Source organism: Solanum verrucosum, unplaced genomic scaffold (genome assembly GCF_900185275.1).
Source record: "Solanum verrucosum unplaced genomic scaffold, falcon-dt-bn FXZP01000165.1, whole genome shotgun sequence".
Lineage (NCBI taxonomy): Eukaryota > Viridiplantae > Streptophyta > Magnoliopsida > Solanales > Solanaceae > Solanum > Solanum verrucosum.
In genome coordinates, this window is record NW_026020340.1 from 2,109,680 (window position 1) to 2,179,042 (window position 69,363).

A 69,363-nucleotide genomic window follows, 5' to 3' on the forward strand; every position below is an offset into this window, starting at 1 on the left:
TCGGTCCTTGAACTGCCACAAGTCTTCATATTTCTCCCATGTGGCCTCCTCCGGAATTTGTCCCTTCCAATGAACAAGGAACATGACGATCACTTGTTTACCTCGCTTTCGTTTTGCTTGATAGTCTATGATAGATTTAATCTCCCGATCGTGCGAGGCAGTGATAGTTATGGGTGCCCATCTCGATTGGTTTCTGCTCGGGTCTTCCTTATCCTCATGGTATGGCTTAAGGACGCTTACATGAAAAACCGGATGGATCTTAAAGTGTGGAGGCCATGAAAGAGGATTTGCTTTTGTTTCTTTTAAGAAGATCAATGATTTGAATTTGGGTATTTGGGCATTCTTCATTTTTCGATTTTGGCTTGAAAACTTAAAACTCTGTGTCGCTACATGGACATGGCAGCTTGGATCCAAGGAGAAAAAGAGGCGCTACCATACTCTGTGTTAAATTTGAAATTTTGCTTTTTGCGGTTTAAGTTGAAACCCAAATGGACCATAGTGTCATAGACTTAGAGTGCAAAATTTGACCGTGAAATGGCGGGACGTGACACTAGGCTATCCAACTTGGACAAATAAGAAATGCGATCCACAATATTTATTTTTTAAGATATGATACATAGAATCACAACAAATTAATTTCTTTGTTTTTCCTTATCAACATGTTCCCCTCAATTACAATTAGTTGCCTTCAATAATCAATACATTTGACTATTTAGGGTCTCATGGTCATGTAGAAGGAACAATCATATTATATGCTCTCTTTCAAAAATTTATATTATATATATATATATATTTATTTATTTATTTATTTTTGATGATCGTGAAGTCTGAGTCAGCCTTCGTGATGAATTCCACGGGATATCTGTACCTCCCATCAACAAGCAATACCATATAACTCTGCCCACCAACACTAGGACTAAGGTCAACTTTTGCGCCCCTCGACTAATTCCAAGGCAACTAATTTCACAATTTTCAAATAATCAATAGGTTTTAACTTTGTATGGGTTCACAATTTTGATTAATTCCATCTTTAAAAAAATAAATAAAAAATTGGAGAAATTATAGAAATCCACCTTTTAGTTTACTTATTACCATTATCCCTTATAAGTTTTACAAATCTCCAAAATCCCTCATTTTCGCGCATCAGATTAGTGTATCAACGCTTATGTTATTGTATCTCGCGCATCAGATTAATGTATCAGCGCTTATATTATTGTATCTCGCGCATCAGATTAATGTATCAACGCTTATATTATTGTATCCGTTTGAGGAATTTCTATAATTATAAACTTTTAAGGGATATATTATAATTTTACCTTAAAAGTATGTGATTTCTGTAATTTGCCCTAAAAAATTTACACGTTAAATAAAACGGGCCCAACATACATATGAATCCTTTTAGAGATCAAAGTTACATAAATATGAATCCTTTTAGAAATCGAAGTTGACTTGTACAAGGACTTTATATTCTTAAAAAAAAAAATTGACAAAAAGATTATTTTATTATAAATAGAATCACTGCCTTAATTAACCATAAACTTAATTTTTTTTTTCTTCTTCAGAATTTCAATTTTTTTTTGTTTCTTCCTTAGAAGCTATGCATATTCACGACGTTCAAGAGGAAATTCTTGGTAGGCTGTACGTAAAGTCTCTTCTTCGATTCAAGTGCGTTTCAAAATCTTGGAATTCATTAATCTCCAAACCTTACTTAGCTTTAAGAAGAATCATCTCAATCATGCCAAATATCACGATTCCCGAAAAGTGCTTATTAGCCAAATAGGTTATGATAAGGATGATCCTTTTACCTTCCATTCATCATCTTTGTCCTCAATTCAACTTGTTAACGATATACAACTACTCGACTGGTCTTTAAACTCTAAAACAACTCATGCTAGAGTTTGTTGTTGTTACGATGGTTTATTTCTCATCGGGATTTGGAGTAAACTTCACAAGGTTATTATTTGAGGTATATTTTAGTTTCATTTAATATTTCAAATGAGATGTATGAAGAAATACCCATACCTAATGTAATACACTCATTCCATAGTTATCCAGGTGCATCAGTGTTAGGAGGAATGTTTTGTTGTCATTGTAACGAGAACAGGATTTTTAATTTATGGATAATGAAAGAGTATGGTATTAAAGAATCGTGGATTAAATCCTTCACGATACCCAATGAAGGGATGCCAATATATAGGTTTCCAGATGGTGAAGTGTTACTAATTTGTAACATCGTAAAAAATGGAAGTATTGGAAGTATATTTAGGACATCTGATGGATCATTCAGATTAAGCAATCGAGTGTGGCCGTTAGATGACATTAATTCATCTATTCTTCAAGATGATTTTGTTTATACAGAAAGTTTGATCTCTCCAAAATTAAATAATTAAATTTGGGTGCATATTGTCCCATTTTGAATAATAAGTATGTTTATAATTACTTACATATTGTCCCATTTTGAATAATAAATATGTTTATAATTACTTACTATGTATCATGTATTTTACCTTTGGCTGCTTCACTTTGTGAAACTTTAACATGTATATGTGTTCCACTAATTGCATGCAATTCTGATATTATAATTATCAATTAAAATATAAATAATTTTGACATTAGCCATGTCTTTGGATTTTAATAAACCTGACTAACAAGCAAAGTATTGAGACCATGGTAAAGGTCTTTGAAAGGTTTTTAATTTTCGAGTTAGAAATCGTTATTTGAAATTAGGTGGATTTGAAAATAAAATTTTAGTTGGAAATATAATTTGAATTTTTAAAAATAAATAAATCATAAATATGAAAATTCATAATTTTTGAATTTTATCAAAACTTCCCAACTCTCATATAATCCTATCAATTGAGCAAAGATATTAATATGTATTTCTACGGACCACCATCTCCATATTTTTTTTTGTATAAGTGAATGCTTGCGATTACGTTTTGTTACAAATTTTTAATTATACATTATCCTATAAAGATCTGTTGATTAAAAAAATTAGCAATAGGAATATAAGTGGTGAATCTTTTTTATTTTATTATAAATTTAATATAGGCCAAGTTTTACAATTGAGAAAATTTGAAATTCATTTTTTTTAAAAAAGTGGAGATTTAAAATTTAAGTAAAAATAATTATGCAGAATAATTAAAATTTGAAATTTTATGATCAAACCCCTACTTAGTACTTAGGATTATATATATCTTTAACACATACCATTCAATTAGAAAATGTAATGTCATTTTGGTACTAAAATTCAATTAGAATTCCATGACAAAATAAATCTCTTTCAAACAATCACCTCTTATAAAAACATATCTAGTATGGTTTATTAAGTTATTTCGAAATAAGTTATTCATCATATATATATAAGATAATTTATTTTATCACTATAATATAAATGATGAGATAAATAACCACGTAACTGTTAAATACCTTCAATCAAACACACGATTACATATTTTTGAAATTATTACTATATCTTATACCTCAGAGCAAATGACTCCGAAATAAAACTATCCTACGACATAGCTTTACAGTCCAATTTTTCTCAAACTCCATATATAACGAGAGTTTAATGCACTAATACCTTACTCTTCCTAACAACATGATAATATGAAATCATAAGTCCAACAAAGAGTAAAGTTCCATAATTTTAGAGTAAAGTTAAGGAATAAATTTAATCATTTTTAAAAATAAATTAAATAAATAAACCTAAGAAAAAAAATGTAGTGTTATGAAAAAAAATAAAATACTATCCAAACATTGAAGAGAAGTGTTTGGGCGTTTTGCGAACTTTCACCTGGAACCACAAACAAGAAGAGAAACCCAAATCAGAAAAAAGAAAACTTAGCAAAGTAATTGATTTTCTTGGTTTTGTATATATAAAAAGTTGAATTTTTGGGTACCCATTTGGCTGAAATGGCAGTAAGAACACCTATAACAGGGATAGCTATGGCTTCAGCACCTTCAATTTCATCTTGTAATAGGGTTGTTGTTGTAAAGGTGATGCCTTTTAGAGCTTCTTTCTTTGGTCAAGGAGGTAATGTTTCAGTTTATTTTGAAATTACTGAAATTGGGTTTTCTTGATCTTTGTATGTGATTTAATCTTTGAAAATTTCTGAGCTTTCTGTTTAATTCTTGATTGGGGTTATCTTAATCTTTTGTGTTTATTGTTTGTGTGATGCCCTTTTATGTTTTTAAGCTTTTGGTTACTGTGGATTTTTCTGATTTTTAGATTCTGATCTCAAACTGTGGGATTTATCAATTCAGTTTGTGTAAAGATGCAGCCTTTATAGTTTGTTTTGTATCTTTACTTTTTTTAATGTTTGGTTTGATTAGTATTTGTGAACCAGTTATAAGATGTAGACTGTTTAGGAGCTTCTTGAAACACTTCAATAATGTTCTGTTTTATAATGTGTTGCAACAACATACCCATTGTAATGACTTGTGGTAGATAAAGTTTGTCTAACCACAGCTCTCTAGAACATACCTTTAAGCCTTGGCGACACGTTATTATAGCACAGTACCGGAGGCGAGCCTCTGATTTACCTACCCCGTCCAATACGATGTGCGATATCACCATTAATATCTCCATCTCCTTGAATTATGGATCCAAAATACTTGAAACTTTCTCTCGTAGGTAAGACTTGTGCATTGATCTTTCTTGTGGTTGGTTTTTCACTTCACCCAAATGGATAGTACAACGAAATATTAATGTTAACGTTTGTGTTTGAATGTGACTGAATGTATTTTTCATCTTTCACTAGGATGGTGTAGATATAGATATAGGTCCCTGGGGGCTTATGAAGTTTTAGGACCATGGTAATAGCAAGTTTAGGCATTGATAAATTTGAGACTTAAAAGGAAATCTTTCAACTATTCAATGGCGTTTGGGGTGTTTTACACTAAGTGATTTATTCCCATATGCCCAAGCCCTGGCGAACAAAGTTACCCAATATCTGTGGTGATGGGAGGTAGCAGGTACCGTGTGGAATAAGTCGAGGTGCGCACGAGCTGATCCAAACACCACGGTTATAAAAAGAAAAGTCTCAAGATGAATCATCCCGGGTACAATGTTTTCATTAAAGACAGAACTATGGGATGCACTATCTCAATGCCAACTCATCCTACTGACCCAACCTTCCACTCCCTATATTAACCTTTAGATTAGATGAAATTAGCTTTACATATTAAGCGTGATCACTCAGTACACAAATTAAATATTAAATAGTCAAATATCATAGGTTACATCCTTGCTTACATTCTTGTTAGTTGTATCCTTGCATCTGTATCAAATATTTCACACATATTCCTTAACTTAACTATAGATGTTATGGCCTGCTCAATACCTCAGCATGCATTACTGATCAACAATCGTTCCCTAGGCAAGTAAGATGGGATAGCGGCAAATTAACCTACACGAATTAAATTCCATTTCAACGCAACCCACATTTATCATTGATGATGCATCTTGTCATGCATGCTCATTAAGTCTGTCGATCTCAATGTTCTTACCATGCTTGGCCAGTCTAATAAGTTGGTTTAGAAAGTTTTGCGCTTTTGGAATTCTTCAAGTGTGCCATAATGGCTAGTAGTAAAGTCCCTTCTTTGTCATGTTTCTTCTTGTCTATACTAAGGTTAAGCTTCTGTACAAGAAACTTCTGCTTTTGTCTATATGTAGATATAGCTCCATTAATTCTTTGGTACATGGAGGCAAATTAGTTAGCATGTAACCACTGTTTTGGCATGATTTTATCAGTTCAGAGGAGTAACTAATGTGTTGGTCAATTGCCGCCTTCAACTTTGGTCTTACCTTTGACAAGTACTTGCTCTTGGTGTTTGAGCTTTATTCATCCTTTTACTGTTTGATGAAAAACATAAAATTTATTTTATGTAAGGTTAACTCTAGAAAGCTCTACGTATACAACGGGTAGAAATTTATGCTCACATATTTGACCAATAGACATAAATGGAAAGTCTTGATGTTTTAAGGTTTTCATTGTATACTGTTTTGGTGTATAACCAAGACCAGGTTTTCGTTTACATAGTGTTCAGGGTCGTAAGTCAAAGTTTGCTAGAAAACTAGCAGGTTCCTCCTCAGTTTAATCTTCTTTCATTACTCTGCTGGGAAAAAAATCTCCCCTCCCATCTTTCTCTCCTCGGTCTTCCCATCCTCTTCCCGCCCCTTCCCAAGCATTAATTTGCTGACAAATTCTATTTACTTGCAGTGGGAGCTGTAAAACTTGCTGGGCTACAGCTTACTCTTTCTAATAGATCCAGGTGTAACAGTCATGGTGGGGGTGCCCTTGGAGCTCGTATGAATCTATTTGATCGGTTTGCTAGAGTTGTCAAGGTTATCTGGTCTTTGTTGTTTGTCATTCAATCATGTATCCCTACATTCAGTCTCCTATCGCTCGCTCTAAACTCAAATGTTATTTTCTCTTCTATGTGTTATGTAGTCATACGCAAATGCACTTATAAGCACCTTCGAAGACCCAGAGAAGATCTTGGAACAGACTGTCCTAGAAATGAATAATGATTTGATTAAGCTGCGACAAGCTACAGCACAAGTATGCCCTTAGCAAGTTGCGTTTTATGGTGATTGAGATATCATAGTTAAGGAAGTGGAAATAAGTTTGATGTTTTTCTTTTCTCTGAAGGTCTTGGCTTCACAAAAGCAATTGGAAAATAAGTATAAAGCTGCACAACAAGCTTCTGAAGATTGGTAAGTGCTAAGGAAGCTTAATTGGTTCTGTATGTATTAGTTGTGGTTTAATTTTGCTTCAATCCTAGGTATCGTAGAGCCCAGCTTGCTCTTGGAAAGGGGGATGAGGACCTTGCTCGTGAAGCTCTCAAAAGAAGAAAATCTTATGCTGTAAGGCAATTTTCTGTTGACAAATTTGTTGGAGTTCATTTATTTACATATAATGTTTAAAATGGAGTTGTCGTGGAATAGGAAGTTATCTTATCATTCAGGTTGCTGGAATTCTACATTGAGCTCTTTCTTTTTGTTAGAATAGGAATATGTTTATACAATCCTATTAGAATAGGAATAGGAATAGAAATAGATATAGGAATACTAAATAGTATCCTACTTGGTAAAGGATTGTATTCTAGGGTCTATAAATAGGGTCTCAATGTAATAATGTAGACACAACAACAATTCAATAATATTCTTTTCCTATATTTCTTACATGGTATCGGAGCTTCTATGATCTTGGTAAACAATCAAAGTGCTTCCCCTGCCCGCGGGCGGCTATTACTCATATATGCTGCCCGTCTGGCCAACAATTATGTTAGCAAAAGTTGGGTCACCGTGTATCTTTCCGGTGATTATTTTCTCATATTTGATTTATGTAAGCACTGTGCCATCATTCCGGTGACTACTTTCTTATATCTAACTTGTAGCACCGTGCCATCTTTTCGGTGACTACTTTTTCATATTTAATTTGTGTAGCACTGTGACATCATTCCAGTGACTACTTTTTCATATATAATTTTTGTAGCACCGTTCCATCCTTCCGGTGACTACCTTTTTTTTGCATATTTGATTTGCGTAGCACCGTGCATCTTTTCGGACTACTTTTCATATTTAATTTGTGTAGTATCGTGGATTTTTCCGAACTATTTTCTCATATCTGAGTCGCATAGCATTATGTGTCTTTTTAGTGACTCCTCAGATTTGATTTGCATAGTTCCATTCGTTTTTTCGGTGACTCCTCAAATCTGATTTGCGTAGGGTTGTGCCATCATTCCAACCCTACCCGTATAATTTTTCTTTTTCAGTAGGGTCGTGTCATCATTCCGACCCTACCTATATTATTTCTCTTTTTCAATGGGGTCGTTCCATCAATTCGAACTATCCTATATAATTTCTATCTTCTAGTGACATCATTCCAACCTACCCATATAATTTTATTTCTTAGATTGTAACCACTTTTAGCCATCAAATCTAATACTCCGGCATATGAGCATGTTTAGGCCAATTTTTCGGTGACTTTCTTGTTTAATATTGACTCGTCTATTGATTCCAACATGATCCATACACTTTATACTAGATTTTGAGCACTTCCGGCGACCGTTGCATTGTGATGAAGTCTATATGGAGCAACCACCTAATTTTGTTGCTCAGGGGGAGTTTAGTAGCCTTGTATTTGATTACGTAAGTCACTCTATGGTCTGAAACAGTCTTTACAAGCTTGGTTTGGGAAGTTCAACACTGTAATTTTATTACTCTGTGTTTTATCAGCATTATGCATCAAATTCAATATTTCTAGAGATGACCAAGCACAATGAGATTGATTGTCAATTTTGTGAAGTCGTGTGATCAACTTGCAGATATCTCACCAATCCCCTCATCGGTCCTTGTGTTAACTACATTTGTAACAAGTTAGGTACATGAATTGTATGCATTAGCTTGAGGGGGAGTGTTAGAATAGGAATATGTTTATGCAATCCTATTAGAATAGGAATAGGTTTATACAATCCTATTAGAATAGGAATAGTAATAGAAATAGAAATAGGAATACTAAATAGTATCCTACTTGGTAAAGGATTGTATTCTAGGGTCTATAAATAGGGTCTCAATGTAATAATGTAAATAACAACAATTCAATAATATTCTTTTCTTATATTTCTCACATAGTCAAAGAAGACAAACAACATTGTAGTAGTTCAAGGAGTCTCACATATTGGAAGATTGTTTGACTATCCAAGAAGAAATTAACCCTTTTCAAACCCAGCATTGTAGCAACATCAAGTCCTTCAATCAGTGCTTTCAGCTCTACAATTTCATCAGTCAAGACGACTTCAGCACTTGCAATCAAACCCTTACTCACTTCAAACACCAATATACCACTCGGGTCACAAACAGCAACTCCAATCCCAGCGACTTGTTTTTCCCCAACTCCATCCGTCTCTTCAACATCTTCACCCATCAAACCCTTAACATAAACCCTAAAACACTCCCCATTTTGCATCGCCACCCCTCCCTTGGACGAACCTTCACCATAAGGCCTCTGTAAATGATCCCCAGTCTTCTTCCACTAATACTCCGGCATATGAGCATGTTTCGGCCAATTTTTCGGTGACTTGTTTAATATCGACTCATCTATTGATTCCAACATGATCCATGTACTTTATACTAGATTTTGAGCACTTTGTTGCTCAGGGGGAGTTTAGTAGCCTTGTATGTCGATTATGTGAGTCACTCTATGGTCTGAAACAGTCTTTGCAAGTTAGGTTTGGGAAGTTCAACGCTGTAATTTTATCACTCTATTTTATCGGCATTATGCATCAAATTCAGTATTTCATGAGAAGATTAAGCACATTGAGATTGACTGACATTATGCATCAAATCCAGTATTTAATGAGAAGACAAACACATTGAGATTGACTGTCAATTTTGTGAAGTCGAGTGATCAACTTGCAGATATCTCACCAAGCCCCTCATCGGTCCTCATGTTAATTACATTTGTAACAAGCTAGGTACATGAATTGTATGCACTAGCTTGAGGGGGAGTGTTAGAATATGAATATGTTTATACAATCCTATTAGAATAGGAATAGGAATAGAAATAGATATAGGAATACTAAATAGTATCCTACTTGGTAAAGGATTGTATTCTAGGGTCTATAAATAGGGTCTCAATGTAATAATGTAGACACAACAACAATTCAATAATATTCTTTTCCTATATTTCTTACACTTTTGATATTTCATTGTTGTATTTAGATGTCCTCGATCTCTTATAAGAAATGAGCAGATAAGACCAAGGAGTTAGATTCAGTTTGATGAGTTACATTCTTGAGTGACATGACTTGTGCATTTGCTGGTTAGGAAGGACTTGAATTACTTTTCGAACTTTATTATTATCCCTTAAATCTAGTCTAAGAATCTATCACCTGACCTTCTCCTAATCAATCAGAGAGAAAGTTATTGCTGCATGGGTGAAAATCTCCGAAGATAAATCTTATGAAGCTGATTGGATTGAGAAATAGTAAAGTGCATCAAGAAATTGGAAGTTCCTCTACAACAAGAATTATATAAGACAACTCAATCTAACTAACCTCTGGTGGAACTAACATTAGCTTATTTGTGATGTAATAGCACATCTATTTGCTGGATATATGGTGGAATAGTCTAGGGGATGTAACATCCTCAACATCCCTTTATTTAAAATTTCACATATAATATAAAGTCCGTCAACACCCAAGGGTGTGGAGGTCGATGAAGTGGGTGCAAACTTTGGAAACCAAGGTTCAAACCCCAGTAAAGACAACAGACTAGGTGTTTTTTCTTATTTTCTTAATCTTTAGTGCATAGAGTTAACCGGTAATTGTGCTGGCGGGAGATAGCCGGTACTTGCTAGAATAGTCGAGGTGTGTGCAAGTTGGCTCGAACACTACTATAAATAACAAAAGAAAGTTTTTCAATTTTTCATAACGGAAAAGAAGAGCAACAGTGACATCGTATTTGTCTAGTGACCTCCAAACATATGCCACATTTGTATGTCTAGTTTTTTGCATTATTATTTCTTGAAGTGGCAAAATTTCATGTCTTAATAGAAATAAGGATTCTTGATTGATATTGTTTGGTTCATTACATTGTTCTCAAGTGTATAATTGCAATACCAAGAACAGACATAAAATATTTTCAGAGTGTTGTGTCTAATGCGTAATTGCAATATGAACACAACCACAAAACTAGGTATTGCTGACTTCAGTGGAATTTGAGAAGTGATACAATTTAGTTATAATTGGGTTCCACGACTTCTTAATCTAATTATGTAACACGGAAGATGGGTTAACTTACATATTGAAGAGTCTTATAGTGTCCTTCTCTCCTCCATATCTCAGTAGATTACTTCTTTGAGCTTGATATGCCAAAGTGGATGACTTAGTAAAAGACTAGTATGCTTTAGCAGCAAATTTCATGTTTCCCAAGAAAAGAAAGAAATATTTGAATAAGGGAAGAAGGGTGTGGTGGGCTGAAAAAGCTCGTCCAGAATTTGAACTTGAGGATCTTTATACCAAGAATACCACACACTTATCATTTTCTTGATTGGTTTACAGAGTGTCTGCTTAAGAGGATAATGAAGTGAAATGAACATCATGGCTATTATATGTTGAGTTTGCATCCACTCAAGTTTGAATTGTGCAGGATAATGCAAATGCCTTAAAGACTCAACTTGATCAGCAGAAGGCTGTGGTTGACAATCTAGTCAGCAATACACGGGTGTGTTCCTAAACTTTTCTTTTTTATCTGCTTATTATTCTGGAAATTTATTTCTCAGATTGGTCTTTAATCTGAGTAATTTTTGGGATATTTATTGTAAGTTCCATCTAGGAACAAATTTTACCAAAATCTGGGTGTTGCACTTTATGTTAAAAATGAACTGGAACCTTTTATCTTTGACTATTGTCATCTCTCATCTGGCAGCTTTTGGAGAGCAAGATACAGGAAGCAAAATCAAAGAAGGATACTCTGAAAGCACGTGCTCAGTCAGCAAAGTCAGTTACATTCCTTCTCATCATTTCATATTTATCCTGAATTACAAATATCCAGGACTCACACTTTTGGTTATACCTCTTGTAAGGGGCATTTCCCCCAACTTATCAATAAAACTATTGCATCAATATAAAAATATATGTGGCTCATAAAATTGCCACACTTCATTAATCTCGTTTCAAGAAAATGACTATGAGGTTTATCATCTAGGACGGCAACCAAAGTAAGCGAGATGTTGGGAAATGTAAATACAAGCAGCGCTCTCTCAGCCTTTGAAAGAATGGAAGAAAAAGGTTCTTACAGATATTCCACCTTATCTTTCCATGTTTTCTTCTTTTGCTTCCAATTTCAGATGCTTACTTTGCTTCTACTTTAAAATTTTCTTGTCTTGTAGTAATGCCTGTAAGAGGTTGATTTTTTGGCTGCCTATATATACAAACAATAAGACTGAATGCTTATCCTTTCACAGCATTTTCCTTGTATCAACTACAAAAATGTAACCTGTATAGAACTGTCAAATTACTGATTTATTTGTTTTTAAACATCTTCACCTTGGTCTCTCATGTTTGATACTCTATATGTATATCATATGAAATGATGTCTTCTGAGACAACAAAATCTCACTAGGTTGGCTAGAATCCAGGAGGAGCTCAGCCGTGGGCATGAACTCTGCTATTTATTACAATTTGTTGAGTCCAGCTGTCATTGCTTATAAAATAAAGATAAACACATGTTCAATGTCAGCACCTTTTTTTGAAAATAATTAATTGAAGTGTGCAAAAGGACGTTGGTAAGAGTAGTGCTTTTGTTGTAAAGCCAACATATTTTTGTGCAGCTATTTAGACAATGTTCTTGTCATAGAATAATTCTCCTCCCACCCTTGAATGCACCATTAGTGTTGAAAATAAGAATTGGTTATCCTGGATATAGTTCCGCTGAAACTATGGAATCACCTACCCTAGTCACGCGCTAAAATAGTTGTGGTTGATTAAAATGATTGTCTTACTTTTTCTCAATTTTCCATAGTTTTGACGATGGAGTCTCAAGCTGATGCTCTTAACCAGTTAACCAGTGATGAGCTTGAAGGAAAGGTAATTAGTGTTTCTCAATTGCATTGCCTTCTTTTAGGTCATGTGCTCTTGGTTATTCTCTCTTTGTATTAGTCCAAGAGTTGCTTTCTTTGAATAGACCTGAATTACTTTTTTCCCTCTCCTCTTTGGTGTCTCTAACTCTCTATCTTACATTGTAATATGCAAGTCTTCAAACTTCATGGTTTTGTTACTATCCATTACCTCTTATTTTCCTCTTTGCCAATGTTTATTGAAACCTGAAGCAATGGTAATATTTGGTGTCTCCTTTTTTCATCGCTCTCTCCTTTTTTTTTTTGTCTGTCTTGATCATTTTTATTTGGAAATGTGGCTAACTTCTTGTGCTTTTTCTTATTATTGTGAAAATGGAAAGTGATCCAAAATGTAACTAGTCTGACTTTGCATATTCACAACATACATAATTGGTGAAAATATTTTTTGTTTCGGTACTCATTTCTTGTGAGCACAAAACACCACAAAAGGACAACATGCCTGTGCTGCAAACGAAGTTTTAACTTCCATTATGCAAAGCCTTTGTGGGAGAATTTAGTGCTTCTTAGGGGATTGTATTTTTTTTTATCCTAAATGATCATTCTGCTTTTGACAGTTTGCGTTGCTGGAGACCTCTTCTGTTGATGATGATCTTGCCAGTTTAAAAAAGGAATTGTCTGGAAGCGCAAAGGTATTTTGTACTCGATCTATCCATAGATGGATATGAATGTTTCAGATGTGTCTTCATTGTTGAAAGCACGAATTAATGGAAGTATGGGCACCTAGAGTACAGACTAATCTTTCCTTCTAGATTGAGCTATGCTTGGCCAAGTATGCTAACCATACCAAGCAGCAAGATTTCTAGGATATAAGAAAATAATCATGAATGTTGGCAAGCTATTTTCCTTTTGTCTCCCTGATATTGTTATCGGGTGATGTCAAATTTTAATAAATCAAACTACATATGGTAAATAGATGAGACGAAGTATGAGTTGTTTCTCTCCATTATACACACTTCTGGCTAAGTTAATTGTCTAGCCATGAAATTGTATTATCCGTAAAAGCAGAACTAGTGTGCATATGTGGGCGACTACGGAAGGTGAGGGAGTTACTTGAGGATGCATAATTTGCTCTATTGTGCCCCCAGACTTTGGTCTAGTTGTAATGTAAGAGTGTAGCATGTGTGGGTTATGAGCACGTCACGAGTTTCAAACCGTGCCCCAATTGGCCCTTGGGAGATTTTCTCATCTATCAGGAAAAAAACACAATCTTCTTCATTGTTGATGCAGCATTTCCTTATAAACCTCCAGACTAGAGCTGAGGTATTTTGGTTTAATGTTTTCCTTTTATTGACTAAGCAGAAAGGAGATCTTCCACCGGGGAGAACACCAGTTGCCAGATCAAGCTCGCCATTACAATTTCAAGATTCAGAGATTGAAAAAGAATTGAACGAGTTAAGGAGGCGGGCAAATGACTTCTAGAGATCACAGTCGATCTTTCACACTACAAATCGTCTTCCTTTAGGCATCTGTTACTCAAAGAATGTGGCTTTTGGCTTTTCCGAAAAGTTGCCTCATCGATGAAGGCCAGTGAAATAGGAAGTGAAACTGGGGAAAGTATATTGCAATATGTTGATACATCTTCTTTCAAATTATTGACCTACATTATGGCAATATAGTGTAAGCTAGTCCTGACTTCAGTTTTGTATACTGCCACCCAAATGTTTTCATGTGAGAATAGTCACTTCAAGTTACATTGTAGATTTGGAAATTCCACAATGTTGGTTTTGCTCTCATTTTGTGAAAACTGTTTTTTCACATGCTATTCTCCACAACTTGCTTCAAACTCTGTGCTTTCAGTGAGCGAGAGTCTATTAGAAACAACATCTCTACCTTCACAAGGTAGGGGCAAAGTTGTGTATACACCACCCTCCTCAAATCCTATTTTTGTCTCATAAATAGCGACTTGCTCGGAATAATGTAGCGATGGTCCCTCTCTCTCTGACTTGGACTCAGTTAAACTGAATTCTCTGTAAAAATGCGGTGTACCAAACGGATAGACGGTAAGACCCTATGTACCTCAACTATATCTTCACAGAGACAACGTTAATCGAATGTGTACGATAAGTGAGAGGTGGCAACACACAACAACCAATTGATTAATCCTGAACTTCACAACGACAACTTTAATCGAATGTACATGATAGATGAGAGGTGACAACACATAACGACCAATTGACAAATCTAGAACTTCACAATTTTAATCGTGAGAGGTGGCGACACATGACGACCAATCTTGAAAATTACAGGTTAGTATTTATTAGTAAATGAAACAACAATCCGTTGTAGTCTAGTTGGTTAGGATACTCGGCTCTCACCCGAGAGACCCGGGTTCAAGTCCCGGCAACGGAATTATTTTTTTTCATTTTTATTTTTCATCAAAATAATGCATTATATAAGCGTACCTTACGCATTACAACTTGTACCTCAAACAACAAAAATCCATATAAATAAAACTCTAGCTACTTCCCAAAACCTCACAACTCCCCAAAAATGGCTTCCATTCCTCTTCTCCGTTTCACTCCGACTACCCCTCGCCTTCTTCCCCACCCACTCAACGTCAATTTCCTCCAAACCCGTATTCAAACCCGAACCCGTATCCACACAAAACCCGCTTCCATCTCCGCCTCTTACAACCCAATCCCCGCCACTGACCGCCTTATCTCCGCCGTCGCTTACTTTCTCCCCTTCTTCAACGGCCTTCAATACGGCCGTTTCCTTTTCGCTCAATTCCCAACCCTAGCTCTTCCATTTCAACCAATTCTCCCACTTCTATCACTCTACCGCTCTCTCCCTTACGCTAGCTTCGTCACTTTCTTTGCTCTCTACTTAGGTATTGCTCGGAATGAGAATCTGAACAAGTACCCCCGGTTCAACGCCCTGCAAGCGGTGGTGCTCGACGTTCTACTGGTGCTTCCGATGTTGATTCAGAGGATTTTCTCACCGGGTCAATCGGGTATTGGGCTGAAATTTACGGTTTGGATGCATAATGGGCTTTTTGTGTTTGTTGTGGGCTGTTTTGTTTATGGACTTGTTTCTTCTATACTTGGAAAAACTCCTTATTTGCCTTTTGTTACTGAAGCTGCTAATAGGCAAATGTAGTTTTTTTTTTTTTTTTTTGATATGTTGTTGTTTTGTGATTTCTTTTTTTTTTTGGTAATGAAAGGAAGGTTTTTGTTGCATGGAATTGTAATTTTATGTGTGATATTTTAAATCGAATCGTCGATGAGATGTTTATCAAAGAGAGATTTAATTATGGGATGCAATTGAAGGGCTCGTAAAGTTCTAACACTTGAGAAGTAAGGGGTCGTTTGATAGTTGGTTAAGATAATGCAGGTATTAGTTACTTATTTCATAAGACAAATACATCAATTTCCTCATATAACTTATAAAAGGGTAGTTTGGTTTCAAAACTCAAAAATTAACTTGCCTATGAGAAAGTGAAAAAATAAAGCTTCAAAACTCAAAATTGTCTGGTATAAGTACAGTACTGCTGTCCTGGACTGTGCAATCATATTTACATTTGGTGGTGTCCAATGTATCTAGTGAAGGAGAGCATAAAGTTTCTCCTTTCTCGTATGCAAGATACACAGGTTTATCGAAAACAATCTTTCTACCTTCCAAGATAGGAGGGTAAGGTCTACTACATACACTCTACCCTCCCCAGACCCCACTTGTGGGGTTACACTGGTTATGTTGTTCTTGTTGTTGTAAGATACATTGTTGAAGGGCTGAACTTCAAAGGATGAGGAAACTACAATGTGTTCATCATGCAAGGCCAAAACCAGATTACTATCATCAGCCAGAAAAATGATAGGCTCGCAATGCAATTGCAACCATAGATCAGCCATTGTTTCTCAGCAAGTGAAGCAAATTATGGAGCAGAAAATGTGGCACTAATTGAACAACTCTTGCAAGTGTAAATCCTTTAGTCGCGCCAAATCTTCATCACATTAATACTACCATAACTTGAGTTCCTAAAGACTCCCAAGAAATAGATTTATACTGTACTCCAGCCAACTTCTTTCCTCACTTTCCTGTCCTTCATTATTTTCCGCACAATTTCTACCTCTTCCCACATTCCTACAGAACTATATAGGTCTGAAATTGCTATATAGTACCCATCATTTTCCGGGTCAGATTCAATAGCATGTTTTGCAATTCTGATACCCTTCTCAACCTGACTGTGAAGTTTACAAGAACTTAGTAAAGAACCCCAAATAGCTGCATCTCGAGCAATTGGCATGGACAAAACCAAAGTTTCAGCGTCATCCAAATTACCAGAACGACCTAGAAGATCAACCATACAAGAATAGTGCTTCAGTGTGGGCATCAAGGAAGAATCTTTCATTCTTCTAAATGTGGACTTTCCTTCTTCAACCAACCCTGCATGAGCACACGCAGAGAGCACAGCAAGAAAAGTCAGTTCATTTGGCTTAATTTTCATCTGTTCCATTTTTTTGAACATTTCTATAGCATAATTTGCTTCTCCATACATAGCATAGCCTGAGATCAGTACATTCCAAGAAACAATATCTTTCTTTTCCATCGAATCAAATATTTCTCTGGACTTTGTTAGCTGTCCACATTTTGCATACATATCAGTCAATGCAGTATCAAGCAAAGTATTCTTTCCGAACTCAACTTCCTTGATGTATTGATGAACTTTCTCTCCTTTCTCCAGGGAAGATACTTGAGAAGAAGCAGAGAGCAAAATAACCAGCGTTGCCATATTAGGCTTGTAACTTTCTGCTCTCATTTCATCAAAAAGACTAAAGGCCTCCGCAATTTTTCCACAACTAATATAGGAAGTCATCATTGTGTTCCACGTAACAACATCCTTATCGGTCATCATACAAAAGACTCTCCACGATAAAGTTAGATTCTTGCTTCTTCCATACATATCTATTAGAGAATTGGCGACAGAAACATTTCCAAGCATCAGATTTTTTATAACATGACAATGCAGAGATTGACCTAAACGAAGTTTTTCCAACCGGGAGCAAGAAGAAATCACAGATATCAAGCTGTTGACATCAGATTCAACTCCCAAGTATTGCATATCTCTGAATAAATCAATGCACTTGGCTTCTAATCCGTCCTTCCAATAGCCAATTGCCATCACGTTCCAAGCCTCTGTGTTTTGTCCATTCCCTCTATTAAATATCTTTTCTGCCAAATTCAAGAGTCTAAGCTTACAATACATGGCCAGTAATGTGTTACTAACCATGTTATCCTCATCATAGTTTCTTCTCAAGATGAATCCATGAAAAGTCTTAGTTTCAGAAATCATCGCGGCATTACCTAGACCAGAAAGTACACAACTAATCACCATCCCATCCGGGGATATCCCACTAGCCAGCATTTTCAAGAACATATCAATGCATTCATCTATACACCCATATTTTGCATAAACGCCAATTACTACCGTCCAGGATAACAAATCCTTCTCATCAACCTCACAAAACGAACTACAAGTTTCTTCAACCGAACCACATTTCGAGTACATCGACAAAACAGAAGACTGAACAACTTGATAACAACCAAAACCAGATTTCATTGCCAACCCATGAAAACACTTACCTTCTACCAATGCACCCAAATTCCCACAAGCTTGAAATCCACCCTCCAACGTCCGAAAATTCGGCCTCACCTCACCTACTCCATTCTTACACATCAAACAAAAATATTCCAACCCTTTACTACTCTCTCCATTCTCTACATACCCTTTTATAATCGCAGTCCAAGACACCACATCTCTCACAGGAATTTCATCAAACACATCAGACGCATACTCCATAACCCCACATTTCGAGTACATATAAACCAACGAAGCTCCAACAGCACTATTATCATAAAAAAGATTCAATTTTAACACCAACCCATGAACCCCCATCCCAATTTCAACCAACCCAAGTTCCGCACAAGCAGAAACAACCATTGGTACCGTAAACTGGTTAGGCAGAGCATTAGAACCCCGCATACTGGAATAAAACTCAAGCGATTCTGTGTATTTCCCATTAGAGAAATAAGCTTTGATAATCGAATTCCAAAGAAAAGGGTCCTTAAAATCGATGAAATCAAACACTTTCCTTGAAGAAATGAGGTTATTGTTCGAAGCATAAAGAGAGATAAGCTTTGCTGCTATGTACACGTTGTGGGTATGACCAGTTGTGATTATGAAGGCGTGGGATTGAAGAAGGGATTTGAGGTCTGAAGAAAAGCCATTAATGGAGAGGAATGTGTTGATTTTATGGTGAAGATTTTGAAGTTTAGTTCTGAACATGGAGAGAGTGTACAATGAGCCAATTGAAAGCAAAAACAGGAAATGGGGTAATATGAATTTTACTTTTAAAAACTGTTTAAGAACTATTATTTAACTTAAAACAATTCTAAAAAAATATTTACTAGTTCACAACATTTGAGATATTGTAGATCATTATTTTGAAATTGGTTTTCTCTATCATTAATATATTATTATTATTATTTAGGGATAAAGCATAAGTATATCCTAAACTATGAATTAAATCTTAGCGACACATCTTAACTATACTGAGGTTCCATTATTCGCCCTCAAAACCCTACTACTATAGAAAGTTAAAACAGACTGATTAATTTGAAAATTGTGAACTTAGCTACCTTGCAATCTTTGAATATTTGGTATGATACTATATTGAAAATTTTAATTCGGTTATAAAAATATTATATTATTATCATTTTAAGTTAATTTGATATTTTAAAGTTCTTTTCGATAATTTGTATATGTTGTTTGACTTCAACGTACATAAACTCATATAGTAGAGAATTATGACTTTGATTTTCAAGAAACATTTCAATTATATCAAACTAACACCTTACACATATAGAAACATTCAAAAGAAAGTAAAAGTAATTATTTTTAGTTAAGTAATTACATAAATAAAACATTTAAATCAAGATAGAATAGTCAAAGTTTCAATATCGCATAAACAATTTTTTTTGTACCAATACTAATTCGTATATTTATTAGCATCATAATAATATATTGTATATGTAACTCTATACTTCAGACCTTCTATATAATATTCGAGGTTTCTTTTATAAAATTGAATACCATATCAAATCGGATAAATAAAATACATATTAAATATTATAATACAGAATCATGGTATTAAAATTTTAGTTATAATATTATAATAGTATCTATTGTACCATGTTCACCTTTAATCCTAACCATAAAAATAAGTGAATTTCACATCCATTGCTTTATTTTCAGTTTTGACAAAATTGTTGACAAAACATTTTCTCCGAAAATACATTTTGGAAAAGTTGTTGTGGTTCATTTTTTTCATTTATTGTTTAGGTAGAATATCATTTTCAATGAGGACAAGTGAGACAAAAATTGCAATTATTTCCCACCAAACAAAAAATGGTTTCCCCACCAATTATTTCAATTTTTGAATTTATCTTTTTGTCCATATTTAAGTGTTTCTCCTTCCATTCTATTATAATTGTCTTTTTAACTCTTTTCATGTCCATTAAATTTTTTTATAAGGTATTAGTTATTAGTTATCCTATTAATTATATGGTTTTTGATAATTAAGTAGTATTAAAAAGAATTGCGTCTTTAATATTAAGAGTATGATTGAAAATATCTTTCAATTTTAATCTTGAATTGATAAAGCGATAATTATTTTGGAATAATTCTTTTAAGCTAAAGTAACAATCAAAACGGGACAGAGTGAGTATTAAATAAAACTAAGTATTTTCTCATGTCCATTTTACTTATCATAAGTTTTTCATGTCCCTTGAGAAAATATTATCTAAAAAAATAATTTAAACAAATTATCCTAATTTACTCTGGTCTAATTTAATAGTTTCCCCCCTATATCAATCACCCTATATTTATTGAGCTTTCATTTGTTTGCACTTAATAGATGTTTGATTTTGAATGGTTCAGATTTTTAGTCATTATAAATACATTTACTTTTATTAATTTGTATAAAAAGATCTTAATAATTAAAATCTAAAAAGAAAAATCATAATCCTTGTGTGCACTATATTTAGAGAGAAGTATTGAAAATATCCTTAAATTGAGCATGAATTATTAGTTTATCTCGAACTATTGACAGCCTTAAAAACACACCTTTACTTGACTAACTAAACTTAAATACACTCCCGATCTTGCAACACGAGTAAAATATACCTCTAAATTCTCGTCAAGTTTAGGACTGTTTTCAACACTTCTGTCGGTTTTTTTTTTAAGAGTTGCATGCTACTACAAGAATTTGAGACCACTTGTTATATCATGTGACAAATAGTGGTGCATCTATATTTAATTAGTCAAGTAGAAGTATTTTCACGACTATCAATAAATCAAAAATGAAACTAATAATTTACATCAAATTGAGGATATTTTTAATACCCTCTAATATTTATCATCATTCTATCCACGATCACCGACCCTACCACAAAATACAGCAAAATAAGGCTAATTAATTTTTATTTTATTTTTTTAACCTATTAGGACCCTCAAAGCATCAATCAAGCATCAATCATTGAAGCATAGTGTGTGACAGGAATATAATGAGTCAAGTAAAATACAATAAAAGATCAATAAATTAACTAGTAAAGCATACTCTGACAAGAACAAACATCAGAATCCCACTATACATTCCTTAAAAAACACTTTTTTTCTCCCCTCAATTCTTTCTTTTGTCCATTAAGGTATTGGAATCCAGCAAAATCTCATGATTCTTTGATTCTTTATATGTTTATGGTGCTCATAAGTCATAGTTTCCAATAGTATATGGCCAAGTCAAACTGTTTCAGCGTCACTGCATCTAGAAGCTGGTTCCTCAAATACTCTTTTTCAAACTCAGGTTTAAAATCTTCCACCACAGATTTAGGCAATGGTACTATAATCCACTGCTGGATACCCAAAACCCATAAAGAAAAAAAGCCCTCTTTGGTCCTCATACATGGGATTGGAGCTAATGCTATGTGGCAATGGAGTGAGTTCATCAAACCCTTATCATCAAGATTCAATCTTTATGTCCCTGACTTGTTGTTTTTTGGTGAATCTTACACTTCTAGGCCAGAAAGAACTGAATCTTTTCAGGCTGAGTGTGTTATGAGGACTATGGAGGGTTATGGGGTTAAGAAAATGGATGTTGTAGGGTTGAGTTATGGTGGTTTTGTGGGGTATAGTATGGCTGTTCAGTTTCCTGAGGTAGTGGAGAAACTGGTTCTTGTGTGTTGTGGTGTTTGTTTTGAGGAAAAAGATATGGAGAATAGGATGTTTCAAGTGAAGAGTGTTGATGAGGCTGTTGCAGTTTTGTTGCCACAGAGTCCTGAAAAGTTGAGAGAGTTGGTGAAATTGTCTTTTTACAAGCCTATCAAGAATCTTCCTTCTTGTTTTCTCATGATTTTATTGATGTAAGTCTTGATTTCCCACTTCTATATACTTTTTTTATGTTGGAATTTGTTTCTGTTTACATGACTATCTAACTAGTGTTTGTGCAGGTTGAGTATTAGGTATAAAGATTGAATTTTTTTTGTTTTAGAGCAAAGGAAGTTTATGTTTTCTATCATGAATTATTGGTGATTATTTTGTTGCTTGGTGGGATAAGTAGGATTCTTGAAGGTTTTGATGTTTTCATTGAATTATTAGAACCACTGAACAAGATAGAAGAATTGAGGATTATAAATCAGTCTCATGCTTACTATTACAAAAAAAGCTTGTGTACCTCATGGGGAGGTCGATGATTAGAGTATAAGGTGAGTTAGAAGTCGTTCCCTTTTCCCAGAGTTTAGATATATTCGTTTCTTTCACTTATTTTTAGATTTCTATCACTATTTGTTGTTTCGGCTTGATATTTGATTATCTTGTTGTTTTTGTTTGTTGCTATTGCTTCTTTTTCATTATTTGTTTGGCCGAGTCTTTCAGTAACAACCTCTCTACCTTCAAAGGTAGGGGTAAGGTTTGGGCACACTCTACCCTCCCCCAGAAAGTTGCCAAAAGAAAATGATCGAAAAAAACAATTTTATCCGACCTGACGGATTCGAACCAGCGACCTAAGGATATCTGAAAGGTTTACACCTACTACAGTCCTCCGCTCTACCAACTGAGCTAAGGTCAGTTGCATATAAATCCTTCCTAGTTGATAATATTATGAGGTGATCTATCTTATCAAATTCCAAGAATGTATATTCTACATCCCCCATTTCACAAAATTGATGTTGAGAGATATAAACTTTTGGATTCCAAGAATGTATATTCTAGATTTTGGCATGAAGAATGTTATTAGTTGTTTCAACTGGTTCTGTTAATCATACTTGTTGCCGTCATGATGTTCTTTTGCACCATTATTTTTTCTGTACGACGCTGCATATCATTCACCTAAAGCTTGCAGTTCAAGATTTGATGTCTATCTATCTCTTTGCTACAAACTCTTTTCTTCCTTTTTCTTTTTTTAAATACTCAGACAATGCAGTCTCAAGAGTTTGATCAATGTGTATTAGAAGATTTTGTGACTGTTGGATCATGGTTGTCTTCCTTATATTGCTATATGAAAATCTGAATATCTGTATTTGAAGATATTTGTGACAATTGGATAGTTGTTTTCTTCCTTATATTGATGTACGGAAATTAGTATTTGTTTGTTTGTTTGATCTTGCCTGTATATTGGAATCTGGATGATATTGTAAGGTGGTCTTACTTAGAAAGTTCCAAGAATGAATTTTGTCTTCCATCTACAACTTCAAATATATCAAGTTGAGGAAGCAGCTTCTTAAAGTTGTTTCTAAGATGTTTATTGACTTATCTACCTTTTGGCCTGAAGTGTATATTGTTTCTTCGACCAGTTCTGGCTCCAAAGAAGTACAAGTTGTCATGATCTATGTTCATTACATCCTTCTCGTTATTTGTTCTCATGTTGTTCCTTTTGCACCACTACCTGTGCCCCCTTTCTCTCTCAAAAATAAAATCTTGAAATCTATGTTGTTCGGACTCTTCAAAAATGTCAATGGGTGCGTGTCGGATCCTCCAAAATTAGTGTATTTTTGGAGTATCCAACACGGGTGCAGCAACGTTTTCGGAGAGTCAGAGCAACTTAGCTTGAAATTTGGTATATGATTGGTATGATAAGACATCAGAGACAATTGGTTTCTTGATGGTTCCTACATTGGTTTATATAAGCTAGTTGTTGTGTCTCTGGGTTTCTTACTGAGATTTTAAGAACTCTGCCTGGATTAAGAAATTGGAGTTTGCAGGGAATCTCACACTACTGAGACAAGAATATTTTTATAAGGTGATGTTTCCCAGAAAAATGATAATAAATTCTTTTCATGCATCACTTGTCAGATGAGAGAATATTATATGAATAGCCTCTTCTCTAGAATAGAAATTATAAAAAAAATCATACCCTCTTCTCTAGAATAAAAATTATATAACAAAAGGAGAAAAAAATAGCACAAAAAATAATCAAAATCCGACCTGCCGGATTCGAACCAGCGACCTAAGGATAACTGATAGGTTTTACCCCCACTACAGTCCTCCGCTCTACCAACTGAGCTAAGGTCGGTTGTTATTGATTCTTTCCAATGTTGTTTTTAAAACATTAAAAATGTTTATTTTGACTTGTTCCAAGAAAATGACTTATGTAGTTTTGCTTCAAAGAAGCCCAGCTGTCTACCAAAGCTAGGACAAATGAGTAGAATCACCTAGTGTTTTTTTTGTCTCTGCTGGGAAATGAACGTAAGACCTCATGGCTCTCAACCACTTCATTGACCACTAAGGCCACATTCTTTTAATTACTTGCTCTCATGTTGTTCCTTTTGCTCCAATAATTGTTCTCTAGGCATTCCTTCTGCATTTTTTTTAACAAGTAGGCATTCTTTCTGCATTTTCACGCCTAATATCATTTTAAAGTTCTTGCTGTCTGCTTGTCTACATCAAATCTTTCCTTCGCCTTCACCACCCTGGTGCGCTGTTTCTCTTTCTCAAATACTATATGTAGTATGTACTCTTGAAATTCGATAGATGATTGGTATCTCAAGACATGTATGACGGTTGGATGCTTGTTTTTCTCTTACATTTGTGTAGAGAAACTAGTTGTTATGGGTCTATGTTCTGCCTGGATTAAAAAAATGAAAATTGCAGGGAATCTCACACTACTCACACATGAACATATTCAATAAGTTGCTATTCCCTATGATAATGGTAATAAATACTTTTCATGTACCTCTTGTCAGAATGGGAGTATATTAAAAGGGAAACCCCTCTTCTACAGACTAAAATAGTTTTTAAAAAAAAATAGAAAGTACATGGCAAAAAATAATCAATCCGACCTGCCGGATTCGAACCAGCGACCTAAGGATATCTGATAGGTTTTACACCCACTACAGTCCTCCGCTCTACCAACTGAGCTAAGGTCGGTTTCTATTTATTCTTCTCTATGTTGTAGTTTTGAGAACATAAAATGCCTATCTTGCATGTTCCTTAGAAGCTTGAAAACATTGTAAGGTGATCTTAGTGAGTTACAAGAATAAATTTTGTCTTCCATCTCCAATTTCAAATATATGCAGTTGAGGAAGAAAATTCTAAAATTGTTTATAAAATGATTGGTTCTGAGGGTCTTTTGGAAACAACCTATCTATCTCCACAAGGTAGGGGTAAGGTTTGTGTACATTCTACTCTCCCCTAAACCCCATTTGTGGGAATACAATGGGTATGTTGTTGTTGTTGGTTCTTTTGGCCTGAAATTTACAATATTTCTTCCACCAGTTCTCCTCCAAAGAAGCGCAAATTAACATGAACTATGTGCATTGCATCCTTCTAATTATTTGTTCTCGTGTTGTTCCTTTTGCACCACCAATTATCCTTAGGTATTCCTTGTGCATTTTCATGCAAAGTATTGGTTTCAAGTTATTGTCTGTTTGTCTATTTAATTCTTTCCTTCCCCTCCACCGCCCTGGTTCCCCTTTCTTTATCAAATGTGATGTCTGTATATATTCTTGAAATTCGATAAATGATTGGTATTTCAAGACATTTGTTTGAGTTGAGTGCTTGTTTTCTGCCTGGATTATAAAATTGGAGATTGCAGGGAATCTCACACTACTGACACAACACTAAAACTATATAGGTTGCTATTGCTGAAGAAATGATATTAAATATTGTTGTCTTGTTGTCAGAGTGGGACTATATTATATGGCAAGCCCCTCTTCTCCAGAATAAAATAATTATTTTGAAAAAAGAGAAAAAGAATCAATCCGACCTGCCGGATTCGAACCAGCGACCTAAGGATATCCGAAAGGCTTACACCTACTACAGTCCTCCGCTCTACCAACTGAGCTAAGGTCGGTTGTTGTTGGTTCTTTCCAATGCTATGGTTTTGAAAACATTAAAGAATGTCTATCTTGTTTTGTCCCAAGAATGAATTCCCTCTCTAAACACAGCTGAATATTGTCCAACAGTTGCATGAGCATGATCACTTTTTTTTTTCTTATCGAGAAAAGATAAAAGAAGAGGAACTCATTCTAATGCTTACCTTGACTTGGAGTCTTGATAACATTATAAGTAAGGTGATCTTACTTTGTGAATCCCAAGAATGAATTTCGTCTTCCGTCTACATTTTTAATGAATATGAAGTTGTGGAAGAAACTTTGAAGTTGTTTATTAGATGTTTGGTGACTTATCTACCTTTTGGACTAAAGTGTACATTATTTCTTCAACTAGTTCTGCTGCATAGAAGACCAGTTCTCCTCCACAGAAGCGCAATGAACTATGTGCATTGCATCCATTTAATTATTTGTTCTTGTGTTGTTCCTTTTGCACCACTACTTTATCTCTATGTATTCCTTGTGCATTTTCATGCATAGTATTGGTTTCAAGTTGTTGTTTGTTTGTCTATGTTAACTCTTTCCTTCCCCTCCACCACCCTGGTTTCCCTTTCTTTATCAAATCTAATATGTCTGTATATATTCTTGAAATTCGATAAATGATTGGTGTTTCAAGACATTTGTTTGAGTTGAGTGCTTGTTTTCTGCCTGGATTATAAAATTGGAGATTGCAGGGAATCTCACACTACTGACACAACACTAAAACTATATAGGTTGCTATTGCTGAAGAAATGATATTAAATATTGTTGTCTTGTTGTCAGAGTGGGACTATATTATATGGCAAGCCCCTCTTCTCCAGAATAAAACAATGATTTAAAAAAATAAATAGAAAAAGAACATGGCAAAAGAATCAATCCGACCTGCCGGATTCGAACCAGCGACCTAAGGATATCTGAAAGGTTTACACCCCACTACAGTCCTCCGCTCTACCAACTGAGCTAAGGTCGGTTGTTGTTGGTTCTTTCCAATGCTATGGTTTTGTAAACATTAAAGAATGTCTATCTTGTTTTGTTCCAAGAATGAATTCCCTCTCAAAGCACTGCTGAATATTGTCCATCAGTGTTATCAAGAATGCCTATTGCATGAGCATTTTTTTACTTGTCAAAAAAGGTAAAAGAAGGGGAAACTCATGCTAATGCTTATATGAAGTTGAGGAAGAAAGATTTAAAGCTGGTTATAAGATGTTTGGTGACTTTATCTACCAAGCCTAAATTATCATGATCTATGTGCATTGTGTCCTTGTTATTTGCTCTTGTATTTTTCCATTTGCACCACTACTTGTTCTCTAGGCATTCTTTCTGCATTTTCATGCCTAAGTATTGGTTTAAAGTTCTTGCTGTCTGTTTGTCTATATAAACTCTCACTCCCCTCCACCGCCCTGGTGCCCCTTTTCTCTTCCTCAAATATCATGTGTAGTATATATTCTCGAAATTTGTTATACGGTTGGTATATCAAGACATTTGTGACTGTTGAGTGCTTGTTTTCTTATATTGGTTTTTAGAGAAGTCAGTTATTGTGAGTCTTGTTTTTTTTAAAGAAATCTTAAGCCTCTGTCTGGATTAAGAAATTGGAGATTACAGGGAATCTCACAGTACTGACACAAAAATATATTCTATAAGCTGCTATTACCAAAGAAAATGGTAGTAAACTCTTTTCATGTACCACTTGCTAGAGTAGGAGTGTATTATATGGTAAGTCCTTTACATATATAAAAAAAAGATGGCAAAAGAATAAATCCGACCTGCCGGATTCGAACCAGCGACCTAAGGATATCTGAAAGGTTTACACCCCACTACAGTCCTCCGCTCTACCAACTGAGCTAAGGTCGGTTGCTGTTGGTTCTTTCCAATGATATGGTTTTGAAAACGTTAATAAAATGTCTTATCTTGTTTTGTCCCAAGAATGAATTTCCACTCAAAGCTACTGCTTAGTGTGTTGTTCACCAGTGATATGGAGTTATGTAATGACCTTTTTAAGGATTTTAGTTTTGGCTCTCGGAAACAACCTCTCCAACTCCAAGGTAGGAGTAAGGTTTGTGTACGCTCTACCCTCCTCCGACCCCACTTTGTGGAATTACAATATGTTAGTTGTTTGGAGATGGAGTTTTCTCATGTATGTTAGTAGTGAGAAAAAAGTTTTCTCGTAGTATCAACTTGTGGAGGTGATAAATGGAAGCATGTACTATGGAGTTCTATACAATTACTATAGCATGCACTTTCTCCACTAGTTTAATTAAGTGATCACCTCTATCTTTTGTGCGCGAGGAGTTTCAGTGAGATGAACACTGAGGCTTTCAGCTAGTAGAATTTTCACAGAAGCTAGATAGGAATGCTGTCGACATTTAGCAAATTGATCAACTGAACTTCGATCCAGCTTTTAATCTACATCTATGTTTGGCTTCTCATTAATACGAGAAGTTTGAATAAATGTCACGATTGTTCAACCTAAAGTTGGTATTTACGTGTTTTCCCCCCTTGTTGTGGCAGGTGATGTGCACAGTCAATCATCAAGAAAGAAAGGAGTTGATCGAAACATTACACTATAACAGAAAGCTCTCTGATCTTCCTAAGATTACTCAGGTTCGTATAAACTATGGTCTTACCTCTGCGCTTAAAGTTCAACAATTATCGTTTGTTATTAGTTCTCTTACTGATATCCATCTCCTTTATGCAGCCTACGTTGATAATATGGGGAGAATATGATCAGATACTCCCACTAGAATTGGCTCACAGATTAAAAAGGTCAAACCTTACAAAACTAGACTAGCTCAAGCATTAAACGACTAGCTTTGCGTTTTTGTCTGAACTTGCTTTGATGGTGCAGGCATTTAAGTGAGAACGCGGAACTTGTTATAATAAAGGATGCAGGACATGCAATTAACATGGAGAAACCGAAGGAGCTTTTCAAACACTTGAAGTCATTCCTTCTTGATTCGCGCCCTCATACTAAACACGACAGTAATGGCAACAGCCACAAGCTGGATTAAAACGCGTGAAGACGACATTACATTGGAGGACTTTCCTGGTAATTTGGCTGAATCTCTTGGTTATCTACCTTCATTGCATTTATTTGTCACTTGGTTCTTGCAATCTCTCGGTGCATATTCATGAGCACCTGCACAGAGTATTTGTTCTTTGAAGGTAGTTCCCTGAACCGAACAATACGATCCTGGATATTCTCCTTTCCATCACTAACTTATTTAGGCTCAGAGTTTCAAGTTGCAAGGTCCTCTTCCTGAGTCGATTCAAAACCTTATGAACCTAACGCAACTTGATCTTAAGTTACATTTACGAAACCCCAATCATGGGTAGAGGACTCTGCAGTCAGTTAAAACTCGGTCTAAATAACTTAGTGATGGAAGGGAGAATATCCAGGATGGTATTGTTCCGTTCAGGGAGTAACCTTTAATGAACGAATACTCTGTGTGGGTGAGATTCGAAAGAGATTCAAGAATAGACCCTGAGAGATTGGAAGAATCAAGCGAGAAATAATGCAATGAAGTTAGATAGCCAAGAGATCCAGGCAAATGACTAGAAAAAATCATTCTAGTGAACATACTTATTTCCTTCTAGACCTATTTAATAGGCGTTTCGCAATAGAAATCAAATATTTTTCACTTTTTTTTGGAATTTTTAAATTGGAGTTACGTTTGATTATATTTTTTGCAAAGAATATTTGGTTGATTAAATGTACTTTTTCTAATAAGATGTGATTTTAACATACAATCAAATCTGCTTTTTAAATGCCCAAAATTGTTGTTTCACTAATTCAAATGCCATAATTAGCTAACAAGCTTATTCCAGGTTATAACACATTTTGTTAATTACTTAATGTTGCTAGGATTCTGCAAAATCTTTTATTATGTACTTATGTTTTTTTTCCCCTTAAAATGGGGGCGTTTTAATAAAATACAAAAAAATTGGTCTAAATTTGAAAAAAGAAAATAAATGCAGTGGTCAAAAAGTGAGATGGAAATTAAACAAGTTTTCCATCGGATTCATTTTTTTCTAACTTTTATGAAAACACAATTTGAGTTTGGGTGTATCGAAAATAACATTTCTGCTCAATGAAGATATTAATGTAAGATTTGCATATATTTCACCTTCCTCAAATCGTAATTATGAAACTATACTAAATATATTTTTGTTGTTGAATGTTTCACCAAATAAATATGTATCTTCTCCGTAAATTTAAACGTTTCTCATATATTATTTCATTTGTGTCCGTAAGAACATTAATTAATGTCAAATTGAGAAAATTATTAGGTGAGACTTGCAAAGCATAACAATGACAGATTGACAATGGTGCAAAACTTGGTGGTAGTGCAAGACACCCCACAATAACACATATCGAAGATCTAGCGTCGATGAGTTTAAAATATATTCGTGCTAAATGGTTTATTATTTAGGTAGTATTTTGCTCAAATATTAGGCTATGGAGGAATAGCTGGAAAGTATCAAAATGGATTACGTTGTGTTCGAACTCTGAAAATGAAATCGTTTTACTTCAATGCCTATTGTGTCGGCTTGGCCTTTCATAAGTGGAGACAGAATAAAGCGGTGAAATATTCCGACGCAAATCCGAATAAGTCGAAACATGGAAAAAAGATTAAAAAATCCGACCTGCCGGATTCGAACCAGCGACCTAAAGATTATCTGACAGGCTTGCACCCACTACAGTCTTCCGCTCTACCAACTGAGCTAAGGTCGGTTGTGTTTTAATTCTTCGATAAATATATTATATACTATTCTATCCTAATTATTGTGAAGTATGTATAGTCAAAAATAGATCGGCCCTCAAATCGGGTCAAGTTATACTTGTTCGAGTTGACTCGATAGTGGTACGATCAACTAAGCTTTATTTGAGCAACTGTTCCTGGGCTTACATTAGTTATAATTATATATGGTCTTCCAAAAGTAGACCACCAAGTGTTAAGAGTTGTCAGGTTGTCATTTTAATTTTTTACTTTTTTTTTATTTCCAATCAGTTGTTCAGTATACACGTTAAGATTCGACTAAATCAAGGATCATATCCCTTGAAGGACATGAGTAATGAGAGACAAGCAACAGTGCTTGGAACTGAAAAATAAGATTACATTATATAGACATATACTATGAATGTGATGTGATTTAACTGTTATTTTACACAAAATGAATAATTATGAACAATTTATTTTAGAACAAAAAATGATACAAGCTTGCCAAAACTTCTTTTCAGATACCAAGGACTCCGTTGTTTCAGCTTCGAAACTCTTTGTATAATGGACCCGTCCCTCTATCCTATTTCGTGACCACAACATCTTGAAGAAGTGACTCTAAATCATTAAACCTGCACGAACGCAATAATTAGTCATAAATCATCATTCCTATAAGTTTGTTAAAGTATTATACTACAATGACCAGCATATATGTGTGTATGTATTCATACCTAACATCACTCAAGTCAGGATAGATTGCTATGGCTTCTTTGAAATCCTGTGAAACATGATAATGTGTCCCGATAATGATGTCACTTATCGTTAAGCATGAAAGGCGATGAAGGAAGACCATAATGATATGTGTTACCTGATCCGCGGTAGATGAAGTGTAGGTTATTACACACGACATTCCAGCTCCGGTTGCAGCCTGAGAAATTGGTTAAGTACAGAACAGTTATAACGAATACTGCAGTTCACATATCCGGACCCTAACAATGCCATTTTGATCACCTATATATAAGCCTATTAAGAAGATGAAATTAGTTTCGCGAGAAGGCAAAGATGTACTAATAAGGGCGAGTTACAAATAGGCGTTACATTTCCATATGATGAAGATCAAAGTCCTACTACTTCGAACTACAAACAACCTCTCGAAAGAACTTTAGAATGTAAGTTACAGAAAATTGGGAGATGAACCTGTAGTCCGATGACACTATCCTCTACCACCAAACAATTGCTTTCTGAGACGCCAAGTTTCTGACGAAAACCAAACCAAATGTCAAAAGAAGTATGATAAATGTTATAATACGCGGTATGAAAGTGCAAATATGTATAATACTAATCACCTTGGCAGCTGTAATGTATATTGAAGGATCAGGCTTTTTTTCTTTCACATCATCACCTGGAAATTACAATTACGCTATTCAAAGAGTCCTGTGCTGATACACATCTACTAACTAAAATCATGTAATCTTATGAGATAGTAGTAGTAGTTTCAAGACGAAATGGACCGTGTTCTATCATACAGCATTTCAATTTACGACAGCATAAATACGTGAAGTAGTTATGAAGTAGCATCATGTTCTTTTACAGAAATAGGTAGCATAAGTCATCAAAAGAAGTCCGGATAAAGATACCTGCAAGGAAGCAATCAAGACCATGGAACCGATCCTAAAAGAAAAAATTTGGACAAACAATTAACCTTGTTTCGACAAGAAATAGAACGAAAAGGAAACATGCTTCCACTTACAAGTCCTATAAGATTCTCAAGACACAGTACAACTGAACTTTTAGTTGCAGCAGAGCAGACAGCGAGCATCTTGCCCTGGAATACAATGGAAAAGGTGTTAATGCTAGGAACGGAACCAGGTAGGCCCAAGGGGTTCATTCGAACCCCCTTCAACGGAAAATTACACAGCAGAGTAAGAACTGCAGTTGTAAGGTAAATATCTTACAGCAGCCTTAGCCTCATCCATCAATCTTAAAACTCCTGGTCTCGGCTCAACCTGCCAAAAGCAACACCAAATCGTTTCGTAAATGAAAACTGGATATGCTACGAAATTCAAGCGATTTAAGCAGGAACAATGATGAATATAGATAATCTATCTTACAGTTCCAGATTTGATTATCTCTTTGTACCTCTCAGTCTTCCAATCCTACAAAAAAAATGGAAAGAATGCAAAGGGCATCGTCACCGACAAGAAATCATTTGAAAGGAAAGATACTAGTAATAATAGTAAGAACAACAAAGCAAATAAAGCAATCACATAGTTAAGCCTTGAACTAGTGACCCCTATCCATACCTTGTCGTTCGAAAACCTACTTCTAAGACTGCTTGTTGATTAGACTATAGTGTAAAACCAAAATCAATATTGTCTCATGAAAAACACATTTATTATCTCCATTTGCAAGTTTAGAGCTTAAAACAATCCGCCAATCTTCCTAGCTGCTGCATCCCCATCCCCTAGCTTCATACATTACTCAGTCAAACTTTGTTTAAGTTATGATCAAACAGTTCCGCGTCTCATTTCCCAGCCTCCCAAGCCTCCAAATCAGCCCTCAGAGTTCCACCTACCCCAGTTACCATCCTACTTGTGTTCAACTCTCCCTGCACACTATATTTCTCTGGTCCTTCCTAGTTTTTTCCTTTTTGATGAGCTATAACCTTTTATAAGATTATTTTTTATGTATATTAATAAGCATATGAGTCAAACATCAATTCACATAGCGGAAAGAATAAAGAAAATCAGATATAATACCTGAAGAGTATCAATCAGCTTGGCTCTATCGTTGTCATCCTCCGGAGAATGCTGAAAGATTGTTGAAGTAGGCCAACCATGCTCCTTAAAATACCTATCAAAACACTCGAAAAAACTCCATCAGTATATGATAAATGTTAGAAAAATGTGAACAAAATCTCATCTAAAAAGTCCGCGTAATGATTTGATCTAATCTATATTGCCATTAAAGCCTATTCCGCGTCATTTAACAACTTGTTTGGATGGTTACTACGTATCATTTCATAATATATCTTCTCAAATTTTCAAGTTTAAACTTCATAAATCTACAGGACTTCAACAGTCAAAAATATTGAGAAGAAAAATAGATAATACCATCGCATTTTGGGTTTTCCACCTCCAATTTGATTCTGTAGCACATCATAGAACTCAAGGCTCCAATTCAGCGGCTCGTCGTCATCAGAAGGGCATCGCACATTGAAATGAGAGAAAGCATCGTTATACGCTTGGCGATGAAGATGCTCGGATTCCAAAATTACGCCATCGCAATCGAATATCAAAGCTTCTAATGCTCTCGTTGAAGAAGAGGAAGCTGAAATTGATAGCGATTTCGAAGGAAGAGTTCTTCGGAATGTTGTAACTGAAGGAGAGAAGAAAAGTGAATTGCGAGAACAGAATGAGTATTGCGAATTTGGTGGAGAGATAAGTAGGTTAATGGAAGACGCCATTGTTGTAGCTGTAAACTGGAGCTTTGTGTGAAGCTTTTTTGGTTATGGCGATTGGCGGGGGATTTGATTTGTGTGGTAGTTAAGCAAATGGGGATTTTTGCATAAGTAGCCAATTTTTGTGCCTTTACTTAATAGCCTAATCCATGAAAATTAGCCGAGGCCGATCCAAAGTTTTGAAGTGTATGAGTTGCTACTAAAATAATAATTGAGTTTATAGATTTCTTAAAATAAATACAAGATATGAAGAGTTTTGTACATCTTTAAACACAATTACACAAACACTAATTTATTTTCAACGAAAATCTATCTAAGAGATTGAATGATAATAAAATAAATCTCTGTTTAATGTAAGACAATGTTAATACTTGTAGTGAATAACTATGAAATCAATCAAAAGTAGTCTTTGATCTCTAGGTTCTCGTGAGCACATACCTCAAGGGTTATATACGTCTGAAAATTAGGTAGAATGGCTAATTTTTCAAGCTTGATATAAGTTTTTAGTCCCACTAAAATACGGGAAAGAATACCGTCACTAAAAACACAAAAAAAAGCTTATGAAGATTTGAACTCCGTAAATAATTTATTGGGTTTGAATATGAAGTTTGAAAAACTAGCAAAAATTTATAACGCATTGAATCATCACTTAAATTTCACTTATCAATTCTTTGAAATTCAATATCGTTCTGTATTTTAATAAAGACATTCTTTTATCTAATTATTTTCACGTATCAAAAGAATAATAAAACAACAATATCCTTTAAAATAATAATTAATATTAGATAATAGGAGCTAAAACATAACAATATCAGATAATAATCTTAATAGTTTAGTTGACTGGTCACCTAATCTTTCATTTTATTAACGAAGATTTCGATTATCCACCTCGTAATATTCCTATGTTGAATTAAACAAAGCCCATTGGACTCGGATTCCATTTGCTCCGAATTTTTCTCTTTATTTTGAGCCACACAACAAAACCAATTCATTTTCCCCCAATTCTTCTCAATCTAGGTATACAGATTCTGTGCTCAAATTCAAAACCTTCAAGAGCGAAAATGAATGGCAGAGATGAAGAAAAGGGTTTAATATGGAAGCTACCGATAGTTAAATCAAAGCATTTAGGGAAAATTGGACCTGGTTTCGGAATCGGCGTTGGTTGTGGTGTTGGTATCGGAATTGGCCTTATCGGAGGCACTGGTTTTGGTCCGGGACTTCCTGGATTGCAGCTGGGTTTTGGATTAGGTGCTGGTTGTGGAATTGGTATTGGTTTTGGTTATGCAGTTGGAAGAGGTTATGCTTATGATGATAATCGGAGATACTCTAACGCCGGTAACGTTTTCAATCGGCCGGCGAGTTTTCCGAATCATGATGAAGTAGGTCAATTGCTTGATGAGATTGTTACGAATACTAAGAAATTGATCAAAACAACTACACAAGAGTTAGATAAGTGGAGAAGATCTTAATTGTGTGCTGTTATGGGCTAAGTTGCGTGGACACTTCACTTTCAATGTCGCACCGTGTCGGATACTCCTAGAATACACTATTTTTGGTGAATCCGACACACACCCGTGACATTTTTGAATAGTCCGAGCAACCTATGGGTAAGTTTCTGCTCCTTTGAAAATGGATGTGTCATTTGCTCTACTCATAAAATTAGCTTAGCTTCTTCTTCTTGTATGGATACAAGAAATATCTCGTGTTTGGTACCGAAGTAAAAAATATTATATTATGTTAAAGATGTTTGTGTATAATTTAGACGAATATTATGTATGATGGACGGTGGGAGTAGGGTAGGGGTGTTCGAGGGTATTCGAACTAAAGGATCAGCAACACTAAAAGAGTCTTAAGCATTCATCAAGAGCCATTAGACCAGTCAGAACATTTGTTCACGAAATGCTCTATGTTAATTTTATACAGATGCTTCTTAATTTCTATATATATATATATATATTTCAATACGAGGTTAATGGGTGTTCGAGCACTCTAGGTTGGTCCGCCCCTGGTTATTTTGTGGAATAAGGGTGAAGATGGTTTGTGTGAGAGTGGAAGGACGTAATCAATGCAGAATATTACTTTGTGATTTGTAAAGTTTATTTTTCATACTTTTTAGTTAGCGAATAATGCTATACTTTTACAATTGAGGTTTAAAGAGGAAGGTTTAGAAAGGGAGAACGTGAGTAAATCTTATCTTTATCGAATAAAGAAATTGTTTTTGATAGATATGAAGAGAAAACAAATAATGTAAAGAGGGAGTTGTTCGGACGATAAATATTCTTTATCTCTAACTACTTCTTCTATTTTAAAAACAATGACCTTCTTTCCTAAATAGTTTGTTTAAAAAGGAATTACCTCTTTTTTTTTTGTAACATTTTAATTTCAATTTTTCACGTGGCATGTTTAAGGTCACAAAATTAAAGGACAATTTTGTACATTTGACATAACTTTAATTTAGGACCACAAGATTCAAAAGTCTTCTTTATTTACTTAAACTCCGTGTCAAGTCAAATCAGGTCATTCTTTGTAAAACTAAGGGAGTATAAAGTTATGATTTCGAGTCACCAAGAAAATAAAAATGATGAAAGTTGTGCATAGGATGGTTGTTCAAAATTGAATCGAGAATAAGTTATTGGTTTATCAATAATGTATTATTTGGTTTAGTAGTTTTGATTTTTTTTATATCAGGTTATCAGATCTTAATGGTTATTAAGATCTTTTTAATTGGCTAACTAATAACTCGATAGTAAATTAAATAATTATATTTGTGCCATTTTGTATATAAAGTCTTTGACTTAGTGTTTGATTTTCTACTTTTATGTCGAGTTGTCTCAAACTCTTGATTATTCTATAATGTAAAAGTGTTTGCTTTGGAACAAGATGTAACTTGTAAACTCATGTGTACGGTTCAATTGATTTGTCACCTTGTTTTTAAGTGATTTCTCATGATTTTTTGTGTGTAAAATCTTAATGATTAAAAACCGATAACTGAATGATAACGATCAATAACCAATTAGCTAATATCTTAATGATTTTATAATATTTTAACATTTCTAAAAATCAATACCTAATAAGTTAAATTGATAAACTTTACAACCAAACCGATCGATACACAATCTTACGGGTTAAGAAAAAGAGAGAGAGAAGAATTGTAGTAGCATAATGGAATAACTTTTTTTGCTATGGAAAAGTTTACTGAAGATTCTCTCGTTCAAACTTTAAAAAAAAAAAAAAACAAACAAATTAAATTCCGAAAGTCTAACCCTGATGTATTTCTTCTATTTCAATTTATTTGATCTATTTCAATTCAACACAAAATTTTAAAAAATATATAAAATTTTATAATTTTATGAACTTAAATTAAAAATGCGACCATCATAGCAGAAGTACTGCAACATTAAATCAACACTGTGAAAAAGGTTATGTACAACATCAATGTATTAATATCAAAATTTGTACACCATACTAAATGCTTCTAACAGCCTCATTAAATATATCTTGTCTCTAAAAACAAAACAAAAACCACAAGGGACCAAATTTATTGATATCAAAATTCCTTCAAAAATAAATTCAAATAATACATACATACATACCATCCATCCACGTGTTAAATATAAATCACACTACTAATAGAAAAAAATAAATCAAAATTCACAAGTTGATCTGAACAATACGATTATTACCAAACTAAGGATTGTAAAAGTGGTCTTCACATCTACATTTCCATTCAAGTGGCTTATAATTCGAGTACCTATTAGATCCGATTGATGGTGATGATGAGTCAAAATATTCCATAGCCATATTTTTACCTCGACTCGGACTCGATTCAACTCGATGATGACTCGGTGTCGTTGGCACTTGTGCCGCCATGCATGGGTGGCATTGGTTACACTTGTTGTAACAACTTGGTGGCATCGACCCTAACCTTGTTTTCTCTTCCATTAACAAATCCTAAAAAACAAAAAACTAATAATTAAAAATTCAACTCCATAACATAATAGTGTATATTTACATGCAAAGTCAACTTGTATTATTATAACTAATAAACTATACGTATGCTAATTTTTTAAACTAATATTGGGACACTACTATAAAACATGAATTTCTAATGGACGTTCCAACAAAAATTGACTCATCGTTAAGGAAATTTGTAGGGAACATTTCCGATAAGTCAATTTTCGACGAATTTCATAGGAAAGAAGAGAATTTACCTTAGTAGAATCTTGGAGTTTATGTTTATGATGATATAAACAATAAGAAGGAGAGAATAGGATAAGAAGGAAGAAAAAAAAGACAATAATTGTGGATTTGATAGAAAAATATAATGAGAAAATTGAAGTGTTACTCAAAATCATGGTAGCATTTTTTTTTCACTTTATATATAAAAATAAATTCACATAAAAAAGAAAAAAATCAAAGTTTTGTATTTTTAGAATTAGAAGAAAGAGTAGGAAGAGAGAAAAATGGGAAGAAATGAAATGAAATGAGAGATGGAAGAAAGTAAGAAGAAACTAGTGATATAATATATGAATTTTATTATATTTTTTTCTTTATTATTGTTATTTTTAGTGATGTGGGGAAAAAACAGAGAGTGAAAACAACAAGTCAAGGAAAAAGGAGAGACAGAAATAGAGGGAGAATTGGTGCAGAAAAAAGGTGGAAAAAGCTTTTTTACATTATTGAGGGCTTCACTTGATATAAATCGATACAACGTTTATTCAGATTTCAAGTTAGATACATATAGGAGTATTAAATATATTAGGTATATATATTTTCATACCAAATATATTATGTAATACAAATACGTAGGAAGAGAGAGGTGAGTAAGAGAGAAGAGGGGCGAGTGACATAGCAGAGAGGTGAGCGAGAAAGTCAGTATATCCTAGATATATACGAATCATACTTAAATATAGTCTATCTAAATAGATTACAATTAATTTAACCCACATGTATCCAAAATACATGCATTTGAGTGTGTCACTTACTGAAATAAATGTTATACATAAGGTAGTATTCGAAAACTACAGTTACAACACATAATTAGACTCTAAACTAATAAAATTTGTATGTGTTTAAATAGATTGATACAACAACAATATACTTGGTAAAAGTTTTATAAGTGAGGTTTGAAAGGACTGAAGTGTGCACAAATTCTATTGCTATTTTTGAGAAGGTACACAAATTATTTTTTATAGACCTTCGACTCAGAAACAGGTTTAAAGGTGATAGACAAATTAGTAAATGGAAAAAATAGAAATAAATCTAAAACTAAAAACATTTTTTTTATTTTCTTTTATTTCTGGTAGACTATATAGCTAGTCAGTAAACTGTAATATATGACGTGAGAACTAAGACTTGTGTAATCAATACATTTTTCTATATTTGCTTTTCTGAAGCTAATTCTCTCCCTATCTTAATTTGTTTAAAAAAAAAAAAAAAACATCTCATAGATTCTAATTTTTTGAAGTTGAAAAATGATACTATAATTTGAAAGTTTAAAATATCGTGTTTGAACATGTATTTTACATGAAACTCAAAATTTCGTAAGTGGATTCATTAAAGAAAAATCAAAAAATCAATCTAATATAGTACTATAACTAAATAATATTTTACATTGAAGAAGATCTCTTAGTTACAATTAAAGTGCATGACAACAACATAACATATTGAATGTGACTTCACAAGTAAGATCTGAACATGATGGAATATATATACAGATTTTACCCTTATCTAGGACGACTTCGATAAATTCTCAACTAAGAAAACTTAACAATATATTAAAATGCAAATGGCTATAATTTCATCAAATAGGGTTTCAAACAAATGTTTTAAAAAATAGCACTTAATTAAAAGACACATAACATGTAATAAGAAAAAATATTGATAGTTCCAATATTTTGCAAAGAGTGACCATAAAATAGTGACAGTTCAAAGAGAAGTGTCAACATCCCCTTCCCTAAAAAGGGATTTTAATCAGTCAATAAAGGAGCTAGCTACTACTATTATTTATTTATTTTAAATGTGGTCACTTTCTGCAAAAACACAGAGAATAGTACTTTTAAAAATGGTCCATATAATTAATTAAAGATAATTAATTGACATATATTTAAGAAGATTGAATGATTTGTGACATGCTATAGTAACCTAATTCTGAAAAACCTAAGCCCTAATTTAATAGGAGTCTATGAAAATGGTGTAGCTTTTTAGAGTAGTGTCTAATTTGACTTGTAACTTCATGTGTTGGAAGGGACAATTTGCTATAGTAGTGGTTATCCTTTCAAGTTTCATCTTGTTTGCTTATTGGACTTTTTTTAGAAAAATATTAGTAGTGGTAGGCTATTACCTAAAGTTTATTGACTCGATTAATTTAGATAGGTGTTGTATATGACTTATTAAAGAGGAAGTGTGTTCTTTGCTTGGAGTTTCTCTATTCTCGAACTTCATAACACGACCCGCCTCGAGACTCGATCTGTGACCTAACCATGTGATCTAACGCTCATCAGGTCTTCCTAAACCTAGGACCTGACCTTGAATTTTTCAACCCGAACCCCGACCTGAGACTCGTTCTTGAATTGAAACAGGGCCAAAGCCCATCAAGATAGGGTTGGTGTTAGGTTTAGGTCTTGGAGTTGGGTCTCTGGATCAAGTTCATGTCTTGGGGTAGGGCCTAGTGTTGGGGTTGGCTCTCGGGTGGAGGTCAAGTCAAGGTTGGGTCTCGAGGTCGGGGTTAGGATCTCAAGCTCAATCTTGGTATCGAGTTTGGTCTTAAGTCTCAAGTCGGATCTTAGGTTAGGGTTAGGATTGTGTCCGAGGTCGGTCTTGGGTTGGCATCAAACTATAAGGGTGAGGTCCTGCATTGGGTCGTTACATGGGTTAGGGTCTAGAGTTATAGTGTTTGTTTAGATTATATACCTAAATCCCCTTGGGACTATATATTTTTCCTTTATTACTGAACACAAGAAAATAACTTGAAAAAATACTTATTTTCTAGAAAAACACTTTTTGTGGAAATTTTTTTATCTTCCTTCGTATCGACCATTGTCTAATATAATTTAAAACAAAAACTAACTATTATAGTATATATTTTTTAATACAAAACTCAAATTGGTTTAGTTTCTAACATCAATGTGCTTTAGGGAAAAGTGTATGAAAAATACTTTAATTTTGGACGAAATTGTTGTTACGATATCAAACTTTATGGAAGATCTTTTACCCACTGTACTATTTAATAGTGTATTTTAAATGTATATATGTGTCCATGTGAACACATTATTTTTTATAATGATGCAATATTTATGATGTCCATGTGGGCACATATATACTTTTAAAATACACTATTAAATAGTGCAAGGAGGTAAAAGGTCATTTCCAAAATTCAATATTGTTACATCAATTTCGGATATATTTCAGACCTTTTTTTTCATTTATTTAGAAAGATTATAACTTAATTAAATAATATTCAATTTTCAAGTATCTTGATTTATTTTTTATTGTTGGATTCACCTAAGTAAAGTTTCACAAAGATACAACCAAATATATGCCAAATATCAATGACAAGACATGACATCGGCCTAAAATAAATTTGAGAATGATGTTACGTTGTATTATTTCACGTACATGTCATAATGCATATATTCCTACCCATTATTTCTAGGTCAACTGTGCTGAATAAATTATTCATTTCACTGTGACGTTTTTATTAAAAGGTGAACGATAAATGCGAGTTAAAGAGAGAAAAAAGACTTCTAGGTTGATCAGGTTCGTAAGAAGGGGTGCAGTTGTACACACATGAACACTTTAGAAAGTGTAGCACAAATTCATATGATACTCCCATTTTTCAACTCGATCGAAGAGACAAATTTGTGAGGTATGTTACTATGAGCATGTAATAATTGAACCAACTAAAGCAACACGAGATCGATTTCACTTACTTAAATATTTTCATAGTCTCTTTTTTTTTTTCAAATTTAACTCATAATAAAATTTACAATATTTTTCAAACAACAAAGATTATAACATGTTGGTTGAAATTAATTATTTCTTTTTGTGAATACTCAAAACAAATCATTTCCCTACTATTAAGAACATCATAGGCCCATTCATAATCTGTGAAATGGGTTGGGCTCTAAATTTTGTTAGGCCCATATAGTAGTGGACCCATTTGGTGGCCCAAAAGAAAAGTACCAAATAATCAGCCCATTAACTTAAGGAAGCCCAAAATATTATCTGGCCCACCACAAACAGTATGCCTGTCTCATACCTATATATTAGAAGTTTAATTTTAGACTCGCAAATCTAAATTTAATTGCTAAACTTACAAATATTATAACCTTTGTTAGATATATTCTCGTTGATATCGTCTTCTCTCATCGTTAAAATCGATGCAAGGCATTCAACTAGAAGGAGTGAACGTTAGGCACGAATAAAAGACGTGTACCTAATAGGTTAGTGGATGTCTAAAAGAACTACTAGATGCTCATTCTTGCATATAAATATATTTTCTTTTGCTTCTCAAACATTTTATTTTATTTAATAAATAAATTAAGAATTTTTAATAATCATATTCTTTTAGCAGACAATGCAGAATCTACTTTAAAAAGTCTTTGGAATAATATGAAACAACTTGTCATTATTTGGCAAATAACTCGAATTCTCAAATACATGAAAAAATTAGTATTTGGACCAAATCTCATTATTTGGGAACTTTTAAAAATTTAAATTCTACACCAAATTTTTGCATTTGCAGTGGCGGAGCCAGTATTTTTAATAAGGGAGTTCAAAATCTGAAAAAATATATACACGAAGTAGCCGAAGGATGTTCGACATCTACTATATATATACCTAAAAAGTTATTTTAATCATGTATAAATTAATATAATTTTTCGTCGAATGGGATTTCGGATGAACCTTTTAACTATAATGTCATGGACACTACTTGTTATTTGTTGCAACGAAGATCCAATAGATTTGTTGTGGAAGTATTGATAGTTTTTAAAACTTATGGGTATAAATCATATTTCTTAAAAAAGTGAAATGTTTTCCAAATACTATGATCAATCACATGGTGAAATTTCATCCAAATTTTCACTCAAATAATATTTGCCAAAAATATTTGGGAATCTATGATCGAACGCTAGCCAAGAATGGAAAAAAATGGGAAATCCAAATAAACTAACATTTAAATAAAGTTTTAAATTTCAATATATTTTAAACAGTATGCCAATTTTATTTGTGAATAATAATATAAAACTTTAATTCAGCCAAAGTTCAATAGGTATGAATTAATTGAAATAGGGTTGTACCATGAAATGACAGCCTACTAAAAGATCACTACAAGGAGTACAAAAATTTCTGATGTATCATGTGTGGTGTTTTAGTAACACTATACTGTTCTGTTCTTCTTTATTTTTTAATTATTCGTTCGATGTTCGATATTTTATTGATAATTTGATTTCAGATTCTGAACTAACATCGTTTATTAGTTAAAATAGAAGAATTATATTCATCTCATTACACTCCTAATTTTAACATGTACGCTCTTAATTCCAAAAAAAAAAGTTTGTTGGAATTAAATGATTTTAAGAAGTTGGAGTAATATGTATTAACTATATGATTAAATGAATATAAATTTATGTGTTTTATGTATATAAATATTGAACGTGGTAAGTATTTATCATAAGAATTAAGAATGTGTTTAGATATTTTGTTACACCTGATATTGATATCAAACTGTTTCAATTCACTATGATGATTACTTAATTATAATTAAGAAAGTAATCTTTTTTAGGATCATGTACTATATATTTGACATGAAAATTGAATGCGACATATTTGCAATATCGAGCTTACCCGATGACATGATTTTAAATAAAAGATTATGAAATCGAAGATTATAATAAAAAATTAGGTAGATAATTAAGTACTTTTTTCCTTTCTCGTGGAAGAGACATGATAATAGTTTAAGGGAAAAAGGATAAATATACCCCCGAATTATCGTAAATGGTATGCAGATACCCTCCGTCATACTTTTGGGACATTAGTTCCCCTGTCGTCCAAAAACTAGAGCATATATACCCTTTATACTAACAGACAAACACGTTTCATAATCTTATCCATCGACCCGACATTTATTAAATATTAAATCGACGAATAAGATTGTGACACGTATCCCTGTTTAGTCTTTTGTTAGAGTGAAAGGTATATATGCTCTAGTTTTTGGACGGCAAGGACATCAATGTCCCAAAAATATGACGGATGATATCTGCATACCATTTACGATAGTTCGGGGTATATTTATCCTTTTTTCCATAGTTTAATTTGAAATATACCTTACATGTCCCTTCTTTTTCATTTTAGTATTATTATTACTTTTTTACTATCTTATTTTTTATTTTTGTTATTAAATGTTATTTTTATTTTGATTATAATTATTTTATTATTTTTGTGTGCATTTTTTTTTTATTTTCAACATAACTTTTTAACTACTATATTTCCTTTTCAAATATGCTTTTTGTGTGTCTCTTAATTATTTTCAACATAACTTTTTAACTACTAAATTTCCTTTTTAAATCTGCTTTAAAAGTCTTTTACTTGAACTAAGAATTACACGATAAAAATAAGATCTATATACATACGATGTTCGGGGAACGTTAACAAATCCCACAACAAAAAAGATTAACTTTTTAGAGTCACAATCAATGTTTCAGCTTTATTATCAGTATACATAACTACTCTTTTTCCCACACAGTTTCTTAACTCACTTCCACACTCAATGCACAAACCAAACATAGAATTGATAAAGAAAGAAAAAAGAAGATACAACCATCTAGTAAGTAATTAATGAAGTGAGAAGGGGAGGTTCGATATTCGATTTGATATTTATAAAGTTTGATTTTGATAATTTAATAATGTAATAATTAATATAAATATTAAATATTAAATTTTGAAAGTTTGATATGATATTATAAATAAAATTTTAATACGATAATTGTATAATGGGAAAAAATAATATATTTATAATTTGGAGTAAAACATTTGCCCTGTTAGCTTTTGAAAAAGTCACATGCTCCTAACATTATGAATTGGACGTCGTAAATCAATCAAAAAATTTAAATCACTCATTAATGTTACTCGATCATATGTTAATGCTGTTGTTGTTATTATTAATATTATTATTATTAGGAAAAATGGTAAAAAATGCCCTTAAACTATGTGAAAGAAATAAAAATGTCATCCGTTTATCGTTTGGCTCAAAAATGTCATTATCGTCAATACTTTGGTTCAAAAATGCCCCTGTAGTCAATACTTTGGTCCAAAATTACCCCTATAGTTACTATATGGTCAAAAATGCCATTTTTCGAATACATATATTATTTTTTTCCTTTTTAAACACATCTTGTTCATAATTTAAATATTATTAAAAAATCATGTTCTTGTTTTCTTTCTTTTAAAATCACTTTAAAAAATAAAAAATGTAAGAAATATTTTTTTCTTCTTAATCTCATTTTATCAATTAAAATAAAATAATTTCATATACCCTTTCGACATATTATATATGTCATATATATAAGATCATAGTATATCCATCATTGATTTATATTTATATAACGATAAAAAAAAATTATAATATTTTTTTTATTAAAATAAGAATTTTATTTTTATTTTTTTTATTTTCTGCATTGAAGTAAGATAAACATTTGCTAATTTTAAAAAATATTATTAGAAAAAAATTGTGTTAAAAAGATAATAAACTATATATTTATTTGAAAGATGAGTATTTTTTACCTACTCCCTCCGTCCCTATTTACTTGTCCATATTTCCTTTTTTAGTTGTCCCTATTTAGTTGTCCATTTTGACAAATCAAGAAAGGACAACAAATTTTTTCCTATTATGCCCTTATTTACACTTCTTGAAAATTGTAAAAGTGTATGTTGTTTCCCTCCAATTTATTTCACTTGAATTCAAATAAGTGTTTGTAATTTTAAAGTGAAAAGTTGTCATAAGGGTAAAATTGTAACTTCACTGTGCTAATCATTGTTGCCTTAATCTGTGTGCCATTTCTAAAGTGGATAACTAAAAAGGGACGGAGGGAGTATTAAATAACAATGAGGACTTTTTTGGACCAAAGTATTAACAGTAAAGACATTTTTGGACCAAACTATAAACGGAAGACATTTTTGTTCTTTTCTCATAGTTTAAGGGTATTTTTGACCCTTTTCCATTATTGTTGTTGTTGTATATGACATGACCATTATTTATCATAAATAAAAGACAAATTTTTTAAAGGTAACATTTGATATTTGATTTAATATTTTTAAAGTGTGATAGTAGCTATTAAAGACAAATCACTCATTAATGTTATCCGGTCATATGTTAATGTTGTTATTATTATTATTAGTATATATGAAAAAGAAATAGGGAAAATGCATAGATTTCCATTAAACTTGTGTCGAAAAGTCAGTTACACACTTAAATTACCATGACGATTTATTACACACCTATGTTATTTAAAAGTGAATTTAATACCACCCTGCTATGTGCAACACCACTTTCATAGTATGTGGTGTATTACACTCGCTCCCACATCAGTGCTACGTCAGAAATTGTATTTTTTAATATCTTTTTTACTTTCTTTTCTTTATTAGTTAACTCTTATTTTATTAATTATATTTTAAACTAATTAATTCCTAATCAATTATTAAAAATCTCTAATAATTATATCTTCTTCATTGCAAAATGGTAAAGAAGAGGCTTTTAGCAATGACCGCCAAGGAAATTGCCCGCAATCTAGAGTTGATTCGTGGAGTGAAAGGATTCTTCCATTCCAAAATGTATCCATAAAAAGGTTGCTTCAGTTTCTTCCATTGATTGGCCATGAAAACTAAGCTTTCATTGTTATTTGTTGCGGCTTGTAGTTGTATTAGGTATACATTTTTTGTTATTTTTTCATGTTCTTCCCATTTTCAATCGATCACTCAATACTCAAAAACGTCCACCGAAGCCTCACCGATTGAAACCTCCCAAATTCTTACTCCTTTTGGAAGTTATTTATTTCTTGGTTGCTTCTTGTTATTGGTTTATTTTAAGCTTAATGGGGTGTGAAGAAGATGAGGAGGGTGGGGTGTGAAGAAGAGATGTGGGGATGGGGGTTTATAAGAAATATTTTAATTTTTTTTAATTTTTTAATTTTAATAACTATCTGATGCGCATGTTTTTTTTTAATTATTATTATTTTTCCATGTCAGCTTTAGGGGTAAATAAATTCACTTTTAAATAGCAGAGGTGTGTAATAGATCGTCATGATAGTTTAAGCGTGTAACTGACATTTCGGTACAAATTCAGGGGAAATCTATGCCTTTTCCCAAGAAAAATATATGACATGACAATTGTTATGATAAATAAAAGATAATTTTTTTAAAGGTAATCTTTGATATTTGATTCGATATTTTTAAAGTATGATAGTCATTATTAAATGTAGATATTTAAGCATTTTTTAGTTTTGAGTAAAATTTTAAAACTTAATTCTAAGTCAAAATAATAAATAAGCTAAAACCTAAAAATCAAAAGCTAATTTAAATAGACTATAACTATTGTACTTTGAATATCTGACCGGTTAATAAATCAAACTTAGTATGATAAATTCTAATTAATTTGATTCGATAATTTATAATCAAATTAAAATACAAAAAATTAGTAACTCATTTAATTTTTAACTAACTAATACAAGTTGCCGTAAAAATAATTGAAGTACTTATAAAATCTGTCCAAATACAAGAAAAGACAAAAATAAAGGAGGGAAAAAAGTAATATCTTTACTAGTACTATGCTCTTTTTACATTCAAGCTGCTGTAATAATTGATCTTAAAATATTTTTTTCGTTTTAAATTTATCTGATATAATTTATCTAAGTATGAAATTACAAAAAAATAATATTTTTTAATAATATTTCAAAATAAATAATTTCTTTAATAGAAAAATATATCTTTGTGGATATTTTTTGCCAAATAGATCTAATATGAGTAAAATATTAATAATGTCTTTTAAGATTCATCAAATTAGATAATGTGTCTCTTTTTTTTTTAAGAAAGACCAAAAAAATGATATCAATAAATTGGAAAAAAAGAAATAATAATCTGTCTTTACTCTTTTTATGTAAGTTAAGAATTTATTGTAATTTTATTTTTATTTTACACGAGTAAGATTGCCGTTTATATACATAAAGTACTATGTAAATATTAACTTGTAAAATTACATTGAGTATGTTATTTTATTATAATATTTTGTATAATTGTTTATATTTAGACTTAAATTTGATTCGAGACTTTTCTACTCAACTGACTTTTTAAATTATTACATTTATTATTGATGTTGCACTAGTCCATAGTATTTAATTTGGCATCTTATCAAGTGAAAATGACTGACTTTCAAGGAGGTACGCAACCAAATTCCAAAATATACCAAAAAGAAATGGTATACAATTAAGAGTCGTTTATTAGCGGGTTAGAGTTACGTAAATATTAGTATTAAAAATTATTTTTAAAAAATAAAAAATTATGTATTGTTTTATATAAACTTTCGTTATTCTTTTATTAATGGTTAATGTTTTATTCTATATAAAATAATATATAGATTTCTTAATAACTTGTACATATATTGTTATTTCATTTTTTATTTCGTAAACAATAATTATTTCTTATAACTTATACATATATAATAGTTATGAGACAACAACAACATATTCAATGAAATTTCATAAATGAGACCTGGAGATGATATAATATATGCAGACCTTACCACTACTTCTTGGAGATAGAGAGATTGTTTCGAAAGACCCTTAGTTCAGATACAATGAATTCAGGTACAAAGAAGAAGGACATAAAATAGTTATACGAGTTTCTAAATTACCAATATTAATTTCATATATAAATAACTTATCTCCTAACCTAATCAATAAACATGATATTTTAGTTAAGTAAAATTCAACATTTACCAAACTCACCTTCAAATCAATTACCAAACGGATACTTCTATTTCCTCAAACTTATTTTTTTTGTTTTTTCATCTGATGTTTTGTATTTATATTTAAGTTTGATTAAATTTGAATTTTATATCAATGTTTTTTTACATCAGGGATACAACAGTTTTTAACAAAAATAATTTTATATTCAGGAAAATGCGAACTCGAACATCTGATTAAGGATTAACAAATCCATTTGCTCAATCTTTTTTCAAACTTCACATGTTTATTTATTTATAAATTTATTATTTCTGTCTGAGTAATCAAAATCTTGTTTCCTTTTTGTTTCTCTTCTTGTTTCTTTCTTACATACTTTAGCTTCTCTCTTTTCTTTCTCTCAAAAACTTGCAACCCCACAAAAGCTAAAAAGGGTACTGAGGTGCTGAAGCTCCTCATATTACCCTTCATTTCAGGCGGATAAACCGGTGGTTTTTTCACAGATCCAAACTTTAGCTAATCTTTTTTGAGGTCTTGTCTCTTTTACTGACATGGGGTTTCTAATTTGTACATTTTCTTGAATGTTTGTGTTCTGAATGTTACATTTCAGCTGAGTTGCAGCAAGATTATTGGTTTTTTCAACAAGGGTGTTTGGGAAATTTCTTGAAATGACTTATCTTGAAAGATTTTACCTTTTGGGAAACTAGTAATTGTTGTGCTGGTGTAAAGAACTTAACTTTCTTGATTTGTGTATTGAGATTTATGTACAGCTGCAAAGAGGGTGGTTTTGAAATGAGTTTTTCTGAAAGATTTTAACTTTTAGGAAACTTATAGTAATTGTTGTGCTGGTGTAAAGGACTTGCCTTTCTTGATTTGTGTATTGAGATTTATGTACTGCTACAAAGAATTTTCCACAAGGGTGTTTGGGAAGATTAGAAATGACTTTTCTTGAAAGGTTTTACCTTTTGGGAAACTAATTGTTGTGTTGGTGTATAAAACTTACCTTTCTTGATTAATGTATTGAGATTTATGTAGTGCTGGAAGAATTTTCATAATGGTATTTGGGAAGCTTAGAAATGACTTTTCTTGAAAGGTTTTACCTTTTGAGAAACTAATTGTTGTGCTGGTGCAAAAAAAATAAAAAAATCCTTTCTTGATTTGTGTATTGGGATTTTTCAAAAGGTAAGGGTGTTTGGGAGTTTTGAAATGACTTTTCTTGAAAGATATCACCTTTTGGTATAGTAATTAAAACTGTTGTAGATTTTTTTTTTTTCCTCTTGATTTGTGTATATTGAGATTTCCAAAGTCTATTTGGTTTCATAAGGGTGTTTGGGAAGTCTTGAAATGACTTTTCTTGAAAGATTTTTTAACTTTTGTGAAAGTAATTTTTGCTAGTGTAATTTTTCTTTGAGATTTCCAAGATTTACTTGTTTATGGGGTTATTTAGAATTTTCATATAAGGATGTTTTGAGAAGTTTTGAAATGACTTTTCTTGGTTTTCTGGTTTTATTTAGATGTTTGTATCCTGATTTGAGCATTTCCATCAACAGGGTGTTGGTTAGTTTTGAGTGATGCTGATCTGTGTAGCCATTTGAATCTGTAGATTGTTTTGCTGGTGGCAATATGGTTGTGTAAAGGTATGTTCTTTATCTTTGTATGTTCTTGATACTTGATATTTTTCGTTAATTACTGTGTTTCTCTTGTAAAGATTGTGACTTTCTGTTGTTATGTTACCAATTTCATTTGTATGGATAAATCTCTTCTTTTGTGAGTATGGGGGTGTTTTTATCTTTTCAAGATTCAATTTTTATGGTTATTGTTAGCTCATTGAGTTGATTTTTCTTTGGTTTTGTACTAGATTGCTATGTTTTCACTACTTTTTCATCCTTTATACTATGTTGGGAAGATTTTGCGTGGATATAACTACTCCAGTCTTTTAGCTCCCGTTCGGCCATATATTTCGAAGTTGAAACTAGAAATTTGAGTTTTTGAAGTTGAATTGAAGTTTTGTGAGTGGAAGTTGGCCAGTTTTTGGAAACTTGAAAATATTTGAAGATTCAGATTTTCGAAATCTGATCAAATTTCACGGCCAAACAAATATTTGAAGAAGAAATTTCAAAATCTATGGTCAAACGCTAGCTTAGTAGCTAAATTCTTAAACTTGCTTGAATTCTCTTAGTTTTTGGTCATGTGTTTCAAATATGGAAATTTGGTATAACATAGGTGAATTGTATCATACTTTGTGAGCTGTGGAACGTCTGTTCTCAACGTTATTCATTATTATAGGAGAGAATCAAGAATTGAAATGGAAGAAGGATTCGAGTTTAGGCCGTGGGATGAATTGTTACCCGATGCACTCGGGCTAATATTTAGAAACCTTTCTCTTCAAGAGGTGCTAACTGTAGTTCCAAGGGTTTGCAAGTCATGGGGAAAAGCAGTAAAGGGACCTTATTGTTGGCAAGAGATTGACATTGAGGAATGGAGCAAAAATCGCTGCCCTGAAAACCTTGATCGGATGCTTCGCTTGCTTATTCCAAGAAGCTGTGGTTCCCTTCGTAAACTCTGTGTCTCTGGTCTCTCGGACAAATCGAGCTTCGAATTCATTGCAAACAAGTTAGTATATCATCTTATTGCAGTTATATATACATCATTGAATATAGACATCAGTTAAAGATACTATGCCTCACGTAGATTGTAATAATGCATTATGTAGAAGTTCAATTTCTTTCAACTCATTTTGTATAAATTTACCGTGTCAATGTACTGGATATGAGTCTCCATAAGGAAAGACAAATCCTTGGATGATAACAAAAAGTACATTTTGAATTTTTTTTAAAAAAAAGAGGAAATATGGAAGTTCTATTGCATTCGAGTTTGTTGCTGATCTAATTGGAATTCAGTAGACTTGTCGTATAGCAATAAAGAACATGTCATTACTTTCTTATCCCCTCCCGTGTTTGTAAATATTTACTTGAAGTGAGCGTAAACTTCTCTGTTTTGGTTGCTAGTGCCAAATCTCTGCAGACATTGCGGTTGCCAAAGTGTGAATTAAGCGACTCCGTAGTGGAACAGGTTGCAGGAACATTTTCCAACATTACGTTTTTGGATGTAAGCTACTGCATAAAAATAGGTGCAAGAGCCCTGGAAGCCATTGGGAAGCATTGTAAATGTCTGACTGGTTTGCGTCGAACTATGCACCCACTCGAGGTTATCGACAAGCTCTCACAAGACGATGAAGCCCTTGCAATTGCTACATCGATGCCTAAGCTCAAACAACTGGAAATTGCTTACATGCTGGTTGGTACATTGAGCATATCAGAGGTTCTTCAGAACTGCAGGCAGCTCGAGCTGTTAGACGTAAGGGGTTGTTGGAATGTGAACCTTGATGAGAACTTTGTCAAGAAATTCAATAAGCTAAAGGTTGTCGGACCCCTTGTCGTGGATTACTATGATAAGAATGGCTGGGACAACTGCTCGGACTATTCAGGTTCTTCTGGTTATATACCATGGGACTTCGTGGCTGGTGACATTGATGATGACTTTGACGATGATGAGATGTCTGATGGCTACTGGGAAGACGAGGAACATGTGGAGGATGTGGAAATGTGGTTTTACGATGACTTAAATGCCGTGGATGCTGGATATGATTGGCCCCAATCTCCTTGAGGTTTGATGAACTAAGTTCTGATTCAATTTCCAGTAGTTTTTCGTATACTATATCTTGTATCTGCTAATGACTCTGCTTATACTACTATCTAAATGAAAGTTTGCTTGCTTTCGAAGATGTAAATGTGATTTCTGTGTTCATCAGATTATATGTACTCCGCGGAATCATATAATAAAAAGTTGTCATTGTATCAATTGATTGAGTTCAGCTATATACTTTTCAGCTTTCTCTTTGTTGTGTTCCTTGATGAATCCATAAACTTAACGCCTTATCAGGGCGATCTTAGTTGAAACACTCATCAGGATTGTCTCGAGTTGTTCCATACATTTTTCGTATGGGAAGCTGTTGTTGAACTCATGTTACTTTGATACGTTGCAAGGTGTTCTGCTATCGATCTTCCTTGTTCTATTATGTGTACATTGAATATATCACAATTTCAATGTCACAAGTCCATTTTTTACCTATGTTTGAAGTTCATCCATTCATCATCAATGGCTACAACTAATAGTAGAAAAATGAAAAAAGAGCTTGAATTTTGCTCTCTTGTGTGGGATTCTCAACTTTCATTAGCTTAGGCCAAAAGATATGTTGCTCTGACTCTTCAAAAATGTTGATAGACATGTCTGATCCTCTAAAACTAGTGCATTTTTTGAGTATATGTCGTTGGTGTAGCTAGTGGCGTAGTCAGGAATTTGGCTAAGGGTATGCAAAAGTAAATATGCTATCAAAGTAGCTAACCATTAAACTCGTACACCACAATTTCCTGACGAAGGATTTGCACTGGACCACCTAGGGGCTTCGCCCATGTGTGCAGCAATATTTTTGGAGTGTTCGAGCAATATCGACCAAAAGTACCTTGCTTTGGGAACCAAAAATCTCAGTGACACTTGATGAAGAAATAAAGCACTTAAAAGAAGACTATTTTGAGTTGGTAAAAAGAAAACAAAGGAAAAAGGTGGTTTCTCAACTAATCCCAACACCAAAAGGAAAACATAGAGAAAGTTAAAATCTAACTTTGGTATAGTGAAAGAAAGATATAATTGAGATGGAAATTTTTCCTCCCAATTCCACCAAGAAAAAAGCAAAAATTGACCAAAGTGAAAGAGTGAACTTAAAGCCAAAAATACCAACCAAATATTTGATATCTTAAGTTATTTTCATGGGCCCTCAAATGAGACATGCAAGGACAAACATGAAAAATAATACAATTGACTTTGTGTTAAAAAAAGCATGTCTACTTTTTTTTTTTTTTATGTTTACTTAATGGACCACACAACATCTTACATCTTATTGAAGTGTTAGCTTGACTTTTTGTTTTCAACATTTTATTATGTTAATGACACTTTTTTTTCGATGATCAAGAAATTCGTCTGGAGCTGAACGTAGTTTTTGAAACTGAAAATGATGAATCTTGACCCTCTATCTCTACTTTGACGTAATGCTGAAACTTGTGACTTAACTCTGTATAAGTTGACGATCAATGTAAATATTATCTAGCTATGATTAGAGAAAAAAATGAATACAAAGAAGTGATATAACATATCCTGATTAATTTAGGATTAAGACATGGTTAATTATTGATTGATTGATCAAATGATATTTTTTTTGTCAATCTTATAATAATTAGTGATTGATGGGAAGGGAATAAAAGAACAAATTGGATTTTCTTTTTGGATGGAAAAAGGAATTTCTACATTTGGGAATCGAATGTAACTATCATATTATCCCAATTGATTCTTGGACTCACTTTATTCTCTTATTTATGCCACTTATCTCCTCCTTTGGTGTCATTTTTTATTCCGGTCGCGTTCGAATCAATTTACGCACATTTTATTTATTTCATTGAATATATGCTTTCTTTCGCTAGCACAAGTACCAGATACATCTGTCTATTAAGGCTTAAGCATCTTAGAAAAGAATCATCTAATACTTTTTTTTATCTCGAATTATATGAATCTTGAAATACTCCCTTTGTACTACAGTAATAATTTAATTTAAAATTAATGTGATAGCTGTATAGGACAGATTAAAACAGAAACTATAGGTCAATAATTTTTTGTATAAATTTTAGGAATCACATAGTTTTAATATGAAATTACAATCTATCCCTATTTAGTTTGTAATTACATTAATCCCTGAAAAAGTAAAACAAATCGGATACATAATATGTAGCTCGGATACATTATAAAATAGGCCGGATATATAATATGTAGCTCGAATACATTAAAAACTAGCTCAGATACATTATAAAATAATTTAGAATTATGAGAGAAATAAGGAATTTTAAAGGTTTTTAGAAATAGAAGGGAATATTAGAAATAAGGGAAACATAAGACGTGTATTTCAGTAATTTTTCCTAATTGGTATGGAGGGAGAAAATTTGTTTTGCTAAATAAAGATTAAGGCCAAAAACGAAACAAATACTACATGAAATTGACCATATTTCTAAATTATTAATAATTTTTGGCAAATATAGAATGTAAAATGCCCTTTATGATTAATTGACATGAATGGCCAACAATGACTTTATTTTTTTCATATTTTAATTTGAAAATCTCTTAAACAAACAATCTTTTATAGAAATGCATTTACTATTTATTTCCATCATGTATTTATAATTTACTTTATTTGTCATTTGATGTGAATGATGTGTATGTTGAACTGTTATTTTTGATAGATCATCGATTCAGGTAAATCATTACAAAATATGTTAGATCTTTAAAAAAAAAACCTCTTTTTTAATCATCATACACAAAAAGTTTTATAATAAATTATTAGATATTAAGGAATTGTCCGACCCTAAAATCAGGAATTATTGATAACATGTCTTTTCTATAGAAAAAGGGAATCTCTGTGGTCCAATAAAAGTGATGTGAATTATTCAATAATTGATTTCGATTTGCTTCGTAAAAAAGAAATATCAAAAGAAAAGTTACTAATTTCAACACTAATGTTGAATATAAATTAACCAACCAACCAATCCCTCAGGGTAAATACTCCATCTTTAATGAGAGATCTCGAGTCTGAGACTTCAAGTCTTGAATATGAAATTGTCTTTGTTAAAAAACACTTCACATTCATTGTGAAACATCCCATCACGAATCCTAATTCAAATTTAACCGACCTCAATGCGAATACCAGATGAAAAAAAATAAAATAACCAGTCTAGAAAAAGTGAATAAACCAATGTAAATATGAAACCATAGTCAATATTGGTGTGAATTATTGTCATTACACCCCCCCCCCCCCCCCCAAACAAAGTGATGTGAATTATTCAATAATCGAGATCGATTTGCTCCCCCCCCCCCCCCCCAACCCCCAACCCCCACAAACAAATAAGTCTCAAGTTTGAACATTAAATATGATATCTCCTTCGTTAAAAAGCATTTTACCCCATTGTGTACTTTTCCAACACGAATCTCAACTTAATCGATCTCAATGTGAATACCGAACACTAGATAGGAAAAAACTTTAAAAACTAAACCCCACCAAATTTCTATGAAAAGTTCTTTAATCAAAAGTCTTAAGTTTGAATATGACAAATTGCCCTTAGTCATAAATCTCATGTTTGAATTATGAATATGATATTGCCTTTATTAAAAAGTGTTTTAACTTCAATGTGTACCTTTTCAGCACGAATCCAAAACTAAATCGACCTCAATGTGAGTACCGAACACCAGATAGAAAAAAAAATAATAAAATAAACCAGTCTAGAAGAAGTGAATAAACCAATGTAAATGTGAAACCATTGTCAAAATTTCTATGAATTATTGTCATCACACATAGAAGTCAAACAAAAAAACATGAATTTTACAGAAATGGGGTGGCCACCCCATGCTAGAAAAAGGTGAAAAAAAGATTCCTTTTAATTGACTCATACTAAAGAAGAAGACAATAATTAAAAGCCCCACACCAAAAAAAAGATTTGTTTCAATACATTTGGTTTTTCTTTCTTGGCTTATTACTATTGCAGTATGTATAGCAGAAGCTGTACGTAAGACTCTGAAGATGCTTTTTTGATAAAATGCCAATTCATGTCAGATCTTCAAAGAATATTTTGCATAAAAACATAAATTTTACATCTTCACTCACATGTTGAGTGTCCTCATTTTCACACCAGCACCAGTGTTGTTCCCAAATCCAAATAAATAATGTACAACGACAATAACATATCCAGTATAGTTCCGTAAGAAGGGTCTCGGGAGGGTAGAGTGAACACAAACTTACCCTTATCTTGGGAGGTAGAGAGGTTGTTTCCGATAGAGAAAATGCATATCAAAACAGGTCAGAAATACCGGAAGTGAAGAAACCATGACAAAGCATTTTGTAACCTTGTACCATAATCTGTGTCCACCACAACGAAATAAGTAATGTACAACAGTGCAAGAAAACAACCCTTAAAAAGAAAAATTGTTCAAAATACCATAACTCCTAGTTTTAGAACATGAAGTAGCAATCTTTTTTCACCTTTTTTGATCAATAAACGTAATCTTTTTTGCTTCGGATGGTGGTGTCTAGGTCAGCTTGTCGTGCACCTTGACTATTCTACCGGGTACATGTTACAGGTACTTGGTGACTCCGTCGCCAAGGCTTAGGCAGAAGGGAGGAAGAAATGACCTAGTGTTTTTTTCTTTTTTGATTAAGAGTTGTAGAACATAAGTCACTCGTAGGATTACACTAGGTTTGTTGTTGTTTAGTTGTAGAACATAAAGTAATAATACTACCCAACTAGCTAATCAGACGTGAACCCCTCTTGGAGCGGAATGAGGGGTCAAGAGACAAATAGGGAGGCTTCTATGATGGTAAATGGGGAGGATTAGATGCTAACCTCCAGATTGTCTTTTTTTGTTTTCGTTTATGCAGATTTACGTTGTTTCAGCTGCCATTTTAGTGGTTTCTGGCTGGTAGGGCTTGACTGTTGTTGAGTATTCTGTGATGGCTTCGAATTCAAAACATCAGATCGATATAGTTCCTCGTCTTCAATAACAGAAGGTATACTCCATGTTCCAAGAGATGGACCTGACGTCTTCCCGCCTAACAATCAAAGGAAGATAGTTAAAATTTGGATAAATTCTAAAGGAATAAAGCAAAATCCTGATAATAAAGATCATAGGTTGAAGGGTCAAATAGTTGAAGGATTCGTAAAAAAAATTAATAGGCGAAAATATTACCTTCTTTAGTAGCTTCTTCACATCTCTTCTGATACTTCAGAGAGAGCTCGGGATCGAGAGCTTTCAAAAGACTATCATACTTCTCTTCAGCTTCAGTTATAACTTTTGCCTGGAATTCGCTTCAGTTAGCTTCTACATTGAGAAAAAAACAAATCTCGAGCATTCTTTCTTTCACGGTTCAAGTACTTATTGCAACAGTATGGTTAAATCTTAACAGTTAGCATCCCCTTGGAAGATTTAATCCGACATTTCTAAAACTAAATTGGTCAAATGTCCCCGACTCTCCTAAATACTTCACAAGTAGATGCTTTAATTGAAGGAAATACTAGAATATTTGATCGATAACAACATCCCAAATGCACTCTTCACGAACCAGTCATGGACATTAAAGTCCCTATAGAAGGAACAGAAGCTCCAAAACGGAATTTTTTTTTGAAGACTCAAACCTGCCCATGTTCATAGCATTTATCAGAACAAACACGGTTACTTACCAGCATGGTTGGTGCTGCAGAAGCCCCATAAATTCCATTGAACATGCGCAGAATATTGAAACTATTCTCTAACACATCGTCCTATGAAAAAGAAAAAGGAATAATCATCTTCCCGCATGAATGACTTGAGGGTAAACAAACCATTGAAATTAAATGATTCACCTCATAATCAAACCTGGCATCATCCAGTCATTTAAGATCATCCAGATTTATCACATCAAGAAAACCAGAGAACCCGCATTAATTGGGAAGCACAAAAACTTTTCTCTATCAGAATGGAAGTAATTAACATAATTTACCAGATACTTACAAGTCATCGGATATCTCCACAAGGAACTCCGATATTGTCAAAAATTCCATATGCATATCATTGACCTGCAGAACAGTATCAAAAGAAACACATGAACACAAAATCACAACATAAAAAGATTAACGCATATGACTAAAAGCATTGTCAACTTATCGTTGAGAAAACTATATACATGAAATCAAGAACACGAACTACAACGTAAAACAATTGATTACTACACTACTCATTAAGAAATTCTACTGGGAATACTATGCATGGAGTACTTCACAATTAGTAACTCTTCTTGCCTTTTGCCTACACACCACCCTCCCCAGACCCATTGGTGAGATTACACTTGCTGTTGTCATCTCAAGAACCAATAGTTTGATATGAAAATGGTAAATTATAAACAATTTTAGCAACTCTCAATATACTTCAATTTATAGAGGAGGAAAATTATATTGAACTTACATTTCAAAGATAAAGATATCAGAACGTTTCTAGTCAAAGCAAAATGTTAAAGAAACCAATGACCACTTCTTCCTAATGAGATATACCTTTTCATCTCTCAGTTGATACAACAGAAGATTCAGCACCCGGTAATCAAAGGACTTCAGATGAATTGCCTTCATGACATCTTCAACTGAAATCTGTTCACAGAATCATTGATCAAAACCATCCATGGAAATAAGATAGGGGCTCAGATAGGACATGAGTCACAGTTTAAAGGAAAGATCATAAGTCATAGCTAATCCTGCGACATAAAAATCAAAAGTACGCATTTCAGGCACTACAGGATTTCAGTTTTAAGTAATCTAGTAACTGAAACTGCTTTTTTTAACGTCCCGAAACACACGAAAGGATTATGACTCCATTGTTTAGTACACTTATCAAGACAATCTATCCCACAAATTTTCAGCTTTCGGTCACATAGGAACTTCGCCGACAATATGCTAGAATCCATAAAGGTATTTTATACAGCATGGATCTGGCAAATGAGTCTGTATATTGTATATGTCTTTCTAAGAATTGCTTTGACGCCCTAATTCATGCATAGGTTAGAATTATTACTCTAATTCATAACCTAATGAAAATCAAGTAAAGAAAAGACCACAATTAATGTCTGTAAGAGGTCCATGGCATTGGAATAATTAGATTCAAGAAGACTATCCCCCGATAAATCTTAATCAGAAAGGAATAGTAGATAAGAAACTTGTGAGAATTTGATCAATTTGTTCAGAATATGGAATCAATACCTCTTGTTTACTCCCAAGTGCATGACACAGCTTTCTCTCCAGAGACCAATATTCTGTTCCACTACTAAACTCTTCTCTTACCCTGAACAAAGTGAATAAACACTTAAAGGTCACAGCATAAGAACCACCTCACGCCATGGAAAGATGACCAGCAAAGTATCTATAGAGTATTTTACCCTAGAAAAGAACTACCTTTAGCACAAAAACAGAAATCAAACTTCAAAGAGCATATACACAAAATGAGGCAAAGAAAAAGGAGAAGAGAGAAAAAGATGTGTTGTAGACAGATTCTGCCCTCTTTCTTTTGTCATTCCTGTGCAATCACCTTCTTCTGAACTTTCTATAGGGAGGACTACACGGGTGAGTAAGCAAGGTAGACAAATGACTTATTGATTGATAAAAAAGAACAAAAAGGAAATGTAAACAGTACAATGGATGTAACAAAGACAACGGTACAAGAAAGAAGTCAGAAAGATATTCTATGAGTGAAATGGTCTTCAAAAGATTTTTTGGAGAAGTTGTCAGTGAAAGTGAAGTAAGCAAAGTTCTTATTAAAATATTCCTAAGGAGATAAATAATTCTAGCATGGTTTGGAGCTTCACAAACAGAATGGAAAAGGATGAAAAGGAAAATAGCTATATGAAGTTAGACCTGTCTGTCAAAAGCCCATGCTGCTGAAGTAAAATAGAAAGAGGTCTAAACGGATCATTGGTCATCATTCTCACATATGTAAGCTCCCAGCTTTCTTCCTGCACATAATAAAACACACAGAAATAAGGAATTGGATTCAACTATAAGCAAGTAAAAACTCAAATGTTCCTAAAATATTATTTATGAGAATCTTATGTGCCTGTAGTACTACCACACTGTATTCACGATATGACGATTGATCCTTCCTCACTGATGGCTGCAGCAGTTTCTCATTTAAATTATCCAACTGCATCAAGAAAGATATACGAATTAGAAAGAGGTTGGGATGTTTCCCTTCTTACCTACCCAAGGGGAAAGAAATAGATCTTTACCCTGTAGTATCCTTTTTACCCAAACAAAGCAAAGGGGGACAAAAGGAGTGAACAGCAGAGGAAAGAAGTCACGGTTGTTAATAAGGAAAGTATCTCCCGTCGAGAGCGATGCGTATTTTAACGAAATTCCATGATGTGTCATGTGCAACAAGATTTTATTGAAATGCTTCAACCCAAAATGATCAGCAGCCTGTCAATCTCCTTACCTGATAAATGTAACTTTCAGTAAATGAAAGTATCGGTAGGTATCTGAACATAGACTGAGGTTGGTGAGGATCCATTTTGTGAAACATAAAATAAGACCTGCACTGGCACACGAAACTAACATCAGCTTATTATTTCTACAAGGTCCTAGAGCAATAAAAAAACAGAAAACTTGGTCAGCCAACATCAATAATTTGATGCATGGTGTTAGAGAGAAAATAACCAGTCTTGCAAGTCAGCAAATATGCAGAATTTTCCAATATGATTTCAGAGTAAGGGCAATGGATGAATTTACAACAAGATGTTTGAGAAATTAAGCAAATTTGGACGACTGAAACACAAGAGTTTAACTCAAGAGTGAGAGTTAAGAATTGTAGTGGTTAAGAACATTACACCATTCTCAGTTCTTACAAGCTAGAAGGGGATAAATGACCTGCGGCAGGTATTATTAAGGTTAAGAACATAAGATCATTCTAAGTTATTCCAAGCTAGAAGGGTCTAGCATAAAAAAAGAAGAGAATTGCCTTCAATATATGCTTAAAAAGGTAGTCACCAATGCGAGAAGCCAGTTTGTTGGATTATCAATAATAGCTTACAGGGTAAAGTTCAAGTGCTCCTTTGGTTAAGGAATGTGAAGACATCAAGATGACTTACGGCAGTCATCCTGCCTATGGATGTAAAAGTGCAGGACAAGATGAATGAAATATTCTTCATTTCCATAGTTAATTTTCTTTTTCGTACAGTTCTTCTTATCAGATGTTGGTAAAAGGTTATTCTTGATTAGAATAAAAAAATAATGAGTACTTATCTTTTTTTCTTAGAAAGGTAATATTTTACTGGTTTTATTTATCCTTGATAATGCTATATATATCACTTATCAGCACTCATTTTTCCAGCAAGCTTCATACAATTCCTCCATTTCAACATTAATGCCTGGGATATTTTAGTCAGCTGTCTTTATTAATCTTTATCCCATTTAGCCAATATGAATGTAGGATAATTAGTAAGATGATATCCTTCACCTAGAGTCTCATCACGCATTTACCACAAATAGGACAAATATTTATTTGATGAAGACCCATTTGCTTTATCCTGTTCATCAACCCAATATGCACTACAGTTAAAGCCGCCATCTTTTCATTTGTCCACCTTTATTACTAAAATGAAGATAGTAACAAAGATGAGTTTGAAAACTACCAAATCACCCTATCTTAAGTCCTAGGCAGCATAACTTGTTCAGAGATGAGAACTACAATTGATACGACATCATAAGAAGTAGTGGAGTAATGTGAATCGAAAAAAAAGATGCTCCAACATGCAAACTACTTAGTCCTAGATTGATGAGATGTTCACTCGATAATCGAATATCAACTTGCCAAAAAGCTAATTACGCTGTTTTCCCCAACATACAAAAAGACAGCAAAAACCTTTGCGAATTTAATCATCAAAATCTTGTGTTGTTTGCCAGCAATATACAGAGACAGTCCAGAGACCAAAAATGGTATGATAAACAGCAATCCTTAAGATCCACAAGGAAAATAAATACTCACAAAATCTTCTAATGTAGAATTAGCTCGTTGCATAGCATCAAGTCCAATCATTGGCATATCTTCGGATCCCATTTTAGATGGATCCGGTATAATCTTATCACCACAATCAAGTGGACCGGTATTTACCATTTGTTCAACACCTGCAAGAAAGTTAAAGGTGGAAACAAGCTAATTCCCTCTGCTCGGGTAAAAAGAAAAAGCAAGCTAATTCCAGGAAAGACAATACACTTCTAACATGAATATAGGCGAACTGGAAAATCTCATATATTTTTATTACTTCTGAAATACCTCCAGCTGATATGACAAGTTTGTGGTATTTTGGCTCATCAGATTTCAAAGTATTTGACAACCCCGTCTCCCAATTCCCACTACGTTTTCTCATTTGTGCTCGTTTCATTAGCGAGTTATTAATGTAGGTTTATCATAAATCAACTATGATAGAAACCTCATGCTTCTGTAAGACATGACCAACTTTTTGAGAAATTATGGGGAGAAAGAGAGCAATAGATACAGATGTTAGGGGAAGGTCAAAGATTGACTTGTACTAGTAGCACCTGGAAATTGTAAGCAAATAAATTAACAAACTAATCCCATATTTGAACAAGATATGTGTCATGTTGTGTGGGAGATCACCAAGGAAAAGGTATCAAAAGCCCACCACATTTCCATAAAAGTACATCATTTAGCAAGTAAGATGGAAACAAAATGATCAGATCTTTTGAACTCCCCTTTTTTTTTGGCTTTTTGGATTAGTAAGTTTCAGCATCTAGTCAATACAAGTCCTTTTATCAAAATTCCAAGGAAGAATCAATTACACAAATAAAAGGAACCAAATCTCAAGGGACGAAACAAAGAGAAGAATAACCAAAGAAAATGTATTGTGCATGACTCTGTCATCACTTCTGTAGAACACACCTTGCTCACTAGCACACTGCAATGCTTCCTCAAGGAAAGCATGTGAAAACTGCCAAAGAAACAACATGTATGTTCACTGCAGCCTCTCACACAATTGAAAGAGCTTCTAAATTTCGATGCAAACCTTTGGCACATGGTCAATAATCAATTGGCACTTGGCACCAATGTCAAGTTCACAGCATCGCGATACCTTCAGTGATATATGAATAATATTAGAAAGTGACTAGAAAGTAGAGAACAACTCTTAGTGTACATCCTGATGTAGCAATACCCATATATACCAACCAATTCAAAATCAGTACAAAGGATCAAAGAAAAGAGAAACACAACCAATTGACTGTACCGCCAAATAATCAGCCCTGAAATATATCTGAAGGTATTAAAATGAAGGTTGCTCGTTGTTTAAGCCTTCTTTAGTTCTTTAGGGTTATAGGGTGAGAAGTAATTACTATTTCTCCTTCAGAGTCTTCATATTCCTCCCGCAGTCGGTAATTATCACTATCTACATCTTGAATTGATTTGAGTATGTATCAGTTATCCTAGCTCCATAATGATTTGGTAGCTTACAAACCGCGTACAAAAGCACTCTTCTGCTGAAGAGTTACAAAGTCAATAATAATCAATCATAGCTACCAAGTTAGCCACATTTGGGGGAAGAATATATAGGGTCACTCTGTGTGCAGCTAAAATGGAACCCATAACCTCAATTGCTCTTCTTCTATGAAATGGCCTCAAATGGGCAATAAGCAACATACCACGATCTTGGCTTACTAGATAACTTTCTTGGTGAAGGAGAAAGAGTTAAACAAGCTAAGAAAGTCTCATTGAAAGCAAGAACTCAAATTGTGACAAAGATTTTCACTAGAAGGGCTGAAGCTATTGGAGGTTACTTAGGCCTGCTATAACTTAATATCTAGCTGTAGAAGAAATGATCTCCCTGAAAACAGGAGGTTTTAGACATTAGTTCCCTTTACTTGATATTAAATTAGTAAAGTAACACCTAGCTAAAGGAGCCTGCTTTGGTGATCCTATAAGGAAGTGTTGCATAACTAAAAATAATAAAATGGTTTTAACGAGAACTCTGAGAGGGTGTAGAAATTTTGAACTCAGTACAAAGTAACCACATCAAAGCTCATTTCTTTATTCACTTTGCAACTCCCAAATCCCTTCTTCAGTTTTTGTTACTGTCACTGATTGTCAGCATGTCTCAAAACACATCAATCTTGTTCCTACTCCTAACAACAACCGCCTCAATCAAAAACTAATTGGGATAGGTTGTTTTAATTCTCTATATCCATTCCACTTCATTTGGACAAGTTTCATGCTAATACAAGAAAATACACACTCCCTCCATTCCAATTTGATTGTCTAGTTTTGACTTGGCATGAAGTTTAAGAAAGGAAAGAATACTTATGAATCTTATGGTCTTAAACATACCACGTGTAAAGTTGAAAGTAAAGAGTTACTAAGAAATAGAAAGATACATTCTTTATGGAACGGACTAAAAAGGAAATTAAGACAATCAAATTGAAACGGAGGAACTACATACACACTAAAAAATCCGGTTTCAGTTTTTCATTACTGCCAAGCATCAAAACCCACATCAATCTTGATCCTAACAACAACAACGCCTCAATCCCGAACAAATTGGGGTCGACTATTTCAATTCTCTATACCCATTCCACTTCATTCAAACAATTTTCATCCCCATACAAAAAATAATATACACACATACTGAAAATTAAGCCTAAAAACTAATTCAAGAATCAAAAAAGAATGAAGCTTTACCAAAAGAAGGACTACATCAGCAAGAAAACGAAGAGAGCTGGCATTATGGGTGTTGCTAGAAGAACTAACGATACCGTGAGACTCCATCATTTGTATAATTTTCTGTACATTTTCTAGCTTCCTCAGTCCATCCATTCTTAGCTTTTGCTCTGTTCGTCTTCTTCACCCCTCTGGTTTACTGCAGCTCCAACACACAGAGGTACAGCAACGAGCGTGAATTGAGTATTTATTTGTTGTTTGAAAAAAGAAAATCACAAAAATGGTCTCCCGTCTTTAGAGTAGGTTAAAAATAGTATTTATTTTTTTATGGTTTTTCATCCGGTGTCCGTAATTGTATTGAAACTTGTATCCGCTTTAAAACCCGATTAAACCAACTTCGCGCCGCCTAGGCTCCATTTGGGGGAAGCACATTCTTACCTAGGCTCAAATATGTCATCAAACTTTGAGAAAAGACTCATTTATGTCATTGTCGTTTGAGAAAAGACTCATCTATTTTTTTTTCTGGTTTTTCATCCGGTGTTCATACCCACATTGAAACCTGATTAATTCGAATTCATGTTGTCTAGGCCCCATTCAGGGAAAGCACTTTCATACCTAGGCTTGAACCCAAAACAGTGTATCTTTAAGTATCATTTAAGCAACTTTTAGTTTTCTAAATTTGTTAAAAGTCAAAATTGAGTATTGTTTTATTTCCGTCAAATGTTTACTAAACTCTTATTAGTGAGACTTCAATATTTATATCGATTGGTCTTAAGGTGGAGAACCAAAAAAAAAAAAAGATTTACCATACATTGCAATATGTTAAGAGTCGAATCTAATCATATATATTCATAACTTTCAAGTGTAAGCTATTCTTTTGTGATGAGAAAAAAGATCTCATTTAATCAAGTTAGCAAAATGTTTACTATGTTTCTTGAAAATATTGTACTTTGTTCTTGAATAATTGTTCAGCATACTTCTTTTAGCACATCATTTCAAAGATTAGAGAAACAAGTGGGATCTAGAGAAGGTAGTGTTCACGCAGACCTTACCTCAAGTAAAAGCATTTCAAAGCAGTTCGAGAGGAAAAAAAAGCAAGTGAAGAAGCGACAAAACGCTAAAGAAAACATGCCAGAGCATTCTTGGCATTGCAATACCAGAACAAAATTTGACAACTAATGACCCTTTAGCATCAGAACTGCAGGAGATAGAATGATCAATTGTGTTTTCTTAATACACAACGTTACGTTGTCAAATAAACGTGAACAAGAACATCGAGTTTCACCTTTCTCCTCTCCCTCCCTACAGAGATATTGCTCAAAAAAACCCAGGAGAAAAGAATCTGCACAAGGATATATGATTCCTCAAATATCTGTCAATCTTCATCCATATAAGTGTGAGACCATGCATATCACCCTTTCGTCGTTTAAAGAAATCTTACTGGTCTATACTGAAAGAAACTAGATTCTGTCATTATTGGTTTCCCGCTGTCTCTTCAAAGCTTGAATTTGATTCACTCCCAACTGTGGAAATCCATCCGCGGCTGTATTAGACATGTCATTTGTATTTTTATTTGGATCTTGACTAAGCCCTTGCTTGTTCTCAAATAACTTTCCAGTTTTCCCAATTGCGAGAATTAATTCAAGCTGTTTGTGTTGCTGGTCCTGTAGATGAGTAAATAACAAATAGGAGTCAGGTGAAGAAAACTAACACAACTTCTATGTAAATTATTGATGCTTAGAAATTCATATTAGCTCTATTTTTCATTACAATACTTTTACTGTCAAGATGCCATTTTAAATTTGGCAAGAGTATGCATATGCTAGATTAACACCAAATAAAAGACACACCCAGTGAAATCCCACAAGTAGGGTCTGGGAGGGTAGAGTGTACGTAGAATTATCCCAACGTCTTGGAGGTAGAGAGGCTATTTCTGAAGGGCCATCAGATCAAGTTTAGCAAATCAAAGTAGTGATGAAAAGGAAAAACAATTGTGAACATGGTGACTAATAGGAAAGCAGTGCATTCAGGAAGGAACAGTAACATCAGCAAAATAGTGTGATCACCGAAACCTAATATACAACAGAGGATAACAGAATAAGGTTAATACTACGACAGATACGGTGCTCCAGATTAGCACCAAGCCTAATCCCATTGAAAAGCAAGACAATGTTCTACTACCTACTAACTTTCTACCCTAATATGCGACCTCCATACCCTCCTATCTAAGGTTATGTCCTCAGGAAGCTGAAGTTGCACCATGTCCATGCTCAGGATGTCATTTTAAAAAGCTATCAAGAACACAGTTGAAATTATGGTCATTAACACTCCATGCTCATTGTTTTGACCCTCTCCATCATGTTTGGTATCATATTTGAATTAGGGACTCAACTCTCCTTATCCAATTTCACTCACTTTCCCGACAGCAACTACAACAATAAAATAAACTAATAATAACGACTAATATGAAACGAAAAAACAAAGAGAGAAGGAAATAAAAGCAAGATCTATCTGAAAACTTGTTTCATTTCTAATTATACAACTGCAATGAACAGATATCATATTGGTTGGCTATGCTAGAACATATTCCCTTGCACCTTTGATATTATTCCTAATTAATAGCAACTTTCAATTCATAATATCTTAATAATCTAAAAGAAGGGGTGCAGATATGAGAACTTTCTTCAATAGTGCTTGTATTCTTCTTTTCTTGTTTCGAATAAAAGACTTGGATCAAATTATCAGAAAAAGTATGCAGGAACAGAAGGAAGATGGATAACACAAGGAGATAAGAGAAAAAGGATGCAAGTTTAATTAGACTTTGCAAGTCAAACAATGAATAGAAAACCTTCCATTCCAATATTTTCCTACCAGACTCGAAACATATTATTCCATATTTTAAGCAAAACTATGAACAGATGACCTTTTCTGGTTTGGATTGAGATTCTGCGTGCAATGGAAATCTACACCTGCTTAGGTGCGTGTCTGGAAGATCTTTGAGTAACTATACTTCCCTTTTATTTCTCAAGTTTTCTTCTTTATCTTTCCTGTTTATTATGTCAACGACACACCTTCACCATATATCAGTTCAATCAATATCATAGTTACCAACCCAACTTCTCTAGAGTTCTACTATACTAAGACCCACGGTTGAGATATAATATTTATTAAGTAATTAAAAGTGTGCTCTCTCTAATAGCTTGAACTTTTAGATAAGATGGTCATAAACTTCAACATGGACTAGAGCAGACAGAGGTCCTGGTTTCAAATCTCAACGCCACCCCAAAGAAAAGGCAAAAAGAAAAATGTTTCACGTGTTTGGCTTAGGAAAAAGAATCAAGCCCACTCGTGAGAAGGCGTGTTGACACATAACATTAATTAAGTAATTAAAAGAGCACTTCCATTTTAAAAAACTATTTCAAAGCTCTTGCTAACAGTTTCAACTTTTAGATGAGACGGTCATAAACTTAAATAGTAAAGAAATGAACCTTGGACTAACTCAATCCTAAAAGCTAGCCCATGAGGTGAGGACTTCCCAAGACCAAATAGAGCAAATCTACATCCCACAACCAATGTGGGACAACTTAACACCCCCACATGCCCAGGATTGCCAACTTGAGCATGGACAACATAATATGGGGCTCAACATTGAGTTAACCAAGGGTTGAGATGGGTCTGCCTCGATACCGTGTAAAGAAATTGACATTCGACCTAATTCAACCTCAAAAGCTAGCTCATAAGCTGAGGATTTTCCAAGACCAAAATCCACATCTCACAACCGATGCGGGACAACTTACCAATCATCATGCACAATACTGTGTTGAACATATCATGAGTTGCATCTAAATGGGTTAACCTTTAGAATCAGCCAAAAATGGAGATGTAAAATGGACCTA

General features: G+C 33.5%; 8 protein-coding genes, 1 long non-coding RNA gene, 8 other non-coding genes and 1 pseudogene across 21 annotated transcripts in view; 7 read left to right on the forward strand and 11 right to left on the reverse strand.

The window, feature by feature from the left end:
• The first annotated feature begins 3,769 nt into the window (after positions 1-3,769).
• On the forward strand, positions 3,770-14,346 carry LOC125837193 (membrane-associated protein VIPP1, chloroplastic). Its single transcript, XM_049516341.1, has 11 exons — positions 3,770-4,036; positions 6,225-6,349; positions 6,456-6,566; positions 6,657-6,721; positions 6,790-6,871; positions 11,159-11,233; positions 11,438-11,508; positions 11,717-11,799; positions 12,533-12,597; positions 13,202-13,276; positions 13,947-14,346. Exons 1-11 carry the CDS (start codon positions 3,916-3,918, stop codon positions 14,064-14,066), a joined length of 993 nt encoding a protein of 330 aa, XP_049372298.1. The 5' UTR covers positions 3,770-3,915; the 3' UTR covers positions 14,067-14,346.
• A 577-nt stretch (positions 14,347-14,923) lies between these two features.
• On the forward strand, positions 14,924-14,996 carry TRNAE-CUC (transfer RNA glutamic acid (anticodon CUC)). Its single transcript has one exon. It is a non-coding gene; the product is annotated as a tRNA-Glu (tRNA).
• A 141-nt stretch (positions 14,997-15,137) lies between these two features.
• Positions 15,138-15,762, forward strand: LOC125837213 (protein TIC 20-II, chloroplastic). The gene has a single exon (XM_049516366.1). It carries the CDS (start codon positions 15,138-15,140, stop codon positions 15,744-15,746), a length of 609 nt encoding a protein of 202 aa, XP_049372323.1. The 3' UTR covers positions 15,747-15,762.
• An 882-nt stretch (positions 15,763-16,644) lies between these two features.
• LOC125837172 (pentatricopeptide repeat-containing protein At4g39952, mitochondrial) lies at positions 16,645-18,940 on the reverse strand. The gene has a single exon (XM_049516316.1). It carries the CDS (start codon positions 18,928-18,930, stop codon positions 16,645-16,647), a length of 2,286 nt encoding a protein of 761 aa, XP_049372273.1. The 5' UTR covers positions 18,931-18,940.
• A 2,335-nt stretch (positions 18,941-21,275) lies between these two features.
• LOC125837197 (uncharacterized) lies at positions 21,276-29,555 on the forward strand (annotated as a pseudogene). The gene is made up of 4 exons (XR_007443504.1): positions 21,276-22,061; positions 28,512-28,604; positions 28,699-28,766; positions 28,849-29,555. The product of XR_007443504.1 is annotated as an uncharacterized LOC125837197 (transcript).
• LOC125837226 (uncharacterized) lies at positions 22,628-27,849 on the forward strand. Its single transcript, XR_007443505.1, has 3 exons — positions 22,628-22,717; positions 25,940-25,982; positions 27,698-27,849. It is a non-coding gene; the product is annotated as an uncharacterized LOC125837226 (long non-coding RNA).
• TRNAY-GUA (transfer RNA tyrosine (anticodon GUA)) lies at positions 22,673-22,765 on the reverse strand. Its single transcript has 2 exons — positions 22,729-22,765; positions 22,673-22,708 (listed from the first exon to the last, which is right to left on the reverse strand). It is a non-coding gene; the product is annotated as a tRNA-Tyr (tRNA).
• TRNAY-GUA (transfer RNA tyrosine (anticodon GUA)) lies at positions 24,115-24,208 on the reverse strand. The gene is made up of 2 exons: positions 24,172-24,208; positions 24,115-24,150 (listed from the first exon to the last, which is right to left on the reverse strand). It is a non-coding gene; the product is annotated as a tRNA-Tyr (tRNA).
• Positions 24,969-25,062, reverse strand: TRNAY-GUA (transfer RNA tyrosine (anticodon GUA)). Its single transcript has 2 exons — positions 25,026-25,062; positions 24,969-25,004 (listed from the first exon to the last, which is right to left on the reverse strand). It is a non-coding gene; the product is annotated as a tRNA-Tyr (tRNA).
• Positions 25,895-25,987, reverse strand: TRNAY-GUA (transfer RNA tyrosine (anticodon GUA)). Its single transcript has 2 exons — positions 25,951-25,987; positions 25,895-25,930 (listed from the first exon to the last, which is right to left on the reverse strand). It is a non-coding gene; the product is annotated as a tRNA-Tyr (tRNA).
• Positions 26,880-26,973, reverse strand: TRNAY-GUA (transfer RNA tyrosine (anticodon GUA)). Its single transcript has 2 exons — positions 26,937-26,973; positions 26,880-26,915 (listed from the first exon to the last, which is right to left on the reverse strand). It is a non-coding gene; the product is annotated as a tRNA-Tyr (tRNA).
• Positions 27,761-27,854, reverse strand: TRNAY-GUA (transfer RNA tyrosine (anticodon GUA)). Its single transcript has 2 exons — positions 27,818-27,854; positions 27,761-27,796 (listed from the first exon to the last, which is right to left on the reverse strand). It is a non-coding gene; the product is annotated as a tRNA-Tyr (tRNA).
• Positions 29,556-30,641: 1,086 nt separating the features above from the next.
• TRNAY-GUA (transfer RNA tyrosine (anticodon GUA)) lies at positions 30,642-30,735 on the reverse strand. Its single transcript has 2 exons — positions 30,699-30,735; positions 30,642-30,677 (listed from the first exon to the last, which is right to left on the reverse strand). It is a non-coding gene; the product is annotated as a tRNA-Tyr (tRNA).
• A 362-nt stretch (positions 30,736-31,097) lies between these two features.
• Positions 31,098-34,276, reverse strand: LOC125837201 (haloacid dehalogenase-like hydrolase domain-containing protein At4g39970). Its single transcript, XM_049516351.1, has 11 exons — positions 33,835-34,276; positions 33,481-33,574; positions 32,833-32,877; positions 32,677-32,727; positions 32,472-32,546; positions 32,359-32,392; positions 32,068-32,123; positions 31,919-31,978; positions 31,590-31,649; positions 31,453-31,499; positions 31,098-31,353 (listed from the first exon to the last, which is right to left on the reverse strand). Exons 1-11 carry the CDS (start codon positions 34,185-34,187, stop codon positions 31,305-31,307), a joined length of 924 nt encoding a protein of 307 aa, XP_049372308.1. The 5' UTR covers positions 34,188-34,276; the 3' UTR covers positions 31,098-31,304.
• Positions 34,277-35,220: 944 nt separating this feature from the next.
• On the forward strand, positions 35,221-36,254 carry LOC125837218 (glycine-rich cell wall structural protein 1). The gene has a single exon (XM_049516371.1). The coding sequence runs from the start codon at positions 35,243-35,245 to the stop codon at positions 35,648-35,650; it is 408 nt and encodes a 135-aa protein (XP_049372328.1). The 5' UTR covers positions 35,221-35,242; the 3' UTR covers positions 35,651-36,254.
• Positions 36,255-49,442: 13,188 nt separating this feature from the next.
• Positions 49,443-52,996, forward strand: LOC125837196 (F-box protein FBW2-like). 4 transcript variants are annotated; one of them, XM_049516346.1, is made up of 4 exons: positions 49,443-49,666; positions 50,686-50,772; positions 51,425-51,748; positions 52,144-52,996. In XM_049516346.1, exons 3-4 carry the CDS (start codon positions 51,441-51,443, stop codon positions 52,799-52,801), a joined length of 966 nt encoding a protein of 321 aa, XP_049372303.1. In that variant the 5' UTR covers positions 49,443-49,666; positions 50,686-50,772; positions 51,425-51,440; the 3' UTR covers positions 52,802-52,996. The 4 variants fall into 4 exon arrangements, with proteins under 4 accessions (XP_049372303.1, XP_049372302.1, XP_049372305.1 ...); XM_049516345.1 differs by having other exon boundaries at positions 49,444-49,666; positions 51,422-51,748; XM_049516348.1 differs by having other exon boundaries at positions 49,450-49,577.
• A 4,598-nt stretch (positions 52,997-57,594) lies between these two features.
• Positions 57,595-65,666, reverse strand: LOC125837223 (uncharacterized). Its single transcript, XM_049516379.1, has 14 exons — positions 65,489-65,666; positions 63,825-63,890; positions 63,701-63,749; positions 62,786-62,925; positions 61,238-61,339; positions 60,872-60,946; positions 60,661-60,758; positions 60,010-60,091; positions 59,311-59,403; positions 58,775-58,839; positions 58,627-58,639; positions 58,465-58,545; positions 57,974-58,082; positions 57,595-57,836 (listed from the first exon to the last, which is right to left on the reverse strand). The coding sequence occupies exons 1-14, from the start codon at positions 65,621-65,623 to the stop codon at positions 57,658-57,660; spliced, it is 1,287 nt and encodes a 428-aa protein (XP_049372336.1). The 5' UTR covers positions 65,624-65,666; the 3' UTR covers positions 57,595-57,657.
• Positions 65,667-66,600: 934 nt separating this feature from the next.
• LOC125837200 (uncharacterized) overlaps positions 66,601-69,363 on the reverse strand; it is a 6,101-nt gene continuing 3,338 nt past the window's right edge. Inside the window, exon 3 of the mRNA XM_049516350.1 lies at positions 66,601-67,131. Coding sequence (XP_049372307.1) covers positions 66,928-67,131 — 204 coding nt within the window. The 3' untranslated portion in view covers positions 66,601-66,927. The remainder of the gene's footprint in view (positions 67,132-69,363) is intronic.

Excerpts from the sequence above, each read along its gene's own strand:
- LOC125837196 (XM_049516346.1), top strand. The coding sequence starts at position 51,441 with ATGGAAGAAGGATTCGAGTTTAGGCCGTGGGATGAATTGTTACCCGAT. Across the intron at positions 51,749-52,143 it reads TTCGAATTCATTGCAAACAA|TGCCAAATCTCTGCAGACAT; the intron begins GTTAGTATATCA and ends TTTGGTTGCTAG.
- LOC125837213 (XM_049516366.1), top strand. The coding sequence starts at position 15,138 with ATGGCTTCCATTCCTCTTCTCCGTTTCACTCCGACTACCCCTCGCCTT.
- LOC125837223 (XM_049516379.1), bottom strand. The coding sequence starts at position 65,623 with ATGGATGGACTGAGGAAGCTAGAAAATGTACAGAAAATTATACAAATG. Across the intron at positions 63,750-63,824 it reads TTATTGACCATGTGCCAAAG|TTTTCACATGCTTTCCTTGA; the intron begins GTTTGCATCGAA and ends TTTCTTTGGCAG. Across the intron at positions 58,083-58,464 it reads CTGCAGCACCAACCATGCTG|GCAAAAGTTATAACTGAAGC; the intron begins GTAAGTAACCGT and ends AGCGAATTCCAG.
- LOC125837218 (XM_049516371.1), top strand. The coding sequence starts at position 35,243 with ATGAATGGCAGAGATGAAGAAAAGGGTTTAATATGGAAGCTACCGATA.
- LOC125837201 (XM_049516351.1), bottom strand. The coding sequence starts at position 34,187 with ATGGCGTCTTCCATTAACCTACTTATCTCTCCACCAAATTCGCAATAC. Across the intron at positions 33,575-33,834 it reads GGAAAACCCAAAATGCGATG|GTATTTTAAGGAGCATGGTT; the intron begins GTATTATCTATT and ends GTGTTTTGATAG. Across the intron at positions 31,650-31,918 it reads ATAGTGTCATCGGACTACAG|GCTGCAACCGGAGCTGGAAT; the intron begins GTTCATCTCCCA and ends CCAATTTCTCAG.
- LOC125837193 (XM_049516341.1), top strand. The coding sequence starts at position 3,916 with ATGGCAGTAAGAACACCTATAACAGGGATAGCTATGGCTTCAGCACCT. Across the intron at positions 6,722-6,789 it reads CAACAAGCTTCTGAAGATTG|GTATCGTAGAGCCCAGCTTG; the intron begins GTAAGTGCTAAG and ends CTTCAATCCTAG. Across the intron at positions 11,800-12,532 it reads TGAAAGAATGGAAGAAAAAG|TTTTGACGATGGAGTCTCAA; the intron begins GTTCTTACAGAT and ends AATTTTCCATAG.
- LOC125837172 (XM_049516316.1), bottom strand. The coding sequence starts at position 18,930 with ATGTTCAGAACTAAACTTCAAAATCTTCACCATAAAATCAACACATTC.